At 43.7% G+C, this 72,089-nt stretch overlaps 1 protein-coding gene and 1 pseudogene across 1 annotated transcript; one reads left to right on the top strand and one right to left on the bottom strand.

Moving 5' to 3' along the window:
* Positions 1-22,369: 22,369 nt before the first annotated feature.
* sfrp5 (secreted frizzled-related protein 5) lies at positions 22,370-36,639 on the bottom strand. The gene is made up of 3 exons (XM_041948017.1): positions 35,478-36,639; positions 28,485-28,562; positions 22,370-24,012 (listed from the first exon to the last, which is right to left on the bottom strand). Exons 1-3 carry the CDS (start codon positions 36,034-36,036, stop codon positions 23,684-23,686), a joined length of 966 nt encoding a protein of 321 aa, XP_041803951.1. The 5' UTR covers positions 36,037-36,639; the 3' UTR covers positions 22,370-23,683.
* Positions 36,640-40,063: 3,424 nt separating this feature from the next.
* Positions 40,064-71,410, top strand: LOC121614269 (annotated as a pseudogene).
* Positions 71,411-72,089: the final 679 nt, after the last annotated feature.

The following is a 72,089-nucleotide window of genomic DNA, read 5'->3' as shown; positions in this document are numbered from 1 at the left end:
AGAAGATTTATGGGGTGCAGAGACAGACACAAGCCTTACTCATGGCGCTAATGCTCATGTAGGCTTGGAGATAAAGAATAATCATAAACGCTTTTAGCCAAGAACAAACCAACACACACACATACAATACAGGGGCCAATACATGCATACTGTAGGCAAATTATACAACACATCTAACACTCATATGTGGCCACACACACAGAAACACATTTTTTCCCAAATGGTCGGAGAAGACGGCTTTGCCAGTCTTCTGTCCGCACAACACAAACACGTTCTAAATGAACAGACAGGGAGAGGGAGGGTTGAAATACATTTTGTATTTAATGAATTTATTAGCTGCAGATGGACAATTAAATTGTTTCTCTGACCAAAACAGTTAGGACACAGACTGAGACATCATTTTGTACCGCGTCCTGTGCCTGCAGGCTTTGGAGCCCAGGTGCTTTAGCTGTTCTGCCTCAGCGTGTGTTGACCATGACGGGCTGTACTCCGGCTCGCCTCAGGCCTGAAGGTCTTGGTTAGCTCCAGATGTGGTCTTTGGACCCCAGATGATTAGGTATGTAATGGAGGGCCAACTAGACTTGGCTAGTGCCTGCCCAGGGACCCCGGTGGGCCAAAAGTGAGGGCTGGCCAGGGTCAGATGATTTAGATAGATCAGGTTGTCATTGCTTTTTGATGATGCAATGGGCAGTTCCGCCATCCAAGTGAACTGGTCCGATGGGTGACCCAGACGTGCTTTATTTGTCTGTAAAGTGCACTGAGGTGTGTTTAATGGATTGTTTTTAAGCTACTCACAGTAGTGGTAACCATGGAGTTTCATTTCTAGCCTTTTTTTCTGTTGTCATTTATATGTCCAACATGGAAAGAAGACTGTACAGGCAGCTCATATGTATGATTTGTATGTATATGTATTTTTAGACTGTATATTAATGTAAGTGCTGGCATAAGAAGTGGGACTTTAAGAAGTGGGAAAATTGAGGAGATTAAAACAGCTAAAAATAAAAGTTCGAAAAGCAGGCCAAGTTGAATCCGAGTTTATTACAACTGAAACCTTAGTATTTGGCAAAATGCGTTTATACTGCAACATCACAAATTAACTAAGTTGCTAAAAGACCAGAAACATTTTTGTTTTCACCTGCAGTGCTGAGTTCCATTAATCACCGGTTTATAGTATATGCCATAACACGGCCATTAGCGCACATACTGTACAGTGTGCTCATGTGATGTATGCACTACACACACACTGTACAGTGCCATGCTCTACTCACACGTGCACACATAAATATAAGTGTATGTGCGTGCACATATATACAAATAGAGGAGTGCCAACTAAAACAGGGATACATCAAGGAACCTCGGTAAGATTTACTGCTGGACTGTGATATGCAGCCTGTGGGAGTGAGGGGTAGCAGGAGGGTCCGCAGGTTACACTGTGTTCTCCAAGTCTGAGATTGAAAAATGGAGCCCATGGTGGACTTTGGACAAGTAAGGACTAAACTTTCACTTAGTCCTACATTCCTCTATTCATGTCTCTCATCAGAGTCTAATTGGCATTTAGCTGCTTCAGTGGTGCTTTGTGTGTGTGTGTGTGAGTGTGTGGGAAAGATAGAGAGAGTGTGTGTGTATGATCACTAATGCCTGTTCTTGTGAGGACCAGTGGGCGTTTTAGACCTTGAGAGTGGGGACATTTTTACAAAGTGTTGAGATTTTGGCCAACTCACACTGGTATTACTGTACAGCTTGTAAGGGACCTCACGAGTATAGACTTCCAAATGTGTGTGTTTGTGTATGCAGGGATGTGCCTCTGTTTGCACACTGCTATACTGCTTCATCCTCAGGGTACGTTCCCAACAAATGTGCTCAGTATCACCCAGAATTACAGTGTCAGTGCGTCAGACTAGCAATGTGTTGCTGTGTGCCTGCGTGTGACTTTGTTTAGATGCACTGTAATTGGTCATTACCTGACACTGACTCACAGCCTGTTTTTGGGACAACTGGACTCTCCAAGCACCTTTTATTTTAAGCGATGTAGCGTTTGGAGGAAATTTAAAGCAAAATAACGAGCCAGACTAAACATTCTTTACCTTTGTGTGTCAGACTAAACAAGATGCAGAGTCAGGAACGGTAGATGTGGTTTATTTCAGATCTACAAGTTGCCATTCTGTAAACAAACCTGAGGAAATGTGCAATTAAAGCAATGAGAACATGTGGCCCAGTGACGGTATTGAGTAGTGAGCATCTGCAGAACACTGACACAGCTAAACATTTGTGGTGGACAAGGGCAAAATGTGTGTGCGTACATATGCATGTGTTAATTTATATCTGTGTGTGCTTGTTTGTGTGTGGCAGGGCTGACTTAAGTCGAGATGTCAGCATGTGTTTGCACAGACCATAATGACTCTGCCAGGCAGCTCTCCCATGGCGGCAGTACAGTGGCAAAGAGACACACGCACACACTGCTGCCCCCCTACCACATTCAACACTCCTTTCCTCTAAGGACATTATTTCCCCTCTCTCTTATTTACTTAGACCAGTAGCACTGCCATGGCAACCAGCAGTGTTTTGGAGAGTGCTTGTTTAGGGAATGTGTATCAAGGGACAGATGAACGAACACATGGGACCCTCTCTGCTTCCGGGAAACCAAAGGGCAGTAAGTCCACAAGCAGAGCACTAGCGCTTTTTCATAACACCTGACCTTTTGTGCACACCTGAAGCGTTGGTGATGTATGACATGCACAGGCTACCTGCATATTCATCCCTAAACCTATCTAGCTCAGGCTTTTTCTCATTTAAGTATTCCAAAGCACTGTAGCCCACTGTTCAGTTGTGTTATTGTAATAAAAATCTTGTGTGTTTTGTGAATAATCTCTAGATCAGCTCTCTGCAGGGCACCAGCACACTTTCTTTTGTAATGGCAAAGGTGTGGAGTAGGATTTCTAGGATACCCACATCTGTATGTGAGCTGAATGCCTGAGCGGGTCCCTGCAGTCAGAGCAGTAACTGATAGCTCCCTGTTAGAGCTTAAAGAGCTGAGAGGCTTTTGGAGCCACTGGGCTGCAGCTTTAAGCCTGACCAAGATAAACTCAGCTCAGGTCTTCCCTCTTGTAAAATCCATCCTCATGACACCACAGCACAACAAACCTGGAAACGGCTGGATCATGATTGGACAAACGCTGTCCCTCCCCTAACTTGCATCTTAACAAAAAATCCTAATGCAAAAATGACAGAAATACTTAGCATCATCGAATATGCCGAAACATATTAATATTAATATCCATTGCATTAAATCACAGTTATAGTGTCTGCAACATTCTCCCATGTATGTTTTATAATGACAGACCAAACCATACACTTACACAGTACACAAACCAAACCATACATACAGTTCACTTGAACTATCTAAGACCAGAAGAGGGCAGTCATGCGCAGTATAAATAATAGCTGGCACCCATTTATCTCTTCAGATAAAGTTTTTATATTTATTCTTATTTAGCTTTATGTTTCTGGGTGAACAGTGCTTGCGATTATGTCTGTTGTGGGAAGACTTCACGCGGTGGATTTCCCCCATCCAGCAAAGAATCTGAAGAACGTGCACAGCCTGACAAGTGAACCAATCCAGAGGTGTAAATCAGATACTTAGCAGATACACAGTGGCTCTCTCGTACTCAACAGATACATATTTAGCTCTTTTTGCTCATCTTTGTTGGTTAGAGTCCATCGTGGTGCACACAGTAATTGAGTTCTCATTAGATCAGCGGGAGTTGGACATCCTGCAGACAGGGGATGCAGTTAGCACGAACACAGAGCCGATGCAGAGTGTAACACGACTTCAAAGGAAGCGGCTCCTTCGTGTGGTTGGAGTGATAAAACTGCCCTTCAATGTAAGAATGTTAATGATCAGGGCTGCACTGCTTTTGATGGAAGAATATATATAGAGCCAAGTGAGAGCGTGTGAAAGAGCCTAAGTGGGTGTATGGGTGTCTATGGTATTTCACAATAAAGGCCCCATAAAACAGTACTTGAACATAGTCCTTAACATAGAAATACATGACAGAATCACAGAGATAAATGGCACGGCTCGAGCTTAATGAAGTATCAGTGGAGAAGGTCCATTGAGGCTGCTCTGGGTGCTGGACAAGCCTGGAGGTTACTGCAGGTTTAGAGTGTGTGACCGCGGACGCTGATGAATACAGACCGTGTGAAAGTGAGGCCTGCTAAGCTGTGTGAGGGGCTAATTCACAGAGCCACTCAGGGGAAATTATGAATCAGATTGTTTTCGACATGACAAGTTGAATATGGGCTCAGAGAGAGAGAGCGAGAGAGGGGCATGGAAAGAATCACAGAGGATTTATGATGTCTGAGCCCTCCTGTGAGAGGGCCTTTCCTCTGACAGGCAAGGAAATACTTCTCCAATCTGTCTCCCTGCTGACACCAGTGCGTAACAGACACAAACACGGCCCCCCCTTAACCTACCCGTGCCCCTTCACTTTCCCTGTGTTGCTCTTCGTCTGCCTTGTCTTTAAATCTGCTGGTAATGATGCAGCTCATTGAAAGTGGTGAGAGCAGGGGGAAAGAGAGACCGGGGAAGGGGGGAAAAAATGAAGAGAAAAGGAGGGATACGTCCAATCCCCAGAGCCTCAGGGATTCCCGAGCTGTGGAAAATGTGCGCTCGTCGTCTCTTCATCCTCCTCCAGAGAGCACAGTTTCCAGGAAGCGCAGGGGTTAAGCACACACAGTTTGGCACTGACCTCTCACCTCTGATTAGCCTAGCGTAGCCGCTAAGTGGTTCTCTGTGACTCCTCCACTTAGCCTGCCAGCTTCTCGGCCCATTTTCACACAGTAGCAGCAGGCATGATGTATCTCATATGTCACGTGGCCCCGGATATTGTGGTTAATGAATAACCAGCACGGCATGACCGGCGGTTCACTGTAGCTCGGTTTGATTCTGGGTGCAAATATGCATGTCCACTTCACCGCTGATGTACACCCAGCCCAGTGTAGCTGAGGACATGCTAACTAACAACAGGCTTTGGTTCTGTTGCTGTACATGAATGCCTGCAGGCGGTGAGGCCGACTTGTTTGTGGCTTTGTGTTGTGTGATTTTAAAGCTGTGCTGCTGTGAGCATAACCACTGGCTTTGGTCTTGTTTTTTCCTCCTCTCCCACAGCTGACCCATTTATGACCCGTTTTTTCTCGTCATGCCTGATATTAGAAAAGTTTAATCATTGCTGGGAGACATACAAAGAGGATTAACATTCCTGGGTCTCCTACACTCAGACGTTGCCCTTCTCCCTCCCGTTTCTCCTCTGTTTGGTCTCTCACCCCCCTCTCTTTCTTCCTCACTTCGCTACACTTTTTGCCCACTTTCATTCCTTTGCTTGTTATTTCAGTCTGTTGCTCCTTTCATAATTGTGCTAATAGTCCTGTTAGCAATCAAATATCTCACTGGCTGCAGTTCTTTCACCTCCCATCTTATTTATTCTACTCTAAATCCAAAAGTACTACTGGACTGGTGCAATACTGCTGCTATAAAATCGTAGCTGTAACAACAGCAACAGATATTTAATGATACTCTTGTGTTGCTCTTCCTTTGCTTGTTTGCATCCGTGCAGGATATGACCAAATTGTTTGTGTTTGCACTGGACAGTTAAGCTGCAATTACAGCATTTCACCATGGAGGCTTCTTTAGCTCTCAGCCTGAAGGCTGAAGACTCTGTGTGTGGTTTGTGGGCTCCCTGGTGCCGTGTCCTCTGTAATACATACAGGATGTGTCTGCTGTCTGTGTATACTGTATCAACAGAGTATCTGCATGCTGTCACCTACTGTACACAGTGCTTTCTGTATGGACACTAACAGCGGGGCTGTATTTCACTTAGTAATGAGTTTGAAGAGAGATTAGTGTGGTTACAGTGCACACCTCTCTGTCTCCAATCAGCTCCTCGTCCCTTCTATCTTTAACTGATCGTGTGTACTTTACACGTCTCTGCCCCCCAACTACAACACGCACACAACCAGAGAACCACACATTGCAGAACGTTAGGTTTTTTATAACACCAGATAAGATCCGACAGATCCAACCATCTCTTATCAGGTATAATCGAGCAAGAGGATGACCACCATGGCTCTCACACGCGTTTTGGGTGTAGCGCTCACTCCCTTCTAAAACACTCTCCAACTATTCAGCAGTGGAATGAGTGGATAAAAACATATCAAGATGGGGGAGTATTGAATGTTTCACATATTATTGTTATTAGACAGTCCAGCAGCACCAGGTGCACATTTGACCCTCGAGCGTAAAGAAGAATCAGCTGTCAAATCTTATTTTACAGTAAACTCCTGTAATACGAGTTTAAAACCAATATGTAGGTTCAGTGTGTTGATTGTGAAGTGAGATTGTAACACTGATTTTAATGCTGAAAGTCCACAGTTTAAAGACCCCCTACCAAATTGCTGGTGTATTTAAGCATTCCACATGTGTGTTTTCCACGTGTGGGCTAAAACCAGATAGCTTACTGCCACAGCCGAAGAGCAGGGTTGTATTTCCAGAGTTTGTTTGATGTATGATGCTATCTACTGGATGTATAGCACCACCTCAGTGCTGTCTCCAGATTGATGAGTAGTCCGCCTGAGGCTATACAGTAGAGACTCAGCAGGCCTTTGAAGTTCTTTGTTGATGAAGTCCGCCATCATCAGTCACAGCCTTGTTTCAGCTGTCCTACATCATGCTTCAAGAGTTAAAGTGTTTTCTGGCTTACAGTTGTGTGTCCAACTAATTTGGGTCCTCAAATAAATATTTTTATAAGCTACACTATTAAAACCAAGCACTACACAGGTAGCCAAAATACAAAGTAGAACAAATATTAAGCTTTATTACTGTGTTGGACCTCTCCCGAGCCATCAGAACAGTTTGAACTCTGGCACCTTATTCTGTGAGTGTCTGCAGCTCTGCTGGAAGAATATGACAGCGTTCTTCCATGAGAGATTACATTATTGGGTTTCTAATTGCCGTTGGTAGTTGGTGGAAAGCACCGCTTCAGGCGCCAATCCAAAATGTCCGATTTAATAAGTGTTAAGATGTGACTGACATGGCCGTGGCATGTGGTTCACATCATTTCTATGCTAATCAAAATGTTTTAGTGACCACCAAGGCCCAATGGATCCAGCCAATGTCATCCCGCAGGCAGCCACTCCCGTTAAACTCATGGGACCAGTAGGATCACCCAGATTGCCTTTGTAATTGTTGATATTTCCCATGACCTGTAGCAACTCAGTAGATGTTAAAAATACTCTCTACACTGGAAGAGAGCTCCTGAAATATCCTTTTAAGCCCCTGAAGGTTTAAATCTTAACTATTTTGCTATAACTTTAAATATTCAGAACTAATTGAATCATAAAGTTCTGGTAGGATCCCAGCACTTCTAGCAAGAGGCTGATATAGAAAAGAGGTTTTCAGGGTCTTGGGTTTTATTCGAGCAGCCTCCCTCATGTTCAGCGTGTTGGCCAAGCAAGTGTTAACTGGTGAAAAAGCTGTGTCATTAGCGTTATCTTTTGTGGGCTGTGGTCCACCTCGCCACAGCCTGACCCCTCTCTCTGCCTCAGCGTCGCAGCAGCTTTCATCAGTCACAGAGCTGTTCATCTCAGCCTATCATCAGCTGTCATTAGTGCTCTGAGAGGCCCCTGCTCTTACTCACACACACACACACACACTCACACACACACACACACACACACACACACACACAGGTGACACAGCACAGGCTATTCTTCAAGGTTAGGCCTAAATGCGTCACCTCCTGAGAGACTTTGATAATATTTCAGCCACACATTTCAGAGAATGAGAGACATTTCACCCTTTACTCATTCATTCTATGGAAAGTTCATCATAATCTGATGATTTGCGACACCTTTTGTTTGTCTTACGTTTTTGACCTTGCCGAGAAAAAAAGAACCTTTACCCAGAAGCCTCAGCACACACCCTAATTGATTGCTATTTGTCATTGACCATGACCGGTCATAACACGCGCACAAACACACATAAACATGCACAAACTCCCCTTTCTGATACGATATCTTCTCCAAAGGCATTGCTTGTTGACAGGTAGCCAATAAAGCCATCATTTTCTGGAGCGATGGGATGAATTATTGCAACCATTCTGTCTCTGTCTCACTGAATACACACATCTGTCTCCCCTGTAGTTACTTTGACAAAGACATGACCCAGTTTTAACCCTTAAGGCCCACAACAGACCTTTATCATTACTGGCTTTTTCATGGTACATGCAAATCCCTTTCACCCTGTTAGCAGACACTGCAAGCATACTTTTCCCTTTCAAATACTCTTGTGTAAGTATTTTTAACGCTTGGAAAAAAGTTAGTTGGGAGCTGTCTTAAAACATTTGGCTTTGCTAATAAAACACGAGTGATTACATGTGCTGCCCACTGATTAAATACATCAGACATTTACATGCCACATTATAGAGGGGTTGCTCTGGGGGAGTATGCTGCTGTTCCTCTGGCTGTGGGCTTTTTGCTGTGCTACATTTTACATTTCAGTAAGCAAAGTTGTTGGAGCAACAAACAATAAAGAGAAGTATATTTAATTTGTGTTTAAGAGTCTCCCTGCTTGCTGCTACAAACTGATTCAGTTAGCTCTGGCCTCCTCTGGGGCGCCGTCTCTGGCTGATCTGACTGACTCTCAGAGCCCCTGTTGTTGGTGTGAAAATGTGTTGGTGTTTGCTTTGGCGTGGGGGAAAACCTGTAAAAGTCTATTCTTAGCCTTTGAAAAATTAAATCAGGCACCCGCCAAGCTGCTGGCTGTGAACTGAGTGACTGTATCACGCTAGCACCCGGTAAACATAGAGAAACACACGCACACATCAGTGACGAACCTGCGTGGTCCAAGTGTAACCGTGAGGTTAATTACAGGCGGGTGCAAGTGCATGTATGTGTTTGTTCTCCAGGTATGTGCATGCATGTGTGCACACTCCGTGTCTATATCTGTGTGTCTGTGCATGTGTGGATGAGCCAGTGCAGCACAGTTTGAGCGTTGTTTGATGAGTTTGGCATAGGAAGCCCTTGATTTGTTGACTTGTCCCTCTACATCAACAGGGCTGCCAGCAGTAGGTCTACAGTCAGTGAAACGGCAGAGAGAGAGAAGGGAAGGTGAGGGGTGTCACGGCTGCACCGGCCCACTGAGCTGCCCTCCCTCTAAGCTGATCACATTCTCCTGTGAACTGTGACCCGATGATACGTACACACACCGGCCCCAACTGTCAACATACAGTTCTTTGTCATATAGAAAACAATGGCAACCACAATTTTCAAGCAATGCAAGGTGAAGACTTAAAATTGCTTGTTTTGTGCCATCAAACTATCCACAATTGATTTTAGGGTGGTTAACCAATTGTTTCAGCACTGTCAATGAATGAATGAATGAAGTGTGTATTTTGAACATGTGACCAACAAAAATAGTAATTTTACATGTCCAAAAAGGAGCAGGAAGAAGCATAATCTTATTAAATCCTGTTCCCTTTCCATTAATCAGTAAAGGCTAATCTATTAGGCTAATCACCTGATCACTTATATGTTTAAGACACGTAGAGACATGTAGAAAAATAAATAATAAATATCTTCAACATCACCATTTTGCCATTTAGTACACTTTGTAATCCTATTCTGCACATTTCATTTGCTTTACTGCACCTCTTTTCAACAATTTTGCATACAGCAAGTACCAGAACTCAGAGCAGGACAAAGATTCTATTCTAAGTCCTATCCAAATTACTCCAGAGAATTTTATACGTAGACAATTTTGTGAGACAAAGAATTATCTCTCTGAGCTGTAAAATGTTATTCATTCATGCAGAAATTTGTAGTATGCAGAGGACAAAAACACATGAAAGAAGCGTCTCATAGCAGTGACATTTCAAAGAGTCGGGTCACAGCGTCTGAATGTTTGGGCGGTGAGCGTCAGCATGGATCAAAACCTGACGCCATGGCTTCCAGGCAAAGCGTTGGTTCCCCTGGGTTGTGCCGATGACACATCCAGCAAGGACAGCTCATCCAGGGCACAGGGTAGTGAGTAAACAGAGACTTACTGGTCAGTGCCCGGTGGCCAGACTGATGAATGAAAGTGGATGGATGGGGGCTAGTTAATGGATGTCTGTTTGGAGGGTGGGGGCTGCTTCCAGGAAAAGGTTGTAAGGGACAATACAGGACAAGAATTGACGAGGTAGCAGGGCGGTGGAGTGGGTTCCGCAGTCAGAACAGATCAACACAGTCCTCTTTACTTGCTGCACACATTCATAGGCCAGGAATCTCCCTTTTGTTTCTGCCCGCCATTATGTATCAAAGCAAGTGCACCACTTGAAAAATGGTGCCATTCAGCTGTGGCCACAGATATCCACTCTGTGGCGTCTGAGCTAGCTGCTCGTGTCTCGCATTGTAAGGCAGTGCCGTGTGCATCTGCCGATGTGTGTGTTTTAGTGTGTGTTGTTAGCCCATGATGGCTCTTTCTTTATAAGCTGGTGCTGACAGGCAGAGACACAGGTTGTGTAGAGTGCGATGAAGGAGCCAGCAGAGCTCTCGCAGACAGCTGAAGGTCAAAAGTACCAAGGGTTTCATCATCACTCACTCACATCGACTGCACTGACCAGAAGATGACTATGCTCTTCCTCACACTGTGGCTCTGCAATATACACTCCGAAACAGGCAGACACAACAGCCAAATCCCAAGCATCCCCAAGATTTGTATGACTCATATTTTTATGGATTTTACAAACAAATGTGCAGACTATCTAATAAGAAAAACAGCATGATGAAAAAAACATCTCTAGGCTTAATTACAGTAGTGCCATTTGTTTCCAAAAAAAAAGTAAGCACAAAAAGTATTTTTCAAGCATGCAGGCAACACACATGAAAGTGTGTGAGCTACTGTATATTGGAATGCTAACTTATTGCATTTAATCTGGATTTGTACATTTTTCCTGCCTTTTTGTTTGTCGAAGGATCAGTTTTGAACGTTGCGCAGGAGGACCTCTTTACAGTTCTAACAAAGTCTTGTATACGGGGAGCACTAGCTACATACGTGCATTATGCATTATGCAAGTGGACGGATTATAGTCTGTAGTATGACTTTTTAAAAAAGATCCCTTGATCATGTTGATCCCATGATCCCTTGGCCTCATAACACCCTCTAAGCTCTTTAGAGAGAAACACAAAGACACATGGTGGTCCATCTGAAAGCAAGGCTTTCTCTTACTGACTGAAAAATCAACATATACCTGTACAGTGATAATATGATTCAAGAGCTGATGTGTGCAGTTTTTATGTTGCTACCACATACTGATACATTTGCAACTTGTGCCACTCTCATTAACACACCACTTGGTTTCCCACTCTTTATGTAGGAAGTTGTTTGCTGCCCTTTTGAGACTGTTTTACTGTTTGCCGTCTCTCGAATAAACCTGCTCCCGTTCTGCAAACCCCCCTGTAGTCATTACACATGCAATGCAGGTACTAGGGCATCGTAACATAGATCGTGTGGTGCAGTGTGATTAAAAAGTAGTGTTTTGCGGTTTGCATAGCTGCATCCGCTCCCTCACAGTGACTGCGATCTCACCGAGTCTGCCTAAACAAATACTTCATCCCTCCGAGGAAGAGGAGGGGTGGGATGCAGACAGTGTGAGTGAGAGGGGGAGAATATCTGCAATGAAATATGTATTAAAGGAGAGAAAGAGGAGACACGGTCATCAAGAGAACACACATCCATATGTAGTACCCGGCCTCCAGGGCTTCACCTTTTTGCTGCGCTGTATGTGAGCTACAAAATCCTCGCTGCCCATTTAACTTCATCCCGACCCACCTGAAGACACAACAGCATGATATGATACCAGGAAACCCCGGAACGTGGTGTTGGTTAGAGTGCTGCATGGTTATTTAAGCGAGATTGCAATATGTTGAAGTGCACGAGAAACTTTTCCTCGTCCTGATACGCGGCCCAAACGAACTCTGTCACCATGTGCCGGCTTCAATGCGTTTGCATATCATTGGAGTTGTTTAGGCAATCCAGAGAGCAATGACTTCATCATTATATGATTGATATAAGTGCTTTCAGCTGCACTTGCCTTTACTGTATCTACACATGAAACGTGGACATGCTGAAGGTCTGTTCCACCATATTAGTTTCATCTGGTGTGTTTTCACCACATGTGAGTGGGGTTTTTAAGTTGTTGACACCCGCAAAAAAGTGATTTTCATACCATATCTAAATGAAATAAAAGAAATGTATTTTGGAAATGAACGTGGCACTCTGATGTGATATATATGCTCCTATTGTGAACGTGTGTCATCACTGAAACATGCTTGGGCAGAATATATCACAAACCAAGAGGTCAGGGTGTATCCTCTCAGCCTTCCCCCTGTTTGTTTATTTTATTGTCTCATATGCCCCATTTTGGTCATATTTATGTTCAAAAAAATGTATTCACAAACAGACAGCTGCGTGACTTTTGCATGTTTGAAACACAAACTCCAGCTCTCACATAGTTTCAGCGTGGGCTCATGGTGGCTGACTGATGTGTGGTGAAAACGTGTCCTTCGTCTCTCTCTTAAACGTCTCCAGGAGGCTCTGCTCCGTGTCTGTCATCCCTTCAACTCTAATCTCTAAAACAGAGATGCAGATACAGACACCGTGATGTATAGATAAACAGATTATAGTCGGGAATTTAGATGACAGAGTGACAGAGAGAGGAAAATAAATCAAGATCTGGACGGAGGCTACATGCGTGGAGCAAAATGAGGCTGGAGGGACGGAGAATCGGGCCGCTGAACTGACTGACCTGGTGCTTGTCTTGGCCAGAGATCAGTATGCAGAACATGTGAGAAAAACTCCATCTATGGCAGATAGCGAGCAGGGCTCATTCCCTTCGTTCAGTACATGTTCAGGAGGATCACGAGTTTCCAAAATCATGTAAGCTGAGCGAAGAACAAAAAAAAAAAAAAGCAGTGCAAATCATTTACATCTGGCTCAGGCCTTTAGGACGGCCACAAGAGTGGTGTGGTGGAGTACAGCGCTGTCTTCTCCCGGTGCCCTGTGCTGCTTGTTGCTGTTCACCCGTCTGCTTACTGTCTGTCCTTTTGTCTATGTCTTCAAAGGTTAGCGGCTGCAAATAATTTTTGTCGTTATCGATTGATCGATTGATCTGTTGATTTTGCTTTTAATAATTTGATTCTGGAAATGTCAGAAAATAATGTCCCAGGGCCGTTGGAGGTGGCAATTTTAACTTTAAATGGTTTCTTTTGTCCAACCAACAGTTCCAAAGATGTTAACCTCACAATGATACAGAGAAAAACAACATTTGAGAGGCAATTTTGGATTGTTTTTTGCATGATACATGACTCAAATGATCTTGCAGTTTTTAAAACTAAAAACTAATTTTCATCATCAAATAATCTGCCGATTATTTTCATGATTAATCATTTAGTATTTAAACTGTCAAAAAATTGTGAAAAATGATCATCACCATTTCCCAGAGCCAGGAGTGACGTCTTCACATTACTTATTATGTCCAACTTACAGTCCAAACCCCAAAGACTCCTCATTTAGTATCATAAATGACGGAGAAGTGCAGCAAATCCTTAAATTTAAGTTGCTGGAACAGCAAATATTTGACATTTTTGCTTGACAAATGAATGAAACAATTACTCGATTACCAGAATAGTTCTCAATTAATTTTCTTTTGATTGCCTAATCAATTAATTGACTAACAGCTGTTTGTCAGCTTTTCCGTGACTTTATGATTCAGTAGCTTAATGCTTGACACTGTGTTTGTTGCTTTTTGTGTGTGTTGCTAATTACATTTCAATATATTAGAGCTGAAAGATTAGCAGAATTACCGATGATACATCTGACATCTGTATTCGCTGCCAAGAAGCCAAGATTACCTGCTTCTCACTGCACGTGTTAGATGTGTCTGCGGTCGGACAGTCGATGTTTTGACATCCCAGGGGTACTCACCAAACCCAGACCACACAACCCTCACATCCCACACTATAAAACAACACAACTCCACTGATGAAACATTTTCCGTTGAAAATGGAAATGCTTTCTCCTCTTGCCCAAGTGCTCCTCTATGCCAAACATGTGCTGCTCTTTTGAAATGTTGGATCATTAATGTCCATAAACACTTCAAACGCTGAGGAGCGAAGCTGGCTTGGTGGAGCTGCATTTGGTGGGGTTATTGTTTTAGGCAGCGGCGTAAAGTACAGACCGTTTTTTGGGCAAGCAATCTGCTCATGGAAAGGAATCAGATGAATAAGCCTGTGCAGTCTGTATTCACACTAAGGACAAATACCAGTGGGGAACATTTAAGGACTCTGGTTATAGCAGATTTGTGTGAATATTTATTGCAGTAGGCTTCATTGTAAAAAATTCTTTGAGGTCTTTCTGCGTCATTTGTGTATTAAAAATCCTGAACACATTTTGGAGAATTCCTGCATTATCTCTGGAGATATGGAGCTGCGCTTACGCCAAATCCTTAAACGATTGTTTTGTCAGCCTGAAAGACACAAGTCATCGCATCACTTCAGCTTCTGTGCCAAACAAGCCTATTATTTTTCAAGTGGTGGCTAATTGAATGCTGTAGATGTATCCAACTGCGAGGAGTATCTCAAGTCCTTTAGCCGCAGGACAAATGCGTGTTTTGTTATCTCTGTGGCCTATGTGATGATATTCCTGGGATTTATTAGAAACAGAGCCTGGCAGAGGAGATGCAGTGAGGTACAGAAAGGGGTCAGTGATAATGAAACAATGAGCAAAGTTATTGTCTGAGAGTGAGTAAACCATAAACTGCGGCTTGTCATCAGGGCGAGGAGGAGTGAAGAAAGAGGCTAAAGAGGTGCAGAGGACTGAAAGACAAAAACAGGCTTCAGAGCACTAACACTGCCTAAATAATGCCCAACAAGGCTGATTAAGATTAAAACACTTGTGTAAGTAAAAACAGCTTTTCTGTAGTGCTGAAAGGATAAGTGGATCACTCAGTCAATTGCTCAACAGAGTCATTTATCAATTAAGAATGCCAAATATTTGCCAGCTCCAGCATCTCTCCAGAGCTCCCGGTGGCCTTTACTCTACAGTGCCACCTTAGCTACAATGCTAATGTAGAACCAACTAGAAATATTTCACCATGCAAATATCTTTTTCACTGCTTTATTTTGCAACTGCCTCGAACAGAAAAAAAGAGCCTTTTATTGCAAGATTACAGACAAACTTTAAGCAAACAATGTATTTCTTTTCTTTTATTTACACCCTCTGCCCTCTTCTTTGAGCTAAACCCTCATTAGCTTTTGTCAGCACACATTTCAGTTTTGGTAAGTCTTGGACGAGAACACACACTACACCAGCCTCCCCGCAGTTGGCCAACACACTGAAAACATTTTGCTAATTTGTCCAGTGTTGTTAAGAGGGCCAAAGTCTTTTGTTTGCAGCCGTTTGTCACCACAGAATAATCTGCATACACCATTGGTCCTGACTGCATCGAATGTGAGCTAACCGACAGATTCACCTCCATAGAAATCAGAGTAAAATCATTTAAGACCCTAATCTGTGTATCTTTAAAGAGCCCTTTGTGTTCGGTTCTCTAGGGCAGATGGAGGACACTTGATGGCAGAGCTAACAATGGAACTGAGACTATTTCCAGCCAACAATAGCAGAATGCCACCCAAACACACACTAGCTGAGCCACCCTGATTATTCCGGGCCTGTTTGAAAAGAGACTGACAAGTAGGAGATGGGAGATTATGTCAATTAGTGGCCACTGACCCACCTGACGAGACCGCCTCGTCTCTCAGGGTCTGACGGGGTCAGAGTTCACGACCTGGCTGCCAAAACATGGAGGCTGCTAGCCCCCAGCCACAGAGGAGGGCTTTGACTCTGTGCACAGTTTTATCAGCCTGCATGCCCACACACACACGCACACACACACTTTCACCTCCCTCTGACCTTCTGCTCATCCTTGCCTGACCTTGACCTCTGCTGTTGTGTGTGGGACAGAAGGAGAGAGAGCGAGGTCAACAGGTCTCCGGGGAGACGGATTTATTTATTGGCTGATGCTTGTCTTTCCAAACGGGTGTAAATCTCCACGCCAGCCAAGTGTTCGTGCACGTGGGCGTGTGAAGAGTATGAGCCTTTGTTTCCGCTCATGTGTTTGCGCCAATATTTGTTTTGTCTGTGCCTTTGCATCCTGGCACGCTTCTGTATAAATAACATGTGGATGCGTGTTTGGCTGCCGCTACAGTATGACTGTATCCCCTCTGATGTCTGTGTGTGTGAGGGTGTCTGTGTGCATGTGTGTGTGTGTGCTTTCCATGCAGCTGTAAATCTCCGGACTGACATGTTGGTTCAGTAGGGAAACAGCAGGTTTGGGACACACTGATGGCCTTCACAGATGGCTTTAGGACCCTGCCCATGGGAGGCCTTCTACTCCACCTATTAATTTATTCATTTTCCACTGCAGAGGAGACACTGAGGCCAATGTGATTGTTTCCGAGAGCCGAAGTCCCTTGAGAGCAGCTTGGGTGTTTTCTTATCCAGTCCCCTCTCCCCCCTCATTCTTTCCCTTAGCCTCTTCTGTCCCCATGCCCTCTTTTCCGCAGGTTGGTGGTGTTGTGTGTGTGTGTGTGTGTTTGTGTGTGTGTGTGTGTGTGAGTGTGTGTGTGGATCTAACCTCATCACCCGGTGCAACAGGCCAGCTGACAGACTCTGAATGTCATTGTCACAGTGTCATTGTGTCACTGAGAGTGTGGGACACAGATCAGTACCAAGACGAGGAAAGGCTGCAATTTGACTGTCGCTTATTCTTGCTGTCACACTGAGCCACTTCGTGCATCTGCGGTGGATGGCATAGCTGTCTAATTCCAAAAACATGTAGATGCAGCCAAGAGGCGTTAGAGGGGGGTTGCAGTCCCATTCCTCAGAGTTGGTCATAATCTGTCTTCACCTCGACAGGTGGTTTGAGATGCATTTTAGCCAGATTAATCGTTAAGCAGCAGCTTCAGGTGCGTTTTTCGTCCAGGAAAAGCAACATAGGTGCAATGAGACTGACAATCACATGCACACCTAGCTATAATGACTACTTTCTATTTGGCCAGCAAGACTCCTTCACTTTACTTAGCTCTTCCCAGTGGGGATATGCCAACTGTATTTAGAGGAGACAGGAACTATTAAATGTACAGAGTTACAGGACTAACAATTTAAATGTAAACATGTGTCTTGTGATCCCATCACTCAAACCGCTTGCTGAGGTGGTCTGGGATGCATGTGACCACGCATCTTTTGTAGCTCAGCATCCTGATGTGTCCCTGACAAGGACGCGACAGGAACATACCTCATCAATGCAGGATGTGATGGTTATTTTGGTGACAGCGCCAGAAGAAATGGAGAGGAGCACTGATGCATGTGGTTCCCTTTTGTCATGTCCTTTGCTCATTTGCAAGTCGTAAATGATTTTGTCCTGTCATAGGCCGGACAAATAGGCCGCATATGTACTGTATATTAGAATACATTTTTGTTTTCTTATTTTCTAGTGATCTGGCCTGAAACAAAACTGGCGACATATAATAACTGGCCCTTTCACCTTCTAGTGATGTAAGCAGTAATTATATCTGCTGGACAGCTTAAAGACACATGATAGGCACAGGTGTGAACGGTGATGTGTCTCAGCTGTCCACTTGTGATTAGATCACCCGAGGTGCGTGTTAATGCCAGGTGTAAACAGGGTCTCCGACGACAGCGGCTCCAATGCTGATTTTAGATATATTGAGGAATCAGGGTGTCAAGAAATGTAACAGATACAAGCAGCACAAAAATAGAAAGTTAGATGTATATTTTGCAACAGAAAAGAGAAAAATAAGGAATTCCTTAATAATTAATTGTAATGAACTTATTACTGAATAACAAATAATGTTTTTATTTTATGACTTCATATAAATAACTGTATAGCCAATCTACAGTATACAAATAGTGCAATATTATTAATATTATAGTAAGCTGTTTCCACAATGACCTGACTGCTGTTTCCACTCCCATCAGATCAGCTGACTGATCAATGAACAGGTATTGCTGTCTGGTAAAAAAAAAAAAAAAACAAAGGTCCACATAGCATGCACCTGTACACCTGTGGAGCGAGGAAGGGAGGAAGCATAATTAGCAGAATGGAAAGCACTCACTCGGCCTCACATTCTCCAGTATGAAATCACTTAAGACGTAAAATGGCACATTAGTGTGAATGTGATGGTTTCACAGAGAACAGCAAATTATCCCCATGGCTCCGAAGAGCGGTGGTTTCATATTTCACATGTATTGTCAAATGGTTCAGACTCCACGTTGCAGCGGTTTAGAAATGACATTACGGAAACAATCCTCCTTTATCATTCATATTCATCATGACTGTGAAAATTACCCAGCTAGCTGGAACTGGCTTTTTAGCTTGCACAAGTATGCATGTAAATAAGAGCAATGCTGTGTGTGGAAAGCAGCCTTCTCACTCTGTGTGTGTGTGTGTGTGTGTGCCACATGAAGAAAGTTTCTCTGACTTTATTATAGGGAGAAAATGATTGCCTGGCTCGCTCTAGGCCTTTTAAAGGGAGTCTACACGGCACACTTATGCACATCAACAAACACACTCACAAAAACGCACGCACACACAGAACAAAACGCAACATCTTTAATGCATTTTGCTAAGCAAGGCAGGCCAAGGCTTGGAGCCAGTTCAGTCCTGCTGCCCATGTGCTGCTGTTTCCATCCTCGTTCGCTCTCTTCTTCTGAACGAGCGCACAACTCTCTCTGTCCTCCCTTCCTGCAGACAGGTGGTCTAGTGGTTCAGACCAGAAGGATGTCTGGCTTACTATCTAATGCTGTTTTAATGGTGCCTTGTGTGGTGGATAGAGAGAGGCATGCTGCAACTAATAGAAATTCTTCTGCCTCTCCAGGACGTTATATAATGGCCTCTTTCTGTTGAGGCAAACCAGTCGAAATATGATTAACATGTGCGTGAGCATGTGTGTGCATGTTCATGTCTGCATCAGTGTTTGAGTTAAAAGAAGATTGAAAAAATTAGCTAAATGTTGAGATTATTCCATCTTGTTCTGATAAAGGAGCATTTTCTAGAAAGTAGCAAAGTGATCTTTTGAATCTGCCTTGTTTTTATAACTCAACTGGTAACAATTTCAGCCTTTTTACTTGTTTTAACAAAATTGTAATTTGTTGCCAGTGCAATACCTTGTCCAAAGACAATGAAGTTCAAAAAAATCAGCAGTGATTTTTTCTTTTTTTTTTTTTGTCAGTTGCCCAGAATCAAAGAGGGAGGGCTTCCTTCCAGACTCACAGTTTCTCTGTAATGCTCTCTCCACCCATCCTGAAAACTGGAGTGCAGCTACAAAATCTAATATTGAATATTGGATCACTGTATTTGCCGTCCTTTAATTGTCCATAACCTGTTAAGGAATCAAATGAAACCTCCATTGATAAAGAGATCACTGGAAGCATTTTGCAGCCACTGGTTTCAGTGTCAGTATGTGTAAAATAAATAAATCGTAAATCTGATTTACCGTACGCACATTCAGGCTTCATTAGCTCATTTCCCAAATGAACTTCATCATACAAGGAAAACGTTTTCTTGAATGCTGAAAAAAGAGGTTGTAAGTCGATCCCACCCACCTTTCTGGATTTAATCAAAATAAATTCTGGGAAATGTAGAAAATCTCCAACTTAAGTAGAACAAGAGGGTGGATGAGGGAAAGCATGTTAAATGAAAAAGCAAATTATGGCATTAACTCCTGGAATGTGCATTGTATCATAATGTGTGACTTGTTAAGATGAGTTGTGTGTGTGTGTGTGTGTATTTGTGTGCGTCTGTGTCTGTGCATGCACACGTGCATATGTGTGCATGTGTGCGCACGCATGCACGCACACGTGTGTGTGTGAGCAGGTGACAGCCAGACAGACGACCACTATTCAGCTGTGAAAAAGGTGCTGCTTATCAGCGGACTGCAATCAAACAGACAATATGGCCATTCTTCTGCTGTGTGAGTGTGTGTGTGTGTGCGTGTGTATTACTCACTTTGTGGGCATATAAATCTGTTAACACAGTCACATTGTGGGCACTCATCTTTCTTATGGGAACAAAACGCCAAAAAAAGTCCCCACGATGCAAATCATAAAATTTTAGCGTGAAGTCTCGTGTTAAGGTTAGGGTAAGGGTTAGGGTCCGGGTAAGTCTCCAGGAAATGAATGTAAGTCTATGTAATGCCTCCAAAAGTGATAGAAACACAACTGTGTGTGTGCATGTGTGTGTATTAGTTTTTATTTAAAAATTCTTTGGGAAATTCGCTTTGTGTCTGTGGCAACTGTCAGACAAAAGACATTTCACAATCACCAAGCAATCAAGACGTGCCACACACCTCGCATCACCAAGATTCGTTTGAGCTATACCTAAAGATATAAAGTATATCTAGGCACCATGGCGGTATCCTGTAGCTCCGTCCTGATGGTAACAGCTGGTTTTCACTGTAGAGAGGGTGTGATACATCACCAAGGACTGCCCGCCCTTCTCCTCGCCACTCGGGACTCACAAAGCAGTCTTCTACTGTGATGTTGTTGACCCACAATCTTGCTGGACACATTAACAGTCTTACTGAGTTTGTTCTTGTTAACTACAGACAGTAAGAAATACCAAGTCATAAAGCTGTGTGTGTGTGCATGTGTGTGTGTCTGTGTGGTAGCAAAGCCCTCTCTGCACTGCTTCTCTGTAACCAGTCTGTGTTGTAGCGCACATACTGTATGTTTGATGGAGCTGACATTTGTTAAAATGGAGGTCTCGTTGGAGGAGAGTGAGACAGTTGGAGCTTGTAGTCATATTCTTTCAACATGTGTGTCTTTTGAGTGTATGTGTGTGTGTGTGTGTGTGTGTGTGTGTATGTGTGTGTCTCTTTGTCTGTCGCTGGTCCTTCATCAGGCCCTTATTAACTCCGTGCACTAAGTGACCTTTGAGGAGGTGCTGATGGGTGTCTGTGGGACCCAGCCAAGTTTCTCCTCCATCTCCTTTTTCACCTTCCCTCTGTTTTTCAGTTCACTGATTCCCAACATCTTGTTTTATGAAAGCTGCTCATCATTACATGTAATCTACTGCATGAGATCTGATTGAGCTCTGACGGAGGCGGCCAGCACTTTCCAACAAAGGCTCCTCCACCTGTATGGAATTTGAGTTTCTAGCTCACCGTTTATCGTGTTTGATCGCTCAAAGGGAATTTGCTGGTTTTTAAGTCATAAAGGCAGGTCCTGTCCAACACATTTCTACCCGCGAACCCTGTCCCCTCCTGTTTCTGTCCTTTCACAGTCCAGAGACAGAGCGTGCACTATCTCCACAATCAGCTGGAAATAGGTCATCGCTTTACTGGCGCCCGCGCTTCGAACGGTCTCCAAAAGTCTCCACATTTCGGGAAATGTGGGCGGAAGACAATAAACATTGTACAGTGTCAGAATTGATCCATCTCGCATTCTGGGGAGCAAAGATGCCAAATTCTCTTTGCTGCAGTGAATTAGCTGTACGTGTCTGGAGTGATTAAGCTCTGGATGGTTTTGATAAAGCTGGTCGGTTGCGTTGCAGCCTGCTGTCTGTCTGCGTCACCCTTTAGCATTAAATACTGGTGGTTTTGTAGCCCAGGCTTTGTGCAAAGCTTTTGGCTGTGCACAGAGCAGAGTAATTAAGGTTTCACCTCTTTTTTCCCTTTGAAAGAAGAAATGAAGGAGCGAGGCAGGCCATGTGCGCTCTTACGATCCGTTATGGACCCTTGTTTTTTTTTTGGAAAACCTGCAACTTAGATCAGATTTGTGTAACGCTTCGCTCAGTTTCATTTTCCACTTAAAAATCTGTAATAGAACTTTTTCAAAGTTAATTAAATTGTCTGCAATTGTATTTATTGTTCTGTAGATCAATGTAGATGTTAGACAGTTGTATTGATAAATGGAAAATTAAAGAATAGAAAACCTTTTTCTGCTATGGGCTGGCTGCATCTGATCAGCTGATGGGAACAATTTAATTAAATCTGATTTAATTCAAACTGGAAAAATGCACAAACTTTTCTATATGTTCCTGTTTTCATCACGCAGACTCAGGAGAGTACACAGCTCTGTTTGTAGTCAAATGAGAACTGAATTTATCATGTTAGTGTGTGTCAGCATGCATTTATGTGTTTTCTCAGCCAGTCGAGCATTTTGTCCAGGTGATAAAGTCAAAAATGAGCGTGCACTTCATGGTTTATATCACAACGGCAAAGAAAAGGCACATTTCAAAGAAACATTCTTTATAAAAATTTCAAATATATTTTATTCATTTACTTTTTTGTAAAACAAAGACGTATTTCAGTAACAGAACTACTTACAGGTTAACTGATTAGAAAATATTGTCAAAGTTAAATTTTCATCTTTTTTTGCTACGGCGACAGTGAATTCAGGTGCTATGTTTGTATGTATGATTTCTGCTGTCATACAATATAAGTTTAACTGAAGCAAATTCAAAAATTTAAGTACAAAAAAAAAGAAACATTTGAAGAGTGATAGTGAAAAAGTACCAGAGACTTATCAACCCAACATTGTTGGTTCTGTCCAGAGTCTCTTTCTCTCTTTTCTTCTCTTTTATTCTCCACTTGTTTTCCAGAACTTCTCTGCCTCAACCTCCTTCTCTCTCCAATTGAAAATGCAAAGCAAAAAATGTTCAAGTTTCCCTCTTTCAGGCCACAAAAAAACGGTGCTGTACAAAGTCAGTGGAAGCATCATCCATTCCGTCAGTCTGTCTCGTTCCATCGGCCTTCTTTCCCGGCAGGGATAAAAGAAAAAAGCCCAGTTTTCTAATCATCTAGTATTCATCTGAATAACCTACTTTTTACATTATTAAAACATACAATTAAGTGGATCATCTACATTGCTCTGCTTTGATGTTGTTCCTGGGAGCTCTGTGCCAGTGTGCACGCTGGCCCATTGCACAGCCCACATGCACTGCAGCGAATCATTTCTCTCAGCTCGTTTTGCACTGAAACAAACCTCGCCTTCCCACTCAGCTGCCTCTCCGATCTGTTTGCCTGTAGCCGTGACATCATCAAACACCTTTTTCCTTTCAATAGTTGCCTCACATCTTTAGGTTGCCTTTTCTTACTGCTACAGTCTAATTGATAACGTTGCTGTAAGATATCATACAAGTGATTGGTTCTACTATATCAGAAGAGGAAAGTAGAATTGTCAAAGAATATCAGATTGCAGGGGGGTAGATCAAAACTTCCCTATTGGAAATAGGATGATGTCATGATGGTTGCTATAAAATCTGTTCCTTTGGGGCTTTTATTATGCGGAGGGGGCTGCAGAGTGCAGTTTATACCCTCTCTAATGTTAATAATATGTCTGGTTCATCTAAGCAGATCAGACCTTTTACTGCCTGATTCATGTTTAAAGCTGCGAAAATAAAAGCTTGACCACCTTGCAAAGCCTTGTTGGATATTTGTAGTGGGCTGGTAACAGATTTTGCAGGGATCTGGGATTCAGGGACGCGTTATTGAATGAGAATTAGGATCTGCGTGGAACAGGGTGGAACGTGGGGAGCGATCGTGGATTCTGTGAACGGCACAGCGAGCCGCATCACTGGAAGACGGTGTGGTAGGTGGGACACTGATGGGACTTCATGTACTTGATGGCGAACTTGAGCTCCTTGCTCTTCTTGTCCCACTTGTGAATGGACATGAGCAGCAGTTGCTGGTCCACTTTGCGGCCCATGATGAGGAAGTTGGAGCCCAGGCTGTCCAGCTGGGAGCATGGGCAGTTGGCGCCGTTCTTGATGTACAGGGTCAGTTTCTTCAGGTCCTTCTTCCTCAGCACACCCTGCTTCAGCACTTTCTTCTTCTTTTGTGCTGCAATCAGCTTCCGGTCACCCTTCTCCTTCTTCACCTCCTTGATTTTCATCTTGAGGGCTGAGGAAGAAGAGGATGAGAGGGAGATATTTGAACTCAGTTCAACTTTTACTCTATAAAAGACAGATATTTACACCCAGAAGCTGTTTATGTGTCACTTCCGTCGTTCCCCTCTACTGTGAGCAGCTGTGACATTTCTTCTTTCGGCAGGACCGGCACTGAGCTCTGTGCTGTGCTATTTTACACCTCTCCTGAGTATCATCATTTAACTTCTCCTGCAGCGTGCAAAAACTGCGCCCCGAGTGTGTGTTTGTGTGTCTGACTTGGGGAAAACCCATAAACGAAAAGGAGGACATGTTTTTGGAGTTACAGCCAAAGTCTTTTGAAGCAAGTTCAAGTCAAGTCTTAATCCGTTGAGAGTGAGTCCAAGTCACAAGTCTTTGCAGGCAAAGCCTTTTCCTAATAATTCAAATTTGCAAACTGTCCATGCAGCACCTCTCTGGCACTGTCTTATTTCCTTTTTGTTTTTTGATGCTGGAGGATTTTACCATGACTTCGTATATGCACACTAATATTCCACATTTATTGGAATATGACAAAATTCTGAAATTGATACAGATCATGTAAACAGCATATTCATTGGATTTTCCGAAATAGGCCTTATTCCAAATGTAGTATTTTCTGATTAAGATGAGATATGCCAATATTACTTGGGTTCTAAGAGCATTCTTTGGACATCTATGCAGCATATTCAGAATATGCGTCTCAGTTGAGGTTTTTACTGCGGTCTGTGACACACAGCTTTTAGTGTGTTTAGAGGTAGAGATGCACGTTTCTGCTCGGGAGGAAGAATACACTTACTTTTAAACATTATGACAGACTTTGATATGAACTGGTTTTTGGATAAAATCACAACAGCAACCTTTTCAAGAAGGTGGTTGAACAAATGAAAGACAGGCTGTGTTTGGAGTAAACACAGCTGCAAGTAAATGGGAATATTACTGGAATGCTCATTTTCTTTTGCCATGTGAACATCTTAGTAGGAATATTGTCTTCTTCAGAATAAGGGCAAAACTGACTATTTAATACATGTAAACTTAGTCAGATCTGCAACTTCAATGTTTTTGCTTTCAAGTCAAGCTTTAAGGGAGCTTTGTTTTGAAGTCTCACAGAAGTCAAGTCGACGTCAAGTCTCAAGTTCTCATGTTTCAGACCTAACCCTGATTCAAGTGAAAGTCTTAAGTACACACCGGTGGTTTTAAACATCAATAATGTTTCTGCGTGGGACCACAGTCACTTATGCACTTTGTAGTCAGATGTAATCAATGTTAGCTTCTCATGCTCTTCTTGGGATATTGAGCTGACTTTGTGCTTACAGTCCTGTATTTTTAAAACAAAAAATACAGAACAGATACCTCTTTCAGTCTTTGTGAGGGTGGTTACAGCAAACTCTGGTTTATCAACCCAGTGAAGTGCCGACTTGTATCTCCCGTCGAGCTCCATGTTTATAACTTCATATTTGAACATGCGAGATTAAAATTGAACTGCCAAGCATTTGAGAGAGGAATTCTCCGGGTGGACATTTTGACAGGTGAAATTAATCACGGGCCGGGCACGGGTGCAGGGTCAGTATGAAGCATCGCTATGTACCCGAGCCGGTCGGTTCTCGTCTGCTTGTCTACAGTTGCATAAACATCCCCCGGTACACTCTGATACGTGTGCAGTACATGTGAAGTGATTGCATGTTCAAGGAGGAATGTGTGCGTTGAGTTGCCTCTCGTCCGCGTCCTGATTCACATGCAGCTCCTTCACGGAGGCCGCGTGTTTTTATGTGCTGCATTCACCTGCATGCGTGTGTGTTTTTGTGAATGAGTGCATTCATGTATATGTGTGCTCAGTAAAGATAGGGAGGATAAAATAATTTCCCTCCCCTGGCACTTTGAATGCCCACTCATACTCAGTCAAAAGTGCAGCCTGACCAGTCTCCTTGTGACAAGCTGCACCCACGTCTTTATACAAGCTCACTTTCTTGAAAGTGAGCAGAGGAGGCGTGGAGGCGTAGTAGCAGATGGAAAAGAGAAGGAGACAGGAGTGAGCCGTCATTTTGAGAAGAAACAGGTTTTCTTTAAGCAAGCAGCCTCCCCTACCAACCCGGTGTCGGCTTTATGTCCGCCCCCCCCTCTCTTTTCTGCTCTTGTCAAAATTGTCCGCCATGCTGCCGGATGGTACAACAAGGAATGTGGAGAGACCAAACATCAAAAGTAAGGCTGTAATAAAACACGACGTGCAAAATGCTCTGAGGGCGAACAGTGTCCAAAGATGAATAGGTAACATTCATGAGGCGTGAGATCAAGCTGTAATCAGCCATCGCCCGATAGAATAACACTGTGGAGTCATTCTCGCCATGATCTCCAAATCCATACGTCACGGTTATCTCGACTTCTCGACTCATCCTCATGTCTCATCCAGTCACGTACATTAGCAGCCGGTGAAATGTTTCTGTATGGCTGCCTTTCTGCTTTCACGTCCCATCATGTTTCATTCTAATGAACAGAAATAATCTCTGCGACGCTTTCTGATCCTTGAAACACCCTCATGTTGGAAGATTGAGATTTGTTATCCTGAAATTAATCACACAAATAAATATCAGTGATTTGGGAAAGTCATGATTAATTATGGGGATGAGCCCACATTTTGGCTGCAGCTCAGAGTGTGAGTAATGTGCAAGAAGTTTGTTGTTGTTGTTGGACGTGATATCTCGGGTGTTTATTAATTTATGATTTATAATGGGTCACGGTCTGTATATTCAGGACATTTTGTAGGTGTGGGCAGTCGCCAGAAGATAAATTATGAAACTTGGTCTCTTTTAAATTGCAGACATTTCCTCTGAGGGACACTATAGCATAGGCTGGTCTGGCCACATTTCATTTACAATTACTCTGTTCTCACTAATCTGTTCAGAAACACAAGCCATGTTCTTCATGAGCCTCCCAAGGTTATGAGTTTTTTCTATTACCACTTCTAGTTCAATGCTCAGAATCTTATGACCAGAGAAAAATAGACAGCAGTATATCATTAACTCTAAAGACTGGGGCAACAGTCCATGCAAGCAGAAATTCAGCTGCTGCAGAGTGTGATGGGCCAAAAGCCTCAATGAGCAGAAATAATGGAATAATTTTGTTTTGGCTCCGTGTGCAGGTCATTACTGTGGTGAAACCGGAATGCTGGAAAAGTAGAAAATTGAGAAAATAGTGTTGAATGGACATCGGAGACTGAAAGCAGTTAAATTAATTTATCAGTGTACGAGAAGAAAAGGGTCTTGCTATCAGAGGGAGCAGCGGAGAATTAATGTGTGTTCTACTTGTCCATGTCTGTGCTCACATGACCATTTTCAACATGTGGTTTAACAGAGCATATGGTTTAAAGTAAGAGAAAGAAGATCAAAACTGAACACTAAATATATATAATGAGGATCATCATCAGCCCAAACCTCATTATTTTTTATGTCCATCAACAGCGTACGATTTAACTGAAAGAGAAAACCAACTTCAGTGTATAATGTTTGAATTATATCAGTTAGCTGGTGTTAGTGTCATTTTTAAATCTAAGGCTTTTGTAAATCTAAGGCTTTTGTAAAAGCACAGTGCATAAGTTTTTACATTGATAAAGAAGCGTGTGCATAATGTTTCAATTGAGTTTTGAGTTTTTGTTGACAACACTATGTGTGTGTATGCATGTGTATGAAAGTCCTTCAAACATTTTTGCAATTTTACAGAATCTAAATTTATTAGAGAGATGTAACATAAACTGCTGCTTTTAGGGTAGTTAAGTAAATTTAATTTATGAAAATAAGTTTGTAATTTATTTATTCATGTTGGCACCTACATGTGCATTTAAAATGCTTCCCCTCAAATTCTTTCTTTTGTTTGTTGTTGACTGAGTAAAAGCAGGCTTGAAGCTTCTCATTGAGCCTGTGGTGAAATGTTTTGCTTGCGCTGTGGTGTTTGTGATTTGATAAATACAAAACTAGAGGGCCACTTGAAGAGAGCAGCCCTCCGCCAAGGCCACTAGTCCACTCTTCTATGATATGCAAATCTGCAAGTGCAAACCTCATGCGCTTCTTGTGAAGCGTAAAGCTAAAACATTTTTCCTCAATTATCCCTGGTGGAGTTTATTGCAGATAATTCAGGTTTTGGTTGGATGAAATCTGACCAGTAAACAGACTGAAAACATAAGCTCCATGGTGGAGGTAACTGTGCAAGCTGCACAGTGCGATCTTTAGCAGGTTGCAGATTCTCCACAAGGTGGGGCTGTCCGATTGTTTCCAGATTAGCTTTACACATGCTAACCTTTGCTGCTTACAGCAGTAAATAGTCAGTGTCGCCACCTACAGGCAAAGAAAGCAATATCTGTTGCATTTTGAATTTTTGTGCCACCCACTGTCAGTGAGCAGCACTGCTGTGCATTAAGTTGCCTCTGCTCACCTGTGCTGTACATATGCAGTTCTCAGTCTTTTAATTGCTGGTACTTACCAAAGTCACTGGCGCAGTAATGCTCCATGATATTGTCCGCCTTTAGCTCGTTGTCACACGGAGGGCACACCTTGGACACTGATGGGACAGGAGAATAGTTTGTCATTAGCAACTAGCCAGATTAGCTAATATCTAATGGCTGAATTGAGGTCATTGTTACTCAAGTGGAGTCAATAAAACCAAAGCCGTGTCAGTATGAAATCGTTAAGCCCTGAGCACTTTTGAGGCACTTATTTGCGGCCCCCCTCCTCTTGTCAGAGGCTATTTGCTGCGGTGCGAATATGAAGTCCAGCAGGCTGACTGGTGTTTGCCCTGCAATTACACTGGACAAAATGTTTTTATTCTGGCCCTTGTATATTTTGGTGGTGCAGGCGTGGTCTCGGCTATGCAGGAAGGTAAACGCGGCAGCAGGAGCAGCTGAACACGGTGAAAAGTGATTCAGTACACAGACACAGCCAGCACTTAGGCCACACAGCAACCACACATTGTGAAACAGCAAGGGGAAACCAAAGCAACAAGCTCAGTTTATTTTTAACCCAAAATTTATGGTCATGCCTGCTTTGCTCAAAAGCATGTTTAGCCTCACTAACTTTGATTTGGGACTGTTTATTGTTGTTAGTTGTGTACCAACTAGATATGAAAGAGAAGTACACAACTTACATGAAGTGTTTTTCAGTTCTTCACTAAAACATCTCCCTTGTTTCTACACCTTTACACTTATATATACAGCAGAATCTGTGTACTTCGAAGTACAATTAATTATCATGACATTTTGACTTAAATATTCTCTCTCACGTCTATCACCCATGCCACTTTCAAAGCCTCCAATCTGGTCTTTCTCAGACACACGAACATGCTTCATAATCCCTTTCAGTCTCCTCCTGGCTCTTCAGTACAAAACTTTATTATGGCAACACAGAAACTCCATGTACTCCCAGAGGGGCTGGTTGTAGCTGCATGCATCTAATATCAGTCCACAAAACAGAGCCTTGTGCCAGATGAGAGAACGAGGTATAATATTAGAAAGCGTCAGGGAGAGAAGGATGTGGTACAGAAGTCTTCCCCACACCGTACATACAGCTGCAGGGCAGATAAATACCATTACAGAGGACTTGTCTGGAGCGACAGCAGTGCTGACCTTTTGCTGAGTGTGCAGCCTTTTTCTGTCATTCGCTCACCGCAATATCCAAAATATGTTCGGATCTCTTCCCCCGAAAGCCCCCTTCCTCTTTCTCTTTTCCTGTGTGTCACTCTTACAAACGCACACTCGTGCAAACGCACACAGAATTATCTTGGCATGGTCCAGTCCAGGCCCTTGGCTTAAAAGTCAGGGTTCAGAGGTTATCACCCCAGTCCAAACCTCTGCGTCTGGGTAGATAATGAGAGGGGGTCAAAGTTTAGCATGCTTCACTGCTCGGGTCGTGGGGAGGTGAACCCCCTTAACCACTGCTGAGCGTATGCATATGTGTATGCGCTCGTATGTGTGTGTCGGAGGGAGTTGAACCATGTTCTTGTCGAGTAACTGCCAGTTTTTCCTCCTGTGAGGGTTCCCATTCTTTCACAGACGGGAGACCTGCGAGGCCCACAGGGGGTCAGGCCTCTAATTGGCTGGTGCTGACATGAAGACTGGGACAAGAGCACAGAAACACACACACACACACACACAGATCAAGAGACGCCAAAACTCTCGATTTGTCTGTTTTGAATGACTCCCTTGAAGCTGGTACGTCTTATTCAGACTCCACTGTAATTCATTCTGGTTTCACAGGGGTGGTATGTTGGCAGGAGATCCAGTTGCGTGGATGCCAGAGCATGCGTCAGGAGAGAGCAGTCCCTCCATGAAACTTCGTTGAGCTTGGACCGAAAAGCCAGCATTTGGACGCCACTGAGAAATCAATTAAGCGACGACTGCCCTCATCGGCTCCGCTCTCTGTCGAGGGAATCACCGTCACGTTCTTATGGGAATCACTGCCGCATGGCTTGGTGTGTGTTTTTTTTCCCCCTGGACACATTTCTACTCAGCAAATATTTTGACATTAGGTCATTAATGTACTTTGCCATCATCTCAAAGCACTTTAGGAATTTTTTTACCATGCCACGTGATTACACTTTGAGAGTTATGTTCTCGCTTTGGTTGACTTTGGACTCGACTGCCTCTTGTGTGCTGCTTTTCGTCATTTGCACGCTGGGCTCATGCAGAAACTTTAATGTTCCCTATCACACTGACGAATGTAGTAATAATGTCAGTCAGAGCTGTTGCTGCGGAGGATGAAGACTGGGAGTCAAGGATTGAGGATAAGAGGAAAAGCACGATGGGAGCAGGGTGAGTAGAGAGGTGGTCTTCTTGGAGAGCCCTGCTGTTAATCCTCAAACAGCGAGCCAGAGTGGAAATGACGTACGGCAGGAGTCCAGTAATTTAACCGCACAACTTGACTTAGTCATAGCTCTGAGGTTCATATCACTTTCTCCATTTCAGTCTCTCCTCCCTGCTCTATCTTTTGTCTCTTGTCCCCCCTCTTCTTCTTCTCCTGGTTTCCATCTCAGTATTTTTACAAATTAGGAAGGCTGATGCAACAAAATCTTCCCAGTAACACAAAAAAAAAAAACATCTTAAAGTTGCTTATGAACACTTTTGATGTTTTTGATAAAGAAATTGTCAAGCAATGACATAATTTGGAATAGAAAGCTCCATGAAGAAGTGTCAGCGTGCGCTTAAATCCGCCAGCTGAGACCTCCAAAAACATTACAGCACAGTAATGATATCATCATCGTCATTTTGTCGTAATTAGTTGGTGCAGTAGGAAATTGCTACGTTTGATTTTAAGGTTTCAACGACTTGAATTATAGTCATCACTTAGTGAGTGAAAGAGCAGAAACGCCTTGCCCAAACAGTTTATTCCTCAAAGACTCCATTTGTCATTACATGACATTCAAGAATCCTTCTCATTCACTTCAAACATTCTGTTGCAAACGCAAACGCTGTAAATCACTTTTTACGTTTGCAGCACCTCAAAAACGTTGCCTAAAAACAGCTTTACACTTGGGTTGAAATCTGAGTTGCAGTATTTGCAAATGTGACATACTTTCTCTCGCGCTCCCTCACACACATTCACATATCTTCACACAAAAGATGACCAGATCTAACAATAACCTCTCCTGATCGCCTGATGCGTCTCGTACGTCTTCCCCTGCAGCCTGAGCATCACGGCGTTTCAGTTAGAGTATGCGCAGGTCACTATCTCATGCCTCATTTGGGCTAACTTTAAGTTATGAGCAGCAATTCTTCTGACATAAAACGGTGCTGTGCCGGAGATGAAATGCAGCGTGTGATTTATGTCGGAGGGCCTAACATCTGTTTTAATGTGGCATGCAGACAGGCAGAGGAGGACTCAAACGTGGCCTGCAGGCAGCCCCCGGGGCCTCTAAAACACAGCATGCTCCTTGCGCCTGTAGGAATCCCATACAGAAGAGAAAATACATTCTCAAAAGGCCGAGGCAGTCTTCCATGCACACAGCATTGGATCACATTTTCCCTTTCATATAGCAGCCAGGGCCACATGAGTAGCGCCCATTGTGCTGCTGGGGACCTGACAGTGCTGCCTGTCTGCTTCAGCACGGTTGTAACTTACACTGGCCGCATCAATGAGTACGGTGAGGACAGACAATATCTTTCGCAGCATGCAATTTCAACGACTTCAACTGGACAGCGTGCATGTTGTCCTGAGGAACATTTTCTGTGGAAAAATGCAGTTTGTGTTGATGCCGTTTTCCCCATGCACTTAAGCAGACTCTAACGGTATCCTACCTACGCATGTCATGCCCGTTGATTTGCTGATGCTGACAGTAGCTAAAGGTGGCATCGTTAAAACACGCTGGAGTTGATGGGTGGCATTAACTGTGCTCTGTCTGACAGCCTGAGCTGGCCATTTCACTCCCTGGATGCCTGGGCCCTCTTTTGTCAGCAGTCTGCTTGTCTTCCCGAGTATAATATCTACAGACTTGTGTTTCACATAATCACCCCCCCACGGGCCTCTGTTACACACACTCACACGCACACACACATGCCCACAGGCACAAATGCCAACACATGCCAAAAATCATCCACACACACACAGCCTCAGCTCAGGTGGTGTTCCTCTCGGTTTTGGCTATGACAGAGAGGTGGAAAGTGAATCTAACTCTGTACTGTTAGTTTCCACGGGAGCCCTCGAACCGTGCTATATCATGTAATTGCAGAATAGCGCAGATAGCATCGGGGCCTCGCGGACAGAGAGAGCAGCAGGTAGTAGAGCACTTAATTCCTGTGATTGATCCAAGTCCCAAGAATCACCTGGATTACCACAAGAGTCCTCATATGATCCTGTGTGAAGAGGATTCCTTTGAGGATTCCCAGGAAACTCACATCTAACAGCGCTTAGCTGAAATTATTTTCTTTTTTGTTATTTCTGGCTGTGTGTGTGTGTGTGTGTGTGTGTGTGTGTGTCTGTGTGTGTGTTTTAGAGCCAAAAGCCTGTCCTCAGGATGGCCTCATCGGCACATCTGAGAATCTCTGGTTCTTAACAAAATGTCAGTGGCTGGGCCTTCGGGCTATAAGTGATATGGGTTCACTCTGTTTCAAAAACACACCGACTCACACCCACATGTGTACGCAAGCACACACTCCAATTTCATTGCTAAATTTAACCAATATTCAATTTTTGATATATCCCTTTAAATATTTAATTCACCATATTTTGTCATTTTTTTCGTGTCTGCATAAAATTGCTTAACAGCGAAGTTCCCTCCACATTTATTACGCTGCTCGCGCACCACTTTCTGTAATCTAACTGCCTCTGATCATTATTTGATCAGATAGGATCAACAAACAGTCGCCTGTTTGAGGAGGTGACAGGCAACGTTGAAGCTGCCTCCTTCTCAGGGAGCATGTGAAAGAATGAGTTATGGCTGCGCAAAGCCAAAATGTCACATAGTTGATACCAGTCCTACAAAAACAGAACAGCCACTTTCCCTAATGGAATAAGTCAGCGCTGCATGAATTCGCCAGAGACAATCTTCTTTTTTTTTAAATCTGGGCAGATAGTTAGAAATCAGTCTGCTGTGAACATTACTGATAAAAAGCAAAGATATGTCACGTAACTTGTTATGATTGACAGGACTTAAATAATTTTTAGTGCTTTAGCAAATCCGTTTAATGCATTAAAGAATGGCTGAAGTTCAGGAAAACACATTTACTATGCACTATATCAAATTAAATATTCACACTCAGCAATATTTCACCGTAAGCAGATAAGAAATGGCAATAAATGGTTAAAGGCAAGAAGTGGAGTAATGAGAATAATAAACTGTTTTCTTCGGGTCTTTATTGAAAGCAGAGAGCCAGACACTTTTTATGCTGCAGGAAGCAGCTTTTCTCCTATTCTATGCGCTGTCTGCCTCTCTTTACTCTCCCTCTCCTTTCACTCCTCTCCATTCGGCTCTCTCAGGGACAATCAGACTTTAGCCGTTCACGGTCTCTGCCTGCCTCTCTTGTCCTGTCATGTCGACTAATTAGCGGGGAGCTCAGTAATTGGCCTTCTAGCTAATTGGCCTGCTGGCTGCCAGACCCAACAAAGGCCTAGCAGGCCGGGACACAGTGGGGACTGTCCCCCTTCACTGTCTAAAGACCCTCATCAACTCCCTCTCTCCCCCTCTCAGGACTGACTGCTTTTGTGCAAGAGGCTGCTTGAGTAGTTGTGGTGCACACACACACACACACACCTATTTCTCTCGATTTAGTTCCCACTCAGCCTCTCACAGCTCACTGTTGGCCCATCTGTCTCTTCTCTTACTCACTCCCTGTGAAAAATTATATAATATTTTCCATTTTTTGTGAATCAAATCTCTCCTGTAGCAATTTTCCTTCTTATTCCCTCCATCTTGGGTTTATTTCTTCATTTGCTGACACTCTGCAGACCAGCTTGAGAGTTGCATGCACGGCGGCCTGAAATCAGACATTCACTCAGTTGTAAGACAGACTGATTGATGGATGTCTGCTGATAAAGATGTGTGCCTGCATGCATGTGCGTGCGTGTCACCTTTTCAGTTAAGACGTGTTTAACATAACAGTCCATTAATCTTAACTCAGTGAGCGATCTGGCCGCCGGAGTCTCTCAGTCTCCTGTCTGTCTCTCTCAGTCTGTCTCTGTCCCTCCCTGAGGCGTATGCAGATGGCAGGGAGCCGTCCTGAACTGTCCACTTACCCAAGAACTTTCCCCTGTCGCCTCTTCCTGATTTTGGCTCTCTTGCTGATCTCCTCTGGATATTCTCTCAGTTAAACTTTCTGGCATCATTGCAGTGCGGGTAAACCATGTATGAGCCTCACAGGCGTTTTCAGGCTCTCGCTGTTTCTGACTCAGTTTCAGGCTGTTTCAGGCTCTTGAACACACATCTGTCTCAGTACTGTGAGTTGATCAAAGTCCTGATTTTTGCGGAGTATGCAGACGAATTTCTCCTAATTTTAATTTCCTTTAATAGTGTTTGATTTTTGGATTTGTGGCCACACAACACAAGTCCTAATTTCTTTTTTTAGTGGCAATTATTTCATGTTTAACCCACTTTAAAGTACTTGCTAATATGTGTTTTGATATCGGTTACTGAAATGCGTGTGTTGTACCTCATCAGTAAAAACTATAGCAATATAAACCTGGTTCTGGACAGAAAATGAATGGATTATTTAGTTACAGCATGCTTTTTATGCTTGAAAAGTTTTATTTATTGATTTGTTCAACTGAAATTAACTGAAATGTTGTTACTGAGTTTGTCACATGAGGACATTGACAGTAGAAAAACCCATTTTACCCATTAAAGCCACAATTCAAACTTAAGCCCAGTGACTTCTTAAGGAGCTGTACTGAAATTAAAGTTATTCACACTATTGTGGACTTTTAACTTGTATGTGTGTGTATGCTTGATTGAGGCTGTGTGTTGGGGTGTATGTGCACTCAGCTGCCCTACCTGGTGGCTGGGTTGCGTGGTTCCCAGTGAACTGCATGGGGATGCAGAGGTCGTTGTCAATGGGAAACTTATCACAGGTCAGCATCTCTGGCCAGGGGAAGCCATAGGTCTCCATCACTGGAGCACAGCTGTCCCTCACGGCCTCGCACAGGGAGCGGCAGGGATAGATGGGCCTGTCCAGGCACACGGGTGCAAACAGCGAGCACAGGAAGACCTGGGTATCAGCATGGCACCGTTTGGCCAGGAGGGGCACCCAGCTGCCCGCCTGCTGCTTGACTTCTGGCATGGTCTCGTGATCCAGGAGGTTGGGCAGCCTCATCTTCTTGTAGCCCACATTGTGGCACAGGCGCAGGTCAGCTGGTATGTCCACACACTGGGGCTGCTTGGTGTAGAAGCGGCCATTGTGGAAGTTGTCCGACTGCCAGCTGTAGTAGTCGTACTCATCTGCGGCCGAGACGGTGAGGAGGAGGAGGAGGAGGGAGAAGAGCGACAGGCCCAGTGCCAAGCTGAAGGAGCCCTGGGTTAATGCCCACCTGGGGCTCTTTTGTCCGTGTGCCATGCCTCTCTGAGCTCGAACCAACAATTCAAGAAGGTTGTATCCAAAGTCTCCAAAGTAACTCAGTGAAGACAAAATGCGGAGAGAAGAGAGGAACAAGTGGGGCAGGCGTACAAGCTGTAATCCCTTTTTGTGTCCTGAGTATGGACGCGGTGGATTGGAAACAAAAGTGTTTAATTCCCTTCTTCCCTGGAGAGTCAGCCCTCTAAGCCTCCCTGAAACACCTCCCTGTGTGTGTGTGTATGTGTGCCTCAGGTAGTGCAGAGGGGAGGCAGCAGTCAAGGAAGGGTGAGCACACAAGTAAGACTGCTTATTCTCTAACTTTCCCTGTTCACAGTGTCTCACTCTCCTTCCCTCTCCCTCTCTTAGCACTGTCTCCAGCCCTCCCCTGCTCTCTGTCTATCAGTCTGTAGCTGTAATGAGGAGTACCTTAGATTTTAACAGGCAGTGGTGGCTGCTCACTGCGGCTGCCTGCCCCCTAGCAGGCTCCCAGACCACTCACCTTCCTACTGGCCTCCCCTGCACTCACTCACACCAGCCTCGGCCAATCGCAACCCTGGGGGAGGCTCCCACTGGCCTTCAGGACACTCCTCCTACCCCTCATCCTTCAGAAAACCCCTCCTCTAAAACAAGTTAACATGAGAGAGAGAGACAGACAGAGAGAGAGAGAACAAACTGTGGCAAGTTTCTCCAGCTGTATTTTTATATGCATCGCTCTGATATGCACACGATTCTCAAATCAGAAACACACCCACAAAAACAATGACAGTGTCTTTGTCTTTACTCATCAGAGGCTCAACAAGCTCCCTGCACAATGCTCCACACATAACAAATGATGCCTGCCCGCCATGCAAGGCTGCTGACTTCATTACCACAGAACAGTCTAGCATAACAGGCTCCTGCTGGCGTCAACACTGAGAAAACTTACTCACACACACACACACACACACACACACACACACAGAGAGAGAAGCATGAATGTGTACATGCAAGAAGTGGGTGGAAGAGAGCTGCAAAGTGCGTTGTGCAGCTTACAGGTGGCTAGGTGGTTTACCCACGCCATGGGAGTTATGCTAATGTGCATGTTAGTTGTGAATAGAGGCATGCTGCCCCTCTGTCTCTTTCAATCAGTGCCACTGACACAGTGAGGGCCTTCGCCTTGGCAGCGAATTCACTAGAGGGGTCACATTCGGATTCAAAGGGCTGCAGCATTGTGAGCAGGATGTGGGATCGGTGCCTCACATGGAGCGTGTTCTTGCATCTTGCATTTGATCTACGTCACGCATTAATGCTCGTCCTCATGTGAATGGGCTGTGAATGCAGGTTCACACAAATGGCAGCAAAGTGTTTGCTTGCTGGTGCGAGCTGATATTTTATCACCACGTAGCAGGATTGTCAGGATGCAGTCTGTGGCCGGATACTCCTGACACCGAGATGAAGTAAAAAGACACATGATTTTGGATTATTATTATTATCTGTATGTGGCAGTACAAACAAGGAGACTGGGAAAGCATGTGCGTGAGTGTGTGTGTGTGTGTTTTGCAAACAGTTGGAGGTGCACTTGGATGGGAATCAGGGATAGTATTGTTCTTCGCCTGCAGCATAGAAGATAAAATTCCAGAAACAGCAGTCGGTCCATAAAACTAATTCAATAAGATGAAATCAAATAGATAAAAATGTGGTTCAATATCAGGCAACCAGGAACATCAATAAAACCCTGGAGTCCAAGCACCCATATAGTTTTATAGTGTCTTGACCACACTTTCACTTATTCCCAAAGCTGGAGGATTATGAATAAGATGCAACATCTGATCATTTTTTACTTGAGAATGGAGTTGAGCATGTTTCAGCCTTATCTTCCAGAGCTTTATTTCAAATCCCTGTTGATTTATCGGTGTGCGTAGACACTGCAGAGTGATTTTTCTGGGAATTGAAACGCTGCCAGCAGAACAAACAAGCTCAATCTTCTGTTGGAGAAGTTTTTGCAACCTGCGCTGTGGAAAGATGAGATGGCGGTGAGCTGAAGTCACCCCTAAAATGGCGTCATCATCATTAAAAGCATCGTTGAGTGGATATAAAGTGCTGTTTTGGTTTGATGCATTTATAGCCAGGGCTAATTGAGCATATTTCCTCACCTCTTCTCTTCCATCACTCCGCTCCTGCTTTCATTCTCCAAAGTGTTTTGTTATTCAGATACGAGCTCTGTTAACCTTTGCACCACAGATAATCAATATAACTCACAGCTAATAATCTGTGGACCTTACTCTTTCATGGAGGGGTGGTGAGATTGTCTTGTGCACACCTCACTATCTCGGTGACGTATCTCGTATACACGTTAGTGCGGCAGTGACCTATTTTAAGACTGCTAGCGTTTCCTCTTGATACAGGCACAGTGTACTGCCTTCAAGTCAGTAACAAAAGTGTCTTTCATGGTAATCAATCAACAATGGTTGTCTCCTCTTGTTCTCCTTCCCCTAACTGGCCCCTGTGGCCACCGGCCAATCAATTCCACTCTTCGCTTTCCAGTCCTCTGATTGGACGAGGGCTGTGAGATTAGGTCCAGCCTGTATTGTTGGGCCTAAAGGTTTAGCATGGTTTGAAAAGAGTGTCTCAGCAATTGTATGAGTGAGGGTGTGTGTGTGTGTGTGTTTGAGGAAAGTGGTGGTGGGTATGGGCAGTTGTGTGTGTGTGTGGGTGTGTGTGGGTGTCAGGGATATTCTAAAGAGGAAAGGCTGGGGTGGGTGAGGTGGCCAGCCGCCCAAATATGCCCTCCAAGAAGAGTTTGAATTCCAAACCACACAAGAAGATGGAGGGGATGGAGTGAAAGAGAGCAGACACATCCACATTCTGAATCCTAACACAAACTGCAGAAAGCACAGAAAAATGTCGTCTGCTATATGTACCTTGTTAACAGCTCAGTAATCTGGTACTTCAGTTTGACTGAATAAAAGCTTAACAACATATTGAAATGCTTCATAGACACAGTATACTGTGGCACTGCTTCTTTTCAAAGCCATCCCTTTACATTTCAAAAATTAAGTATTTCAGAAAGCAGACAGACTCAGAACAGCAGACACATCCATGCAAAGTTACGTAACCGCAGTGTACTTGTACAACAAGAACGCGTATCGGTGGTGGAGGAGGCTGTGCAGGGCCTTTATCCACACAGTAACAGGTTTTCTCTGAGAGTTAACCCCCACCTCCTCCCCGCACACACCTCCTAGCCTCGCAACGCAACAATGGGGATTAGCTTGCAGAACTGTCAAAACATGTGTGAAACACACAGACCAATGTCTCCCACAAATAGTGTTTCTTTCTTTCGCTCTTTATCCGTCTCTCTCACACACACACTGACACTGTAACTGCAAACTGCGGTAGAGGCATAACCACTGAAGGAGCCGCTGCAATAATACCACATGAGGAATTATTTGGACTTTAATTAGTCTGATCATTTTTCAAGTTGCAGAAGCAACAGTGTTATAGTCAGTAAATTGCAGTAAGTAAGACTTTTATACGCAGCTCACAGTGAAGATTTTACTTGTGCTCCATTAGAGGATCATCAGTTCAGGATGAATACAAGGTGAGAAAAGCACCTGAAGTAACTTCCACTGTCTGACTCTTTCCCTTTGAAGGTTTCTATTGAAAACTGCTTTGACTCCTCAAACTGAGCTATATAATCTGCAAACTCTATGATCGGAAATTCAGCACGTGCCATTAAGGCTTGTTGGGTAATCTCCTTATCCTGCTTGTTTGCAAACAGCTTGAGCAGGGTCAGTCAGTCCGCAGACACACAAACAAACGGCATAAATCAGCCGAGAGCTTTAGCTCTCCAAGAATGTCGCAGACTTGCACAAAAAGAAAACTGGCAGCTTGAGAGACACCAGGAAATATCAGGCTCGTAAGGTATGACTGATTTCTGCCTCAGTTCAGCCCGTTCGCTGAGGCGGCTGTTGCACGTAGTTGCTGAAATGTGATGAAATTATGTTGGAAGACTTTAGCACCACACAGTCACATAGTGCTACACCCGTAGATGCCTGTCACGCCGGGCAGCGGTGAAGAGATGTGCTGACAAGTGTTTGCTCTCTCCTGTCTTTGGCCCTCGTGTTCACAGACTCACTATCAGCCCGAGTGTTATTTGGCTCCTTTTCTCTGTTTGTTTTCCATCTTCGCCTCCTGCTTCTGTGTCTTGTTCTTGTTCCAGCGTCGGATGCTTCTGCTTTAGACGTCAGGGCTCACACATGGGGTCAGAAGGTACGTTCAGTCACACAAAACCGACAGTGTGACAACCCTCCCTCTGCCCGCCCGCCACACACACTCAGGCACACACACACACACACACACACCTCCCTTCGCTGTCAACTTAAACCCTTACAACTGGCTTCAGCTTCCCCCAATCGGGGTCTTTGTAAAGGCGCTTTGACCAGATCACCGTCATGGAAGCCAATGTAAAGAGACAGTGAGGAGAAAGGGATACCCAAACTGGGGCGGAGGGCTTTTTTTTTTAGTGTGTGTGTATGTGTGTGTGGCCAACATCGAGTCAGCTTCCCCTAAAAAGCCTTAGCGTGATGAGAGACCTTCTCTGAATCATGTGACATACATATACATATAAACAGAAGCAGCAGCAGCAGCAGAACACCTCCAACAGACTGTTATTGTAACTGGACATGATGGCTCTCGTCAGCATTTTGGGTAAAACTTCCTACCACGGTGCTAGAATTCACACAATTGGTGCATGTGTGTAAGCACGAGCATGTTCGCATATCCAGTTCAATATCTCTAACATGGAAAAAAAAGTCTTCCGACTGGGATATGTTGAGTGTCAGCTCCAGTCTCGTCAGGCGGTGCATGTCGAGCGTTTGCTCCGAGGATGTCGAGTTCGTCCACGTGCGTGGACGGATGTACGTATGTGCTGCCTACCTGCACAGTCAGCTGGTCTGAAAAGAAACGAGACGGGAGAGGAGGATAACGGAGAAGGTGAGAAAGGTGAAGAGAACTTTAGTCGTCAGAAAACTGAAACTATTATTGAGTGATTCCACTAACTTCATTACAAGCTGGACAGAGTTGAGAGCAACCTTTCCCCTGTGACATTTTCACCACTTGATCTGTATATTTTGAAGAAAATGGGATGGCGTTAGTTCAAAGAGGAGTTTTTATTCGCTCAGAAGATTCAACAGGGGCTCAGTAAGGTGTCAGGCAGTGAAACCTCACTGTACTCTCGTGTTTTTCTGGAGAGGAGTTAAAAGTTAAACGCTCAGACGAAACCACCAGCACTTCCAGCTCCATTCACATAATTGGATATGCAGAATAAATAAATGTGGGGCCTTTTGAAGTGCAGATTTATTTAAATAAAGGATGTCAACTCCTTTTGAAGGCTCACCAGGCTCCTCTTTGACCCCGTCCATTTGACTCACAACCCATGTGCGAGCTACTGTATAGCCGTGGGTTTCAGCAGAGAGACTCTGCGGTGTTGTTGCAAGTGTCGCTGTTCGTAACGTGAACCCAAGTGTGAGCGAGCTGTGTGCTTAGGCTGTTGCTGCAGGATCGACTGTGATTTACGAGCTTCGGGCTTCATTGTTAAACACTTTCCTGTCACTTGATCTGTCTGCTGCTGGTGTGTGAGCACGTCTATCGATCCATCTGCTCATATTTCAACATGTCATCCCAAATATGTCAGCGTGGACAGTGAGAACCCATTTTTCCTCCTCACACTATCGCTTCATCTTTTTGTTTGTGTGTGTGTGTGTGCGCGTGTTTGTGTGTCCACATGCCCTTTCCGCTCGTCTCTGTAATGGCCGGGGTCATCAGTGAAGGATCAGACCTCACCTCTGTTGAGAAATAGCGAGATAGGAGTTTGAGCAAACAGGGGAGGATTTTCCACTATCTCAGTGAAAGATCGCATGATAACATTTTTGGCTGACGGAAGAAAAGGTCTCGGCATTTATGTCAGACCTTCAGCAGTCATTATTCTAAAACTTTAAGTGCCCACTCAGTGGCCTGGCCCACAGAAAGCCAAACGCTCTTTCACGCTTTCATGTGGTTTAACAGAGTTGCCTCAGAAAAAGACTTCACTGTCAATTAAAGAAGTACTTGTAATGTATGCCTGTGACAGCTCCATGTTGGAAGTTGTGTGATACATTATCCAGGCCAGTGACATTGTGCAACTGCATATTTCAACTTTCCTCCTTTGAGTAGTGCAGCGTAAGTCCTCTGCAGAGCCGTCCGCACAAGGTTATTTTCACAGCCTTCCACATTTATCAGCAGGAACAATTCTGACACCAAGTTAAAAACAAGAGAATAAGGGCTCTTTTTATGGTGCCATCGCAATAAAAAATTCTGGATGCTCTCCAGTAATCAATTTTATGGACACGGTGACAGCGTGCGGGGTCATTCTAGTTCAAGATGGAAATGAAATGAAGCTCAATTAGATGGAAAATATAAACCAAGCCTCTAACTCATTTCAGCAGTCCAGTTTTATCTCAGGCAGCCCAATAATAAAGTTTATCTGTACAGCACTTTTCCAAATTATGTTACAAAGTTCTTTACGAGGTTGAACAGGATTTGTGACAAATAAAGCAGTAGTGATAACTTTCATTCATTTTTAGAAACGATGTAAAAGATATCACTTAGGGGCTCGGTCACCTTTAGTCTTGAACCAGGACTCAGGAACAGCCAGCAGAGCCCTGAATGAAGATCTGCGGCTGCACTCTGGCTCACGGGGGAGCAGAACTTCAGCAATATTACTAGGAGCTAAACCATGAAGTGCTTTGAAGATAATTTGCAAAATCTTGAAATCAGTTCTCAAACGTACTGGTACGCAGTGAAGAGAGGTTAAACAGGGCTGATATGATCCTGCCTTCTAGTATTAGTTCAAAGCAGCAGCTGCATTTCATGCCAGCTGAAGGCACAGAATGGCTTTTTGGTTCAACCATGAAAACAATGAGCTACAATAATCTAACTGCGGAGAAATAAAAGCATGAATGACCTTTGTGAGGTCAGGTTGTTTTTTCGTTATAAAAATGCTATGCTTGGTAATCCCTCTATTTCACGTTTATTAGCGGTTTGTAAATCAATTATAAACTACATTGCATTACATCCATTCTGTAGACACAATAATAAAGTTGCTTCAAGTGTTTATTATTGTCTTTGTTAACAACTATATCTCCACCTGTGAAGCATTTATAACTGATGTATGAATAGTTTGAGGAACATTTCGTAACAGACTCAAAATAGTTAATCACGTCTTCAGTATTTTTGAATGCATTTATAAACAATTTGATGTGCACACATGCATAAACAGTTATGACATTTGTTATTAATACTGCAGAAATCTAATGTGTGAACAGTAAAAAATAACGTGCACTTTATTCATGCACAGTGGGAAACCTCGCCTGGGATTAAACCATCACTAATGTTCTTCCATAGCAACTGCTGTATATTTTAGCCGTCCTTGAGCAAAGCATGTAATTGGAGCCATTAGTGGCCAGCAGCAGAAGACGACTGGGAGGTACAAGCGAATCATGCATAACTGAAAGAATGTGACAGATTGCATAAGACCAGAACAAACCCTGCCCAGATAAATGAAGGTAAGAACAAACTAGTTAATTGTTAGGCACAATGGTGCTTTTCACTCATCCAGTGGGCGGACATGCTACTGTACTGTGTTAATGGAAGAACAGCAGCCTCACATTGGCAGCGAGGCGACTGTTCCAAACCACTTCATCTGTCCTCTTCCAGTCTGGTTACCATACACCTATGCTGGTTTTGGACAACACAGACCCTGGAATAGGAAAAGCATAATTCTCTCCTCTCTCTCTCACTTGCTCACTGTGTCTCTCTCTCTCATGCACATTACCCCACACATACCAATCTGCACAGATGAAAAATGTCAAGGGCAGACCACCTGGCTATTCCATGCCTGGTCAGAGGAAAATCTTCCCGTCTTCATCAATGAGGCGCAGTGTGCAGAGCGTGCTCTGTCCCACTCACATATCACAGCCATTAGACAGGCATGTGTTGGGCTGGCTCCAGGGCAGTGCCTGCTGCTCTGCTCACTGAAGTCCCATTCAGGGTAATCTACACCAACCCAACCAATTTCACAGGTGCAAAAATGTGTAACAAGGAGAACTTGAAACATTATTGCACTGTTCAGATGATCCTCGGGTGAATTCAGCAGCGCGGAAAGGTCTATTTTACACGCCCAAATGCTGTTGTGTCAAGTATGAAAAAAGCAATAAAGTACACCAGGAGCTCTTAAACTTTTCCACTCAATGACCTGGCATTGAATGTCTCATTTAGATATACTGTCATATTTAGGAAACAGTATGTCTTCCGAAAGGCAAAATAGAAATGGAAAAAACAACCATTTATTCTATTTACATCCAAATAACATTTGCACAATCATTGCATGATTCAGTCTCCTAGAATTTCATCCTGCTCAGCACCAAACGGCAGACAACAACACAGCTGCCGACTAGCTAGTGAACATAGAGGAGAATTTAGTAGCTAAATAGCCAGATATTTCCATCAGGAGTTGGTAGAGACCAAAAACAGAGCTAAAAGAGAGTGAATTTTGGAGCTACATTCATCAGATGGCCAGAAACACAACTCCAAGAAATGAATCTAAACTGCTAGATGTGTAAATAAGCAACTGTTTTCTCACCATATCAACTTTAAAGTGGATCATATGTCTATTTTGTGCTCATGGCCAGTTTCTGCTGCCCCTAAGTGGGCAACAACATTACTTGTTGCAGGTTTAAACCCTCATCTAAAGGCTTGTTTTTGTAAACTTAAACATATGCTAAATGATAAGCATCCTGTAGCCTTCCTGTCAGGAATTTGCATTTCATATTGAAGTCACTTCAGTAAATGATGAGAGGTCTTGATTTTTATGCTGCCCTCCATATGGCTGATATGTTGATGCTGTTGTGTATTTGTGTATTTGTTTCAGGTCTCGACCCAGCTTACAAATTATTGCTGCACAAAACTAAAAATATTTGCTTTCAGATATTTATTTTTATTTGTCTGTAACAATGATTTTACACTGTATTGTGTGCTGTGACTCAAACTGCCCTCTGCCTGGTACGATCGCCTTTTTTGTGGGCTTACACAAATACTCACACAAACGGATGCTAACATTTTCCTTTCCCCCCACTCATTTTGATCTCCATCGTGGGCAACCCAAATATGGAGGGAACACAAAGAATAACCACCTCGAAAATAAAGAAAACAATTTAGCTTGGCAAAAAAGTGTGACCCAAATGACGCACGTTGTATGATTTCCAATCCCTGAGCCTGCAGTCAAGAAAGTGGCCACAGTGCGTCCATACAGAGCGCGTAGATGTAGAGAAAGTGCTGCAGGCTCTAATGTGTGCGAGCCAGGAGTCCTGGTTGTAAACAGACCTGTCTCAACGAGGTGAGAAAACAACCTGAGCGGCTGTGGTCGCCTCCGCAGTAGAAACAGACTCTCCAAAGCGCCAAAGATCATACAATAAAAGCTGTTTTTGGATGGAATTACAATACAGCTTCTATTGTGCCACTGCTGGCATTTCCCAGACAAAAGTTGAAGAATTTCTCTCTCTCGCTCGCTCCCTGTGTCTCCCTGTGCACTGTCATTTCAGATTAGCAGGCTAAACTCGGTACTTACTGTAATTAATCTAAATCCATCCAGATGGGAAATGGTTTCGGTTTCATCTACAAGGAAGAGCTATTAGACGCTGTATCCTCTGGGTCTTTCCTCTCATTCTCTCTTTCTTTTTGGTGACAGTACAAGTGTCCTTCTCGTGACAGCAGATTTGAGGGCAGGCTCTGAGTCACTCCCTCCATTTATTCGGGTCCACACTGGGTGCTGACAGATACTCGTCTCTTTTGATCTGCCTCTTCACCTTCATCCCTGACCCCGTCCCTCTGTGATTGTCTCTGTCTCTGTGTGCGCTTCCTGGGTCACTGCGCTGATTGTTGTTGCAGTCTGGTAACATTTTGTGCCATTTGACAGTCATAATTTCCCCAAAAACAAACTCCTCCCTTCCTGAACCCGACTGCTGTCATCCAGTATGTATGGCATGTTTTGTAGCACTAATTGTTTCCATTGGTGGTGAAATGGTGAATTATACATTAGGCATGGTGCTGTGGAGTTATGACCATACAGTAACCACTTTGTCCTGTCTTTACAATTTCATATGTTCAGAACGAAATATGCCCATTAATCAATTAAGGCTAACATTCGTCTTCCTCAAAATAAACCAGAAATACATTTGAATACGGGTTCAGTTCTTTTTCTTCCTTGTTTTTGATTTAATTCTGACGACTGTCTGGAAAACTTAATCGATTAGATCGATCATCGCTGCTGGAAACCGAGCGTTCCCCTCTATAAAAACTCAATTCTTTCACTCCAGACCTTTCAAAGTGGAATCTTGGCACAATGTGAACCCCTGCACGGCTACAGAACCACATTCAATAACCTCTTTTCATATTCTGCAAGATCCCAGACAAATTTATTAAGGTCTCTGTATGCTTCCAGATGAAATGGCCTCAGCTTGGCTCCTGCTGTCGTACCACCCCTTTCTGTGCGTTATTCTGCCACTCTTGTCCATAAAATGCATACCAGCTTTTTTAACATGTGGACACTGATGCTGTGCTGCCAAAGCATTATTGCACCAATCTGTCTCCTCCTCACTAGGGTTGCCTTCCTTTCAGCTCTCTCTCTCTCTCTCACTCCCGCTGTGGTCTCACCTCTCTTTTCCCTTCCTCTGCTCCCCAAAAACGTCAAATAGATTTCTGCTGATCTGTGACGAGCACGCTAGTTTGTCTCCGTCACTGTTAGGAGGTGATGGGACATTTGGAGGACAGTTAGAGCTCATGTTCCTTTGAGTCAGAGAACAGGAGAAGGTGTAATTTCCTGAGTCTAAGACCCAGGTGGGCTCTAAAAATAATCTAGGCTCACGCTTGCAGTTTGGAAGATGACTGCTTGATTCAGGGTACCTGAGCCAAGAAATTCTGTGATCTGGTCTGGGGCCACCCTGTGCAGCTTGGTGAGTGGACCGTGGCACTAGACAGCCAGGTTTATGTATCATCATAATAGAGCTACCCCAGAAAAAAAAGGATAAATATGACATACCAAGAGTATAAAAATACACCTCCAGCACGAGCCAGGAGAAGACATGACATGATGGAGTTAGACGTAGCGAGGTCGGGGATCGAACACATGTGCGGCGAGACACGCGGGCGCATGCACACAATCTGCCGTAATTAGCAGCATTTCTGCATTTGGCCTTTCGCTGTCAGGCCGGGGCCAGCGCTCAGCACAGGGCAGGAAGGCTGTCTGAGTGTGGAAAGCACAAAGCACTTCAAAGCAGCAGAAGACTGGCAAAGACAGCGAGATGGCCGGGGAGATAGAGAGAGAGAGGGAGAGAGAGAGAGGGGCAGCACATGGAGGGAAACAGCGGATGAAGAATATCTCTAAATCACACATCGAGAGAAAGAAGGAGAGAGGGCCAGGAGAAGGGAGGAAAATTGAACTACACTGCATGCTGAAGTTATTATCTTTCACTTGATTTGTTCTTCCTCTCTGTTTCCCCCGCATCGCGTTTCTTTACATTTGTCACAATCGATGCTCATATGATAAGTTAAAGCTTTCTGGTGAATTATTCTTGTGTCTGTGGAGATTTTGGAGGATTAAAAAAATCAGCTGAAATTACCGTGAACGTTAATGTGCGCCTCTGTCCTTCTGTCTGCCGTCCCTCTCACACACACTCACACACTTCAGCCCCTCTGACTGAGCTCAAAAAAAGTGGCCAGCAGCTCTGGGAATAAGTCGCCATTGTTCTGCCCTGTGTGGCTGCTTCCAAGTACCTGCAATAATAAGAACCCTGTGTGCATGTGTGAGTCTTTGCGGGTGTTCTTTTGTGCATTGTTACGTATTCATTCATTCATTCTTGCTCACGAGATTGTGTGTGTGTGTGTGTGTAATGAGGCCTGACATTCATCTCCTAACAGATAGTGCAGCTAGCATTCATTATTTCATTTTTAAAGCCTGCAGGCTGTCGGTAGTCGCTGTTGTTGTGCTTAGGTGAGTCTTTATCTGTTGTTCTCTCCATCAGTTTTTCTGACTGATTTGATAAGAGCTTCCTCAGTAGTGGCTCTCAAGGGTGTAGAACAGGACAAAAGTCAGAAACTACCCTCCCACCTTCCTATCAGAATAAGTTTGATAACACAAATGTGCTGACTGGTCAAACAAAGTATTCAGTATCTTTGGCTCACATGCTCCCTCAGAGCCGAGGCACTGTTTCCCTTTATTTGTCGAAATGTATGTTTTGATCAAATCATTAAAAACATTAATTGTGGCGCTGAAACAGAAGATGGCGGTTGATTAAAAACAGACAGAAACAATCCTGTTGCCGTATTGAGTTCCTTCTGCATTTTTGCCCAGATGATAGAATAATACGAGCCCTTCTGTTCTTTCCGTTATTAGTCTCATTTCCCACACACTGATGCATGGAAAAAGAGTTGCAGACGTTGTGCATCAGATAATGAGCCGCTGATTAAGTTTCTCTTTATCTGAACTATGTTTTTAACAAACACCCAAACCAAAACTCCAAATAACAGTGTTGCTCCAAGGAAAAGGGATAAACTTCATTCACTCATTCCATCCTGTTTGTCTTTTTCCGACTTCACCAGTCTGCCATCTTTGGACGCCCACCAGGCGGGGTGCAGTGGCCACAGTTGATCTTTGGTTGACCTGTCCAGCTTGGAGGTCCCTGAATCTGAGCTGCTGCTCTTTCTAACAACGGAAGATTAACTCGATTAACCTCTGTAGCAGTGGAAGGGATCCGCTTCAACCAGAGTTAAAGTTTCGTGCCTGCTGCTTTAAGATGTGAGAACCTTGACCTTTATTGCATGTGTTTTTGTATTTTTAATCAGAAAACAGCTTGAATGTATGCGAGTGGTGCTAAGTCATACCTGCTACCAGGAAATGGCGAGGAAGTGAGCGCTGCTGATGGAGAGTTGGATGACAGGCTCTAGCATCGGCCCTCAGGACTCTGCCATCTGCTCTGCCATCTGAAGGCAGGAAACTGGCGGGCGTCATCTTACCTTCTACTATAGACTCCACCAGCCTGCTCTGTACTTCAGCCACAGCAAGAAATAACCAACAGCCTGAAATTCTGCTCTCGCTGCGGCCTACAACAAGGCACACTTGGCATCCTGCCCAAACTCTCACTTTCATTTATGATTGCAGCCATTTTCACACGGCGAGAGCGGGAGCGGTGTTACTGTCGGATTTAATGCAGGAGACGTGCATTGGTCTGTTTCTCTGGAACCTGATTACTTACAATTATGAGGCTCATGTTGTGAAAGTTAAGGACCATTACCATGACAGTAATAAAAGATGTCTTCTGGTCTACCAGCTGCACACCTGGTGTTTCTTGCTGCATGCACGCCACAGCGCCTCGCCGGCGGATCAACACGGACCTGTTCTCAGTCCGCAGCTGGATCCTTCCACCCTGTAAACAAACAGCAGCCAGATAACTGGCAGGCCCCTTCTCTGGATGCTTGATGAAATAAGTGCATTTTAATCTGTGCAGAGACTTGGCTGCGAAAAGCAGATCTACAGCCAAACAGCACATCAGAACTTTGAGGGGGGATTTTTTTTTTTCTTCTGTCTTTTTCTTTTCTTTCCCCTGACAGGCTCATTTTTCTTCTCTCAGTAGGACGGCTGCTGGTGGTGGTATCATTACACTCCACTACATTACAGAGCACTCTATCATGGGGCTCAATCCAACAGCTTTCACGCTCGTTGCTGTCAGTATCACTGACGGGGCTTTACTGTGCAAAGTCCTGAAAGCTCATAAATTCTGTATGTTTAACAAGTCAACCTTTTGTGTCTGGTGCCTCACTGTGTGCTGTGTGTGCTGCCAATATTTTCAGAGCACCATACCAGCACAGGAGCTCTATGTACACAAAATGCTTAAAAGCCAAGACTGTCATCGGCTAAGTGAGAACTCTTTTATTTCAGTTTTTGTGTCCTCTGCTCACCCCAGCATTTATTCAAGATGGAGTGGACGTGGGAGTCTCAATACTCTTAAAATCACCTATTATGTAAGGCGAACAGAGTCTTCTCTCTTTTTCTCCCTCTCTCCCCCATCTCTCCTTCCTGGCAGTGTAGACTAATGCAGCGTCATCTGCCTCCTGGCAGGACCCTCTCTCTTCATTACCGGAGTAAAGCCCTTTTTTCCCGGCATGTCACTTCACTGTGAGTAGAGCTGCATGTGTGTATTCCTGACTGTGTGTGTGTGTGTGTGTGTGTGTGTTTGTGTGTGTGCGTAATTCACTCACTTCCTCTCATCATAATCAATACTACTGCGCATAATCTGGTTGAATACCAGCAGCCGGAAAACCTATGATGTATGGAGTTAAAGTTCTGTTGAAATTATTCTTATTTACTTTTAATCTGGGCTGAAATTTCATATCCTAAAATACATAATTTCATATCCGGATAATGATGCATATAATATGATATAGTACATTTTCTGTAAATTCAATTAATATATTTATTTTTCTATACACATATCTTCCCACTGAGCTAGTGGAACTCACAGCATATAAAATGTAAAAAGCAAACAGTTTTCAACTATAGTTGCAAACTATAAATGTACCTTCAGGCCTAAGATGTTTTTTTTTTTTTTTTTTTTTTGGTCCGTGTCAGTCTCTTCATGCCAAAACCGCGTCCATTCAACAGAAGTAGCCCCACTTTTTGTCTTGGCTGGTCTGAGTCCGTCTGCTGTTCAGAATCACACTGTTATGTGTAATGTTCACTCTCCATGTTTGTTTGCGATGCCTTCATGCAAACTTCCTGCCTGCCCCTGTGCCATGACAGTCCAAATGACGAAAAATATTGTCACGAAGGGTGTGAAACAGAATGATATGAAAAAACAACAAGCAATTCATGTTAATCCAGTAACAGTGTAGCAAGCTACATTTTGTTGGGCTATGTTTCACAACTCAATATCCACATGCCCCATCTTTTGTTTCTCGAAATCAGCTATTTATAATCTTGCTCTCTGATCCAGAACAAACAACACAGAAATTCAAAACAATCCAACCTGACTAATTTCAACACAACAGCTTCCTCGCATTGCACAGCTTTGCAAATAAGAAGCAGATTTAGCCAACACCATCCGTTCAGAAGGGAAAAAGCAAATGTAGCTGAAGCCTCAATTAGCACTTACATGCTTAAGAATCCCCCAACCAAAGCATGAAATCACATCATTGCATTATAGCCGTTAATGTGGCTTTTTGTGAGCCTGTGGCTGCTGTTTAATAATCATGCACGGCAGCTTTGATGCTTCAGCTCTGAGGGACGGTGACGTTGCATTTGATCAAGCAGCGCTACAAGAGCAAAGGCAGCGCAGACACAAAGCGCTTATTTTAGTTCTTATGGCTCAAATCAAACAGTGCTGAAAATAGTGCAACTGAGCAGACAAAAAGACAGAAACACTGCGTGTGAAGTCGCAGAGCAACACCGGAGTGAATGTTTTTCTGCGAAGTGAACTCATTGATTATTCATAAATATAGTTCCACAGCAATGGGAACTATTTTTAAAAGGAAAAATCCCCTCATTCCTCAGTAACAAGTTTTATTTTTGGGACTTTTTTTTTTTTTTTACAAGACACAGTTGCAGGCCCTAAGGTGAGTGAAACCATGGCAACAAACCAGACATATACGTATGTAAGTGTGCTGTGAGTTCCACTAGCTCAGTGGGAAGATATGTGTGTCTCAGTGCAACAGCAGACTTTCCACATGTGTCCATCTCAAACCAGCTGCTTGAAAGACCTGTCGACTATATTACAGAGCTGCGCAAAGGGAAATTACAGTGGCTGACGCTTTATATTAAGGTGCAGATATTCACCATTAAGTATTTGATTATTAGCATCAATATTAGAAGCATATTGGGTCATTATAAAGCATTTATTAATGCCTTATTCTGGAAGTTAGGGTTATTAAGGGTTACATTATTAAGATTTTGTTCATACTTAATGTCAATAAGCAGTAATTAGGACATTATTAAAGGAAAATTCTTGGTTAATGGCCTACTGGTCATGCAGAACAAGGCATTAATAAGTACTTTATAATGACTAAAAAGCCAAAGTGCTACCAGTATGCACGCTAATAAGCAACCGGTTAACGGTGAATTTTTGTACCTTCATATTAAGCGTTAAGGGAAAGTCTTACCATCTCTGCAGCTCGAGCGAGGTCAGCGTTTAATTGGAAGCTAAAGTCGGAAGACAAGCCATGTGGATTTGGGGTTTCGCTCTACTGTAAGCTTGTTTACAAATCTAGCTTCATGATTTTACAAAGCCCGAGATTAAAGCTGGATAAACACTGAATGACGATGAGCCAGGACTTGCGTGTTGACACTGCGACTGTGTGCTTCAGGAAGGAGGGACGGCTATTCTCTTCCATGCACCTCTTTAAACAGAGCTGAGTGTGTCTTTATGCGGCGGCGCAGTGTGCATATGAACGATCCAGGCAGGAATCTGTTGGCTCATCTCATTTCTCTCATCCCCTTCCCTCTGGCACTGGGCACACTGGAGGACCACAGTTGTCACCACAGCACACAGTGAGAATGTTATTATTCAGTGAGACAGTGAAAAGCCTGTGAACCATCTTTCTGAAGGGATTGCAGGAATACAATGGGTGGCATTTTACAGTGGGAGCAAGATGAATTGTTTGTGTCAGTTTTTATCAAAATATAAACTCATAACCATTGCTTGTCATTTGTCATCATTAAAGCAAGAATGCCAAGTGTATAAATCATTCCTTAACGCTGCAGTGAGCAAAAGACACTACAGTCATATTTCTGTGCTTATAGCTGAGGTCAATTCAAGGCAAAACCATTAAATTCTGTGTCATTTTTACTCCCAATCTTCTCTATTTATCTACAAAATTTGCATAATGTCAGTCCCTTCTGGAGCCACAAACTACCTCGACCTGGCAGGAGAATTTCATTCGTCGCGTGTTATTATCTTCCTCGCCGGCAAATTAACGATATTGTCGCTCACGAGGGATTTCATGCGCACAAATCACATCCTCTCTGTCTTTCTATAGTTCTGTTTTTATCTCTCCTCGCTCTTTTTTTCTTCTCTTCCTTTGCAACCCCTGCCTGTGATAGCTCAGAGGAACTCAATCCTGCTGATGTCTCTTCCCCTGATCTGAAAGTTATTAGAGGAAGATCTGTTTTGCCTCCAGTGCATCGCTCTGCCGTTCCAGCTGTCCCATTCAATTGCAGTTTAATATATTTAGCCATATATCTATAGAGCTGGATTAATGTACAGTTCACTTGGTATTGTCCCCTTCATGCCTATGATTGTCCTTTTCCCCCACTTTTCAGCTGTTATTGGAGAACAGTCATGAAATCATATGTGGATTATTATAAAGAGGAAGTTTTTTGATTGTGTTTTGGCCCATGTGAGGCGTAATAGGGAACATACAGAGATGGTTTATCTGTCAGCCAACTCTTCCCTGTTATTCCTCAGTAAGAACAAACAAGCCCTCCTGTCCTGCATCCCTTTCCCTTTTAAATATGTTATAATTAGCCTTTTTCTGCCATTTATTCATCCTTTTCATCAGCTCCTCTCTTTAACTTCTTTGCGGCTCTTCAATCAGTAGAGCAGATTATTTTCCACCAAATGTCTTCCTCTCATTTCGTCTTAGAGGTTTGTTCCTGTCATAACGCGTGAATCAAGATGATGAAGTTGCTTTGTGTCTTGCGAACTGAACTAATATCCCAGCTGGTATGCAACATTTAACCGGCCTGCTCTGATATCAGACACGGGAACATCCGCTGGCTCTAAAATGAAAAGTCTCCAACTCAGATTTGATTGCCAGCCAGAGTCGACGGATCACCGCGCCTGCAGGGCCAGGCCAACTGTTGACAGGCCACACAGAGGCACAAAAAGACTCAAATAATCCAGCCTGTACCCATGAAAGATGGAGACTGTGTGGCACTTCCAAATCCAGACCCACTGAAAAAGATGATGTGGAGTGCACTTCAAATGTTGAAAGGCATTTGAGGAGATGTTTATTTGCTTTTAAAGTTAATATATATATATTTATATGTATATATATTTTTGGTTTGAGAGTTCTCATTTCCTGTCATGTTGGAAGAGAACAAGATCTCTTTCAGTGTGCTCCTCTGACAGTATCTGCGTATTTGTGTGTGAGAGATTCTCAACTTGTGGTTAAGTCAATAGGAGAATGGTGTTTGCTATGGCACAATGCCCAGACGGCTTGGAGATAGAAAACACAGTATGCATGGACACAAATCTATGCATCACCCTCTTGAGCAGGTAGAGTGTGCACGCAAAAGTAGAGGCTGATGACACTGTATGACACACACAAGCTGCACTACATAAACAAATGTGCCCCAGTGCTCAGATCTCACCAGCGGAGGATAATTTAGACTGTCTGCTGTAGGAATGCAAACCTCCCAGGAAATACAATCTGCTCTTTTCAGCTCTGATTTGATTGCCAAGAAGGGGGACAGGTCAACATACCAGCACGGCACAGTCAGACACACACACACACACACACACACACACAAAGCCGCAAATGAAGACAAGACTTGACAGCAAGAGAACACACAAACAAACACATTTGTGTAATTGTGGGGGCGATGTTAGATCAGAGTGCATTCATTTCTGAATATCTAATCCAAAATGTAGCCCTCTTGCACACATGTGAGCAAACACAGAGGGTCATTCAAACCAAGGGTGACCATCGGCCGCCTCAGTGTCTCTGCTCCGGTCTTTGTAAAGGGCCAAGATATCTGGGATCTGTTGTTCAGCATGGTCACAAACAACTGGAGCGAAACTGATACTGACACTGAACAGCAACATAATAGCCTCGTATGTTCATGAGCTCATGTGGATTTGTTTCTAAAGGCTTCCTGCTCACAAGCACACGAGCCAAAGTCTTCCTATAAAAGAGAGATTTTATGGCAACATTGGTTGTTTATTTGTTTGTGAGCATCTGTCTTCAATCAAAAAGTGAGAGAAATGCAAATAGTTATGAATAGCAGTGCAGACGCTGTTTTATTTTTTGTCCACACTCAGGACTGGTCAGGTGAGCACAGTGACGATTTGATTAACCTGACAAGTTAAAACCACACTAACCCAGAAACCCTGACAAAGTGCTAAATGCTACCTTAATGCTGCACATAAGAGGACATAAGATCAGAGAAACCGCAGTAATAGTCAGTGTTTGCTTTAGTTCTTCTTTCGTTACAGGGTCAGTATCACCATCTTAAACATTTCACAGCACGAGCTTCAAATAGAAACTGGCAGTTTTGGAGTGAAGCGGAAACCAAGAGTGTTTTGCTGAAATAAATATTTCATGAAGTTTGAAATGTGAAAAGGCAATATTTGTGTGCGGTGTGTGGTGTGCGTTTGTGTGTGTGTGTGTGTGTGTGTGTGTGTGTGTGTGTGTGTGTGCGCACAGTGCAGTGGGTCATTATGATAATTTAAGGCTGTGGCAAAGTTATTATTTTCTGCTGAAGTGCAGATTCAGACACACTGAGAAGACCAGAATGAGATGTAATATGAAGGCTTCTTCTTTCATTACATTCTCAATATGAATAGGAATGCGTATGTTCAGCCATGATGGAAGTTTGAATGTAACAACCCAGTTATTTTCTTCAGTCTGTTAACATCTACTGGTAACCCAAAAGACAATCAACCAAAAACCCAAGACCCAGTGACTTTCCTATTTCAGTTAACACACTGTTTACCAAAGATACAAATCTGTATCAGTTTTGCGACCAAATATTAATATTTGTGACAAACTACACACGCACAGACTCAATGACTGGCGACTTCAGGATGGACGGCTCTGCAAAGTGTGTGACTCTGACGCCACGCATCTAGTTTCTGACCAACAGTCAACTTGATCTTTCCCAAACTTAAACCAAGTGAATCTTCTTTCAACCATGACTACGATGATTTCCTAACATTAATCAGTTGAGGGTTTTTTTTAGCACAAACTACGATCTTATCCTAACTTACTTTGACTTGAATCTAGCAGCGACAGATCAGAAAACACTCCAATTCTAGATCAGTTTTTAGTATTTTGTAATGTTTTTGGAAGGTACTGACCAAATATGTCCTGCTGGGGAATCACATCAGAAAACATTGGTGTTTTTTGGAAGGAAATGACATAAAGTGCTTTTGTTGTTTTGTTTTCAGGGCTTGTTTTTGGCCCACTAGTGCTGAGAATCTAAACTGTTTGACACAGATCCAATAATTTTGTTTTTGCTTGTGTGTAATGAGCCTAACAGCTTCATATGATTGCTTGAGGTTTACTCTCATTGTATTACGCTCCACTTCCTGCACATGATGCACATACAATAAACACTGATAATGAGTTACAACCGCTGAATAGGTTCCTCAGGCTCAGGTTCATGTGATGCGATGAGTGTGTGCCGTGTGTGTGTGTGTGTGTGTGTGTGTGTGTGTGTGTGTGTGTGTGTGTGTGTGTGTGTGGCTGAAGGCCTTGAGGAGAAAATACACTCGAGACTGCCAAATGGGGAGTTCACTCTCTCACGTGCACAAGCACACACAACTTCACATGCATACGAAGCACGTAAATGTGAATAAAAATACACACACCCCAAAGGAGACTTTGCCAGTGTGTGATTAGATATGCATCTTTTCAAGCAATCTGGAGCAAGCAGCAGGATCCTGGCAAATAATATTAGTTCTGCATAATTCTCATTTTGTTAAAGCTCCTCCATCTTATTTTTAGACTCTGTTTCCATTCACAAGAGTTGGATGCTGCCTTGTCTTTGTGGGTATAGCTGTGTCTGTTTACGAGCGTCTGTGTGCACTCGGGCGCCTCTGCCAGAAATCTGATCCAGGCATACCACGGGAAATGTGTATTGTAGTGATAGAGAAAGGGGCTCATTTCAGCACGTCATGACTCATGATGGCGAAAAAATGAGAGTTTTGCCCCAAAATAACCCTATCAAAGTGATTTCACTCACTATCTTTCTTCCAAGTCCTTTTTATCTGATCAAAAACATTTTCCTGTCCTTGGGAGCGTCAAGAGCACAAAAACATGAGCTTTTATCTGGCTTTAGTCAACCTTGTAAAATATTTAAACCATGTAAGACCTTGATGTTTTTTTGTGAACTGGAAGAATCTGCTATTCTTGAAGAGGGGGGTCGCAATATGGTACTCCCAAGTGGGCTCTGATAAATGTTTAATATGAGCACCTTCCAATGGTGCATTAGACATATGGGCTACAGTATTAGTCACCGCAGCATGACCACTTTGCGCCAGAGCCAACCTGCTTTAGAAGGATTGCAGTGTTGGCTACAGGAAGCACCTACTGGATGACTATACAGCGTTGCTTAATATGGAAACAGGCTTCAATTTGCATAAACCAGAGCCTCACGGCATGCTGGCAGCAACAAGAGATTCATGCTTAACAACAAATTTCCCTGGAGACTCACTGTGTCACTCACTTAATGGTGATTTAACACAGTTTTCATTTTATTATAGCACTCCTGCATTCTTATAGCAATACACGGTTTTGCTTTGATATTATTCCTGCACGAACAAAGCTGATTTTCCTAAGAAGGCTCAACATTAACATCAAGTATAGATGCTGCAGGATTGCGTTTGTGCGCTTGTGTGTATCTGATCAGAACATTTGATTATTTCTATGGCTGAAACAAAAAAAAGCAGCTGGGAACGTTTCTCGTCTTTCCGTGACGAAATTTGAGATTTTCTTCGCAAATAGAAACGGAAACTGAGGCACTTTATGTGAATTATTAATAATCGATGAAATTATTAATAGCACACGAATAGAAAGACTCAGCCTCAATAAAGCGCGGATACGTGGGGAATCTTCTCATTTGCGCTTTTAAAGTCTGACCTTGAGGACCGAATTTGGGAGCAAATTATTCTGGGTTCACGCATTAGTAGAAATTCTCGTGTAAATAGCATACCTCCCCTCGCCTCCCCATCCCGCGATAACGCTCGCGGGCGCGCGCCAGTCTCGCACGCGCGCGTGCACGCGCGCTCGTGCCTCCGGTCTTCCTGCCAAGCTGTATAGTCGAGTTGTCCCGCTCGGCACGAGCAAACGGTTGCCGATTTCAGCACGGGACAGATCCTGCACCCTCTCGCTGCAATATGGCGACAGAGGTAAGAAATCCGGCTCTTTCGCCGCCTTTCCCTTCAGTATCTTAGAAACAAATTGATTCAGTAGCTCCCGTTTGTGTCTATGTTTTTTTTTTTTTTTAAAGAAATGTGGGTTGAGAAATGCAGTCTTGCAAACTGAGTATTTTGCTTGCTGTGCCTTGATTTCTGCCTTATCGCGACTGAATGTTCCCTTAATTCAATCAAACCGCCGCCTTATCATGAATTTGAAGTCCAGTCATGTTTCGTTATCTTCACGCAAGAACGTGTTTTTCCTCCACGAGCTTCAATTTCTCTTACTTGCATCACTGTTTGTGAGCTCTGTAATTGCAGACAGTTCCCTCAGATAGGGAACTGACAGTTTTTGTCTTAATTGTTTTTTTTTAATGCACTGTGTGGTGAGAAACCAGGGTCATCCAGGTGGAGAATATCCAGTAGGCTCAAAGATGGGGAGACTGATGAGAGTGGTGGCAATGGTGATGAAGCAGTCAGCACCATGGACAGGGACAGCCTCTCTTTCTCTTGCCCTCTGTCATACTTCTAAATGAGCTTGACATGGCTCTGTCCTTGCATTTTAAATGAGCCCGCTCTCAGCTCCCCGGTGCCACGCTCTGTCCGTGCCTGTAATGAATGAAGCTCTCATGATTGGCAACTCCATGCAGAAGATGCAGAGATGACATTGTTGAGGCGGTGCCACATAGTAGGACTAGTTACTCCAGACAGCATCAGCAGCGTTTGCAGATGTATTTTTAGCCTCAGTGATGCCTGGTAGCTCTCAGGCCAGCAGCACGTCTTCCTCTCCCCCCCCTCCTTTTGTGTCCTTGGTGATGTCACCATCACACCGAAGACATAGCTGCCTTAGTTATCATAATAATGATCTCACTAGAGGAGACAGCCATTAGTTTGGTGCAAGTTCTGGGCAGCTTACTCTCATGCATGCGATATGTGCGTAGATGCAAATTTGCAAGTATATGTGTGTGTTCATGTGTATTTCAGTGTTAGAGGTACCAGAAAGCTCCCAATTAATGAGTGTGGAAGCTGTAATTCAAGCCTAATGGTGCTGCAGGTAAAGGTGCAGTGGACAGTAAGCTGGGCAGGATTCATGTTTTTGTTTTTGTTTTTAATTCCTGAGCTTGCAAGGCATTGGCAGAGCGGCTCTGGCTTCCTCTGGTGGTCTGCCAGCATACCTGTCCAAGGCCCATCAATTACAAGCGCACACATACATACACACACATGCATGCATGTATGCATGCACACAAACACTTACAGTGCGTGGAACCAGGACAGATTTCATGTCCAAGGCCCATCAATTATCCATGGCATATTTAATGTGAACAGGCTGCTGCAGTTAGTAACCATCACTGATTGGAGTTTGAGATGAGCAGCAGTTCGCCTCCCACCCATGCTTCCATTCTCTCGCCTCTCCCTCTCTCTTTCCCTGTCTCATTTCATATTACAAGTCATTCTATGACATTTATTGTATGCCAAGTCAGCAAATGACCACATTAAGTGACTTGAGTAACAATCAGCTCATACTGCAGACTGTTTGTGCAGCAGGAGCAGTCTCTGGATCCATTAAGTCCACTGTTGCCAGACCCTCTCAGCATAGACTAGCCCTGACTGGAGTATTTTGCTGTTGACGAATAATGTGTCAGCAGCACAGCAATCATCTTAGAGGCTTGCAAAGACTCAGCTTTCTACTGAAACAACGCTACACCTTTATCCAGCAAAAGATTTCCTTTTTCCATTCTTTTGGACGCACGCTCACTGATCTTCCACCTAGATGTCATGGAAACGTGACTGTTTTGTCAACACTGTCTAAACTTCAGTGATTTATAGACCTCTGGCTCGCGCAGCTTGGCAGTATACATGAAAATCGCTGCTCACAATGGCAGAAAACCAGTTGCATTATGAAGAGATGAAAAGAGAGAGCTGACAGGAAGACAAATGCTCAAAGAGCTATGGGACGAGAGTAAAATGTCTGACCCTCAGTGTATTTGCTGTGCGTGCTGTAGTTGCGTGTGCGTGTACTTTGCATTGTCTGCCCACTGGCAGCACTCACCCATGCTGCCGCTATGTGCTCCTTGAGTCGGAGTGACTAAAGTCGGACACATGTCATGGCATTGACAGTCACACAGATCCAAGCTGGAGTAGTGGACAGGTAATGACAAGGAAAATATGTTAAATGTAGTTATGCATCATTTACTTCATTTACTTTAGCTTTTGTCTGTTCAGTTAGTGGCGCATTTCTATTCATAGAATAAATGTTTTGCAATATTTTTTGTGCATCAGTGGAATTTCTCCAGGAAAATGAGCTGAGAACAGGTTGAATCCCCATTCTATCACGATAATTAATTAAGTATCACACCATCTTTGCCCGACTGATAAGTCCTCCCCCTGTAAAGTGTTCTCCTTGTGTTTATTTCACCTCTGCATTTAATCAATGTGCAAACAAATGTAAACTAAACTAAAAGTGATAGATGTGTGGGTGGAGGGAGAGGGCAGACAGGGCAGAGCGAAGTAGATGCAGAGCTTCTTAATAGAGTCCTGTGTGTGATCAGTATGACACTTTAACATTGCTGTCTGCTTGGATGCTATATTTAGACACTGGATTTGAACCCCGATCTCCCACGCAGGAAAGTAAACATCAGCACTCTGCCAACAGAAGGCATTCATCTTAAAGGCTTAAATGGACACAGACAAGGCCACTCTGCCAGCAACATCAACACCACGTGACTAAGGAAACATTTTATGAAGTCCTCTAGTATCAAAGCAGAATAGCTGTTGGAGGACTTTGGCAGTGACTGAAAGGGGGGAAGAAGCCTCCTGGTTATTCAGGGTGAGCTTGGAGAGAGGGGTTGCTGAAGAGTAAACAACTGATATTAAGCTGCAGAGAAGTACATATTTATATATAACATATTACATATAACCATGAATGGGTTGTGAAAACCAGCCTTAGTCAATATGAAGACGTAACGTGTCTACCCCAGTGTGTGCAGGTTATGTGTGTGTGAGTGTGATTGCCCCCGTGCAGTTTTGGGCTGATGAAAGTTGATGTTATGTGAGAAAACGTGGTCAATCTTTGGTCTCCAGACCTAAATCGGAGGTCCTAGATCGCTTGAGACCTGGCAACTGTTGTTGGAATTTGGTGTCAGTGTCAGAAATCTATGACCAAATTCCAACGAGGAAACTCCTCCTACAATCTATGACAACAAACAAGTAATGATGCAGAATACACTGGCAGGCGTGACATTTTGAAAGCGACATTCCTGAATGAAGTTTAGGGGGGAAAGAACACATGCACACACACAAACCAAAATGAATGAATGAAATGAAAAAGAAGTTTGTGGAAAGTCTGGCAAAGCGGGAAACCTGCAGAGCTGCATTTTCCAAACATAAGAGCGGCACAGATAGTTGACATGAGGGTTGGGTGCCATTCGCATTTGAACCGGTACTGGTACCTGGAATTCAGTACCGGCACCTAGTGGTACACTAGTAGAAATGCTAGGCTAACATTAAGCAAGACAGTTGTCTCCAGTATCAACTTATCCAGCTAGCTAATTAATCACCAGAAGGTGCGGATGCCTCACTTAAAGTTTCAACTTTGGTGCTGGTTGCAGGCGTGCAAACGTCGCATTCAGGCTATCAAACGTGGTTCACTCATCAGCTTTTGGATGCATTTGACTTTACAAATATTGCAGCGACTGTTGCAGCGAGTTTCTCTGAGTTTTGAAAAGTGGAACCACATTTGCAACTGCTTTCTGTGATTCAACAAGCTGCGGAGGTTATGCAGTCTCGCTCGCCCTCCTGGAACAGGGTGTCACAACACAACAGCGATCCAGTGTTTTTGGACCCCTGTTGTCAGATGTATCAGTTTTGACCTTTAACTACGACATCCCCATTAGGCCAATCAGTTTTAAACCCTGGACCACAACTTTCCGCGTTCATTAAAGTTGAGGGAGTGTTGGGAGAGATATCCTCTGTGAACCTGCGCCTGGATAAACAAATGGACTCAGTGTTTGATTGGCGGCCTCAGAGACACATGACTCCTGCCGGCTTTGCTCAGCTGCAGGCGACATGCAGCACGGAGATGTAAGGCAGAGGTCAGTAGGTCAACAATCACAGGCCGACGCACACCGAGATGTCCCACGGCTCTGAATGCTGTACATGTGACTCACTCAGATGCCTCTGGACTGGACTCCTGTCAACTAAAACTCGTCCTTTCTTCTTCCCCTCTTGATTTCTTCCCTTTCCTTTATTTTTCCCACCTTTCTTTCCTCCCTACCTGTCTGCTTCCTTTCCTTAGGTTGTCCACATCTATCTATTTATTTCCCTCTTTCCTTCATTGGTTACTTCCATATGTCCTCATGTTTTTCTTCCAGTGCTTTTGATCTTCTTGTCTTTCCCCTTTCCATTCTTACTTTTTTTAACAAACAGCAAACTCTTGCCTTGGATACTTGTGTATATATATATATATATATATATGTATACATACACATACACATACAGCACACACACACACAGACACACACACACACACAGAACAAAGGACCTGAATAATCTTAATGAACCTGACCCTCGGCCAACTGATTCTAACTTAGATAAATGATGCTAAATCATGTGCTGGTAATTGCTTCTATTAATAGATTGACTTGTTGTTCATCATGATGGCCTGCAGATACCAGGGGGGTGGGGGGTCTGTTTAAAAGAGACAGAGAAGGCAAAAAGAAGGGTATGAAAAGCTCTGGCAGACAGAAAGATGTAGTGGCTGTGAGATGATTTTGGCTTTTAGCTGACGGAAATAGCAGCTTGGATGCTATTCCTGGTTGCGAGTGATACACCCTGTATGGAGATGAAAGCCTGGCACTGTGCTATGTCTGCTTACATGGAAATGACTCTCTCGGGCACATACATGCAGGTAACCTCATAAACACAGACTGTGCTTGCTTTCAATAATAACAACACTGCAGCAGCCAGCCAAACCTTCACTGGTGTAGCCAAGGAATAAAATTTAGTAAATATTACATTTTTCTGTGAAATATAGACTTTTTAAAAATTATTTGAGGCTCTGAAATGAAAAGAAACCTCATGCCTCTCTCTCTGTTTCTCACTCTATTTTCTCACCCCCTTTGTGTTCATCCTCCTCCCTCCACACCTCCACTCTATCTCTAATTGCCATCCTCTTGAGGAGAGTAATTTAGATCAGCAGGGGACAAGTTACACCGGCCCACTTGGTTGCTGCTGTGTGGTTCCCAGGGGAATCACTGCTTGCGTGTAAAACACACCACTCAGCACCAAAGTGCTGTAAAGGGGAGTCTTTCAACGTGTTTCGTAATTACTGCAATTGGGCCTATTGATGCAGGAGGAACACAGTGAGAGAGCTAACTGAGCCTGCACTGCTGTTGATGTAGTAACATGTACTGTTACCTCACTGTGCCGTCCTGTTGCGCCGGAGTTGTCAGCGCTCAAAGCTTGCAGGAAATATTGGATAACAAGAGGGATGTGCTACTCTTGTACCTAAGTGAATATAAATGTATTGTGGATCACAGATTTAACGTGTTTTCCCTTGTTGTGTGCTTAGTTCCATAACCTTCAGGAGCTGAGGAACAGTGCATCGCTGGTAACAAAGGTGTTCATACAGAGAGACTACAGCGAGGGAACCATCTGCCGCTTCCTGACCAAGTTTCCCTCAGAGTTGGACAACAGGGTGGGCACAAATACAAACACACACTCACACATGCACATCCAGGGAAGTTTAGCATGTTGGTGAGACCCCAGCTCACCTGAAGCGGCACCCACACTCTTTTTAAGGTGGTGAATGACGGATAGTGGCTCACTCGTGCACCAGCACAACTAATCCTAACTGGTGTGTGTGTGTGTGTGTGTGTGTGTGTGAGAGAGAGAGAGAGAGACAGTCCACACACACACAAGAAACACAGTGGTAATCAGTGTAAAGGGGCCGTTAGAAAACATTTTTTTAAATCTGCATCACTTCTCTCAGATGCTCAGCCCGCTACCCGACGTTGTCACACCTCTGAGTAACTCTTTGCCTTCATTCTGCAAGTGAGGTGTGTTTCCAAAATGTTTGACAAAGTAGGAGTGTTTGGGATCGAGCAGAGTGCAGCTGGTATGTTTGGCAGGCTGTTTGATAGCTGAACAGCTTGCTCCCACAGTTCACTTTCGCAGGCCTTATGGCGTGTGCATGCCTCCGCATTTCTACCTGGATGTTTGTTTGTGTCTGCAAGTAGATTGAGCGAACCTTGCTTGAGGAGACGGTGAAGACCCTGAACTCTTTCTATGTGGAGGCCGAAAAAATTGGAGGTCAGTCATACCTGGAAGGATGTCTGGCTTGTGCAACAGCTTATATCATCTTCCTCTGCATGGAGACACGCTATGAAAAGGTAATCAACCTGCTCATACCTACATTCTTGCACGCGGGATGGACATATACCATCTGTGGACCAGAATTAAACAAATAGTTTTGGTAATACACTTATTTGTTTCCTGTCTGGGAGTCAGATGAGATCATACCACTCATGTTTATGTGTTTTATAGCGAGACAGAGCCAGTAGGCGTTTGGCTTATCATAAACAGCCAAAAAGTGGGGAAGTTGCTAGCCTGGCTCTCTCCAGAGTTCAAAACCTCTAATAGCTTATCAACACTTTATGTCTCATTTGTTTAGTCTGTACACAAAACAGATTCAAATGGGTTTTCAGGGTGTTACGTGCCGTAACAATGGACGAACAAACTGTTGTGCATTGGGAAATGGTTTCACCACAAACTGTCATTTTAACGTTATGATAAAATGTGTTAATTAGTGCGCTTTAGGGGAGTTTGGAGCCATATTTTGGGAGGAATTAAACATGGTAATTAGTGATCTTTAGAGGAGTTGAGAGGCATGTTTTCCAACTTAACCAGGCTAGCTGTTTCCCCCTGATTCCAGTCTTTACACTGAGCTAGACCACAGGGCCTTTTCATGGAAGATTTTCCTGGCACAGAAGAGCACAGGTGTAAATAACACAATCAATCGTGGCTGAATTCCATGTACAGCAGCTGCTAGTTTGGACTTGTTTCAGGGTCTTGGTGTTGTGTGTGCTGGCTGACACTGTCACACTGTCATGGCGTACTGGGACACTTGAAAGGAGTGGAGCCATTGTTCATGCTAGTAACACCTGTTCATTTCCAACTATAGCCAGTCAAAATGTCCCCTGTGAAAATGGGTCTGTTGCCTTCTTGCTCTAGCTCCAAACCTATCGACCTTTTCATCTTCTCTCGGAAAGAAAGCAAATCAGCGTATTTTCCAAAATGTTTAATTGCTCCTTAAAGTCTCCACAGCTTCTATAACTTTAATATTTCCTCAGAGAACACCAAGCTTGACTTTTTATAGAGCTTGTTTTGCTATGGTTACTCAGTGTTTTGTTCTTGTTGCAGCTAAAATAGACCTTCTGTAGAAAATTGAAGCGTTGTTCCAGAGGCCAAAGTCTCATAACAGTCTGTCAGAACAATATTGATATATTATTCATCACAGAACCTGATGAAGCCTTGTGGAAAAAAAACTGTCCCAGTGCACCTGGGAAAGCGCAGGCCATGGGAAAACATGCGGTCTCCACACTGAAAGCCCCCAGCGTGCATCAGCTTCGACCCCAGACCTTCTGAGAAATATTCAAACATTAAATAATTTCAGTATTAAGAATATGAAGGCGAGTGAATAGATTTGGATCCTGTTAGTGTGCAGCAGAATACTAATGTTGTCGGAGGAATATTTCAGCTCAATATTCATTCACAGCTGGTTATTATAAACTCCACTGCCCATCCGCAAGACATATTTACTGCCATATTTGTCCATTTATATGGAAGCCAGCGCTCTCACACACACGGAAGTATTCAAATGTGTGCTCTAATGCTCTATGGCTCTCTGAGGTCAGAACACACACAGGGCAGCAGAGCCAAAAAGGCAGAAGATACGATCTGATTGCATAACGTTCCTTTCAGCTGTCCGTCCACTATTAAAACCTGATGCAAAGCCCGCACTTGTGTGTCAGTGGGTAAGGCACTGCACGCCAACTGTGACATGACATTTGCCTTCAGCGCCACCAAGACGTCCATCTTGCGAAAGGGCAGGTGATTGAACTGTGTTCCCGCTTGTCGCTTTGTGAGATGGAACGAGAACACACACATACATAACACAATCGCAGACACAAACAGAGCGAGTTTGATTAATCCTCTTGTGACTGCGTGGGTACCTGCCAGTGTTTTAGATTAAACTGGAGCGGTGTGAAGTCCCAGCATGCCTCTCCGCTCTGATCTCTGTCACCCACAGCATTCATCTCCCGAGTCTTGTTGCGTTTGGTAAACATTTCTTTATCAAAGCAGTGCAGAGGTACTGGGAGCTTGACCAAGAAGCACAAAAGGACTTATTGCTGTGTTGTAGCCATGCAGAAATGGCCTGGTCTGAGGCTCCTTTCATCTCCCCGTCAGCTGGGTCCCGCTCCATTGAGACGCTGAGATGCCATCAGCCCCACAGGAGAGTTGCTTATTTACTTGTTTAACTTAATCATCTTGGCTGAATGATGTTATGAGTGACGACGATCAAATATACCCACCCAAGTTGATGCGTGTGTTAGTGTATGCTGATAAAAAGGCCACACACCAGTGAGCATGGATCAGCGTTCACATTCATTGGAGCACCCAGAGCCCTTGAAGCTTATATCTCACCCTATCAAAGGACACTGATTGCTTCCAGCATGTCAGCACAGATTCGTAGAGCTTCCCTCACGCATACTATGAGCACTCCACCTCCTATTTTTCTTCTTCTATTATTCACAAGAATGTGGCTGCACATATGGGACTCACTCAGACACATGCATACACACATCATTCCCTTTATATTGCATGTTGTGACACAGATGACTTTGATTCTAGCAGCTGAGTAGGCACTCGTAACATCCATGTGAAACAGACGGTGACACCTTTGCTGCTTCGGCGCTGTACACACACACACACACACTCACTCACAAAGCTTTTCCCAGAGGGGCTGTCACACACATGCCAGTACAACAGAAGCACAGCTTGTATACTTGACTGTCATATTGTTACGCTGAAGAGGATTGAGCTGCCCCGAGAGCTCGCTAGCAGTGAAAGGACTGGCCTTTTCCCTGCACCACAATAAACCTATTAGTCAGGGCTCTGCCTTGTGAGTCTCTGCTTCCTCTCTGTAATATTTGATTCTCTTTGATGGAGTTTCTAACAAAAGACACAGTTTGTATTGTGTTAAGAAATGTGTGGATACACTGTCATTGTTCCAAGCCAAATACTGATTGCTTTCTGCCGAGGTATACTTGACACAGATCTGACTGATTTAAAGCAGCCCAATGGAGCAAACCACTGCCTTTTGATGGCTTCTTAAATGGCTTTTCACTCAGGAATTTCATGTCGTGTTTGCTCCCCGATTGTAACATTATCCAGGCATTACATTGCAAAAGTCTCTTCTTCCTCTTCCAATGGGAGAGAAAGAAGTATTCTTCTGTGGTTTAGTCTTGACTAGCAGGGGTCACTATATTAGCCAGCTGTGCCTGCAGCTGTAACAGGCCTTTGACATCCCAGAGGAGCGCTGCTCAGTGTGTTGCTCAGTCTCTATTGTTTTAATCTCTCAAGGCTGAGAGCGCTGCAGTGACCTTTAGTTAACTTACAAAAGAGGATGTGAGTCTGTCATGTTGAATAAATCAGCGAAGGAATCACCGCAGAATTTACATCCCGATACAGCGCACTTCAAAGGATAATTGTATCTTGTAACTTGAATCCTGTTTTGTAGTTTTAAGTTACAGCTGTGCTTACAGAAACAAGTTTATTGAGTTGCCAAAAAAAAAATTCTGGGAAAGAAACACAAGTGGTCAGACAATCTCACATGTTTTGAAGTGGTCAGTTTCAGATTTACCTCCTGATAAAGTTGTAGATAATATAACCAAACTGTTCGCTTCTTCACAACTTGTCTGACTGTCTGACTGCTCATGGTACTTGCCCAGTTGGATTTTAGTAATGCCGCCATGTTCCCAGATCTCCCTAATTGACTTAGTGACTAGAAACGAGTGCTAAAGCTACAAAAATAGGACCAAAGTTTTAGCAAATCAGAGTTTTTTTTAAATATACAGTATAATAAACAATATGTAATGCTGTAATTCTGGCTTAAAGTGATACAAATGTGTGTTGTTTTGTGCTAAAGATTGCATATCCTTTTTGTGTACATGAGGCCCAGTGGAGCGCGATGTAGCTGATTGACATGGTTTGGCAGAGTTTAGATCTGTGCATTTAGTATCACTGGCCATCAGTCAGTGGTCATTTGGTTGCTGTCAGCAGCGACCTGGGACTACATCACAGTGCTTAGGTTTTCTTGAACACTCTTCTAGTCTCCAGGGCAAACTGTGCGTGTAGGAGAATGTATACAGGCATGCTTGTTTGAATTTGTGTGCCAAGACGTGGTCTGAACTCGGTGCTCAGCTTCACACCGCTGCTCTGTGGGTTTCACACAGTTGATGCAATATGCACTTGCAAAACTAAGAAATAAGTCCAGCACCAGTGCAATCTAAATAAACTGCCCACCTCACATATTTTAGAGTGTTTCCAAATTGCTCCGACAGGAAACCAAAGCATGACATTTAGCCTGAGAGAGCCATCTTTGGAATTAGGAACTAAAGCTTCCAAATGGAAAACTTCAAAAAGAGAAAAGCTCAGGCTTGTCATTTTTAGTAATTCATACAGCCTTGCTTGACATGAGTGGCTGGGAAGTATAAAAATAACTGCCGTACTTAGAGCATAATGGAATTACTTGAGTTTAGTTTATAACGTTCAGGAAAAATAAAGACGGCCAATGACTCGTCAGTATCATATGCCGTATGCTAACTATGCACAAAAAGACTGCAAACTCATTTCTTCCATTTTTCATTTTTTCCACCCAAAACAGCACAGGAGGAGGTTAAAGTTGCTGCAGGCCTGTCTGTGTTTAGCCTCTTTTAGGCACATGGTTATTACATGTAACCCAGAGTGCACTTTGAAAAGTAATATGCAGGTCATGTCTGTTCACATTACTTTCCGCAAGACCACATGGTCTGCTTGTGCTTTTACTGTCGGTTTTCATCATGCTTCCAGTGATTCTAATCAAATCTGCATCATCTCTAAATGTACATCTGTCCTTTTCTAACCTCCCTCCCGCCCCTCTGTTTTATTCCAGGTGCTGAAGAAGATATCAGGCTACATCCAGGAGCAGAATGAGAAGATCTACGCTCCGAGAGGTCTGCTGCTCATAGACCCCATAGAGAGAGGGATGAGGGTTGTATCCTTGGCTCATCAGCTGCTGCTCTATAAAATACAGTACAACCCCGAATTCAAAAAAGTTGGTGCGCTGTGAATGCATTCATTTGCAAACAAACCATGTTTACTGACAAAAGTTTTACACAGTGTTCCTGAGCCCATGCAGTAGCATCCTTTATACAGTCATGTGTTCACAAAGTGGTGAACCTCGCTCCATCCTTGCTTGTGAGCGACTGAGCCTTTCCAGGACGCTCCTTTCATATCCAATCATTGCTCCTGTCACAACTTGTTTGAAACGTGTTGCTGCATCAAATTCAGAATAAGCAGATATTTACAAAAATCAATGAAGTTGATGAGGTCGAACATTAAATATGTTGTTTTTGTGCTGTTTTCAATTGAGTATACATCAAAAAGGATTAGCAAATTGTCGCATTGTGTTTTATTTATATTTTAGACAGCTTCCAACTTTTTTGGAATCAGGGTTACGATAAGGCCCAGACTGGCAAGACTGATAGGAGGTGGCAGTATTTGAGAGGTTAGAGAAACCAAGCACTGTGAGTGGAAGGATACCAGTTAGAATCACTGGGACCGCTATAATCATCTGGAATGGATAAATGAATAAGAAATACCCCCTCTTCCTCATATATTACCATCGAGGTGTCCTTAAACAAGGCATTTAAACTCCAGCTGCTGCAGAGGAGCACTTCAATGGCCAACTGTCATTCCCAGGAGTAAATCTGAAGCAGGGCATGACTGTCAAATGTCCTTTAAAAAAAAAAGTGTGAAAAAAGCAGGTCACATGATGAATCAGCACCCTAAGTGTGTTTGCACTTGTGCTGTGTTATCTTGTTCTGTTTTACTCTTCATGAAAGACCATACGATGAGCCCATTGTGTTGTCTTTTATACTCGAGCTGCTACGTTTTCAGCAGCGTGTCAGTCGCAGTGATCTTCATGTAGTTCAAAGGCAGAAGGAGAGAGAGAGGATGCGTCCAGTGGACCATCACACAGGCCTGGCCCAGACTGGCTGAAAGAAAAGACTCCAAGTCACAGGGCCAACCTATTACCAACACTTATTAGTCAATACACTCCTTTACACTGTGGGCTGTGTGTGTGAAAGCTAGTTAGAGACCTCGTTCTCCCAAAGAACAGCGTTGCACGTCTCACTTAGCTTCAACCTTAGCTTACCATTAATATATCATCAATTTGAGGAAATTATTTCGTGCCCATAAGGCCAGTGATCCATCTTGGATGCAACTTGAGCCGAGTGCAAACAAAATAACTGCATTGATTTGCTGTCCCCCACTATTATTTGAGATGTGAATCAAAAAACCCGAGTGAGCAAATCCTCACATCTAGTTTGAATGATATTGACACGTGTCTTGACCTTGTCACGAGCTGTTCCAGATGCTACATTTTTCCTTTTGAAACACGTTTGATTTCATCATAGCCAAAAACAAGATGTGATGGTATTTGAGCACCGCGGAGACGAGCTTGAGATGGGAAATTGGCAGCATCCAATGAGAAAGCAACAGGAAACCGGGGAGGAGAAGGAGGAAATATTCCCGCCAGTCGCTGATCTCTCCAAGTAGAAACATCTCATGAGTGCACCTCATCTGAGATCAGTTGCTTAGGTTGTGCACCCCCCACATTAACATGATAGCACTCAGGGATGAAAAATGTGGTGTGAGCAGAGCAGAAACTCCTAGATTTTGAAATTCTTTAAGCCTCCAGCACTTTCTCACCCCTGCGTTTTCATACTCTCTCCATCACGGTGATCCTTGACATTCTTCCTCAGCTAGAGATCAGCGTGTTTGAAGACCGGGGCTCGGGCAGCTCCAGTCCCAGCAGCAGCATGTCGTCGGCGGGCAGCAGCGCTCGGTGACTGGAGGGGCAGCGCCAGGCTTACGGGTACCACCACAGGGGCAGCGGGACACTTACCAACATCCGCATGCTGAAACATGAGAGCACCAGGTTCTAAGACGAGCGGAGAGAAAAAGGCGAGGAGGTGATCCACAGCATTCACACTCTCCCTGCTGGGGCCTACGACGTACCACCTCGAGAACAGGAGCTGGCTCACACAAACACACCAGATACCCAACAGTATAAACACAAGTCTAACAGAACCCGCACATATGCAGCGAACACATGTACAAGCCAACATCCAGAGTGTCTGCGAGGGAATATCCCTCACTCCCCATCAGCTGTCCAAACCAAAATAATCATAATTTCTTTTGTTCCGATTTTTCCATTCACATTTTCTCTCATTCCATCACGTCTGTTTCCATGAGCCACACCATCTCTGTCCTATAGCTGATTCAGCAGGCTCACCCTTGATTAAATGGGACATCAACGCTTGATTGTTTTCAGGGGGGTCACTGTCACTACATCTCTCTGCTGCAGCGTAGTCTGTGCAGCAGCTCTGAAATCTGGACGGAGGAAAACTGCCAGCCTTCTGGGAGACCCAATGTTCTCCGGTCTCGCTGAATGATTGCATTCATATCAGGTGGGTTGAGGTCGAGCCGCTTTGAATGCTGGCAAATTGGGCCTGCTGTGGGGCCGCT

This window comes from Chelmon rostratus, chromosome 11, assembly GCF_017976325.1.
Source record: "Chelmon rostratus isolate fCheRos1 chromosome 11, fCheRos1.pri, whole genome shotgun sequence".
Taxonomy (NCBI): Eukaryota; Metazoa; Chordata; class Actinopteri; order Chaetodontiformes; family Chaetodontidae; genus Chelmon; species Chelmon rostratus.
Note: the sequence above shows the minus strand (reverse complement) of the source record. Positions and strands in the feature narration are given on the sequence as shown.

Bases quoted from the DNA above. Each gene is read 5' to 3' on its own strand.
- sfrp5 (XM_041948017.1), bottom strand. From the start codon at position 36,036: ATGGCACACGGACAAAAGAGCCCCAGGTGGGCATTAACCCAGGGCTCC. The intron at 28,563-35,477 runs GTAGGGCAGCTG...CTGTCCCATCAG, and splicing joins CCACGCAACCCAGCCACCAG to TGTCCAAGGTGTGCCCTCCG. The intron at 24,013-28,484 runs GTAAGTACCAGC...CTTCTTCCTCAG, and splicing joins TTACTGCGCCAGTGACTTTG to CCCTCAAGATGAAAATCAAG.